At 47.5% G+C, this 72,089-nt stretch overlaps 2 protein-coding genes across 2 annotated transcripts; both read right to left on the bottom strand.

Annotated features, from left to right (window-relative positions):
- Positions 1–41,644: 41,644 nt before the first annotated feature.
- Positions 41,645–43,296, bottom strand: sst1.1 (somatostatin 1, tandem duplicate 1). The gene is made up of 2 exons (XM_055645342.1): positions 43,075–43,296; positions 41,645–42,281 (listed from the first exon to the last, which is right to left on the bottom strand). Exons 1-2 carry the CDS (start codon positions 43,210–43,212, stop codon positions 42,075–42,077), a joined length of 345 nt encoding a protein of 114 aa, XP_055501317.1. The 5' UTR covers positions 43,213–43,296; the 3' UTR covers positions 41,645–42,074.
- Positions 43,297–48,193: 4,897 nt separating this feature from the next.
- On the bottom strand, positions 48,194–57,420 carry LOC129703173 (somatostatin-like). Its single transcript, XM_055645341.1, has 2 exons — positions 57,257–57,420; positions 48,194–48,654 (listed from the first exon to the last, which is right to left on the bottom strand). Exons 1-2 carry the CDS (start codon positions 57,377–57,379, stop codon positions 48,466–48,468), a joined length of 312 nt encoding a protein of 103 aa, XP_055501316.1. The 5' UTR covers positions 57,380–57,420; the 3' UTR covers positions 48,194–48,465.
- Between the last annotated feature and the right edge of the window lie 14,669 nt (positions 57,421–72,089).

Raw genomic sequence — 72,089 nt, 5'->3', positions numbered from 1 at the left:
TTTCAAATGATAATATAAAGGCATACTACATTAAATGACCAAAGTTGCCTGGTTGCACATAATTACTAGCATTTTTTTCAATTTATCTGGTGTTAAACTATGCCGTCTATCAGACAGAATATGCTTCAGTTGTGAAAAACCTCTTTCTACCTCAACTTAGGTCACTGGTGCGTACACGAAACAAGCTACAGACTCTATATTCATGTCGATATCTTGTGCATTACAACTACCTTTGAGAACTTTAGAACTATGTTTTGTATTTCTTCAAGATCTTCTAAAATCACTCTCTCCCATTTTCCTGTATGTATTTACCGACATCGCCAGGAACTTTACGAATATCGTCAGTTACTGTGCTGAAAACCTGCAAATTATTCACTAATGTTTTGCCACGTTTCTCAAGGGAAGTGATAGCTTGCGGGAAGTTTGCAAAATTGGAAGCAAATAAGCACAAGATTGCGATGGAGGGACTTTTTCGGCATAATTTCACTGACGATCCTGACTGCAGCAGATTCTTCTTTTTCAAAACAGTTGACGATTTATTTTATTTTTTCAAAATTTGCAGCATAGAAGAGAACAGCAGAGAGCCATGTACCCCACCTACTCAAAACGGGCTGAGGAGCTAGCGGAATCTCGGGTGCCATTTCCTTGAACAACTGCACACGTGACGGTGCTTTGAGGAAGATTTTTTTGACATTGGAAACTAGGTGATTGCCATTTGAAAACAAGCTACGTATGTGCTTGGCAATTCTATGAGCTAAGCATGTCAAATGCAACATTTTGGAGAATAAAACTTTGTCACAAACAGAAGAACATTCTCGTGTTTTATACCTTCTGGCCAAAGTACAGCAAGTGAAGATGTAAACAACTGAGCAATAGTTGAGCTGTTTGACTTCTCCAATACTTCCGATGTCAACAAATACTCCTTTGATGGTTGACCTGCCTCCAGTGTACCAATGACTACATTGGCACCATATCTCCCCACAGCACCGGTTGACTAGTCTATTGAGATGCATATTTTGTTGCATGCAACTTCATCTCTAATTTTCTGCACAATAATGTTGAAGTTGCTGCCAACATAATTTTACCGTAACGGTGACTCACTTGGTATATGTTCCTCTGTGTGTTTCTCTAAAAAAACCACTGAGAGGTTGTTTTCCAATTTCCACAGTGAAATTCCAGCATCAATGAATGCCTTGCACAGATCACGCGAAAACTCAGATTTGCAACTGGAGCCAGCAGTAAATGTAGTGAGGAGACATGCTTGGGTAATTTGCTTGGGTAGTCTACACACCAGCGGTATCAACATTGACTTCTCTAATTTTAGATAGCCCTGGTCTTCTCTCTCCTCCTGCTCCCCCTTCCCAGCTCTCCTTCTAGTCCTACTGTCTCCGCCTCTTCCTTTCTTTTTCCTGTCCCTCCCTCCCACATCAGTCTGAAGAAGGGTCTCAACCCGAAACGTCGCCTATTCCTTCTCTCCATAGATGCTGCCTCACCTGTTGAGTTTCTCCAACATTTTGTCTACCTTCGATTTTTCCAGGATCAGCAGTTTTTTCTTTAATAGATCTTGGAGAAGACTGAACCAGCGGCACAAACAAATGAATGAATGATCGACAGTGGCGCACCCGGTTTCACCCCGTTGGTGGAAGTTTTCTTGTAAGCTATACTATGTTAACACATCAATATTAACATTAATATTAACGTGTTAACATAGAAAATGTCATTGTAATCTTGTTATAACGAGAGAAAATAGCACGACCTTTTAGCAAAACGGCAACAAAAGGCCGATTCAGGCACTCGATCGTGAAAAAGGCATTATCCTGGTGAAATCATCAAAATAGGCATGAAAAGGCAATTATGGCATTCATGGCAAAATCCTGGCTCTACTAATTACTATTCTTTATACCCAATTTCTGTTCTCTTCACAAAATCCTTGATGCCTTTTGATTCCAGAAATGTAACTTTCTGCTCCTCAAATATACCCAGGCCAATGTCAGATTGGTCAAGGAAGTGAAGCAAGGTGTTTGCATGGAAAGGTGGGAGAAAGGGAAGCAGAAAGACTGGCCTGAGTTCTTGCAACAGAAGAGCAGCAAACTGTGAGCTTTATCAGGGGCGCTCATGGCAGCTGGCTTTCTCAGGAATAGATTCATCATTTGTGGCTTGAATGTGAGGACCGTGATTAAAATGTTTAGTTTCCTAATTCTGGCTATGCGATTGATGGTGAGAGAAAATGTTCTAAGTGACAGGAAGTTATTAACAGACTAAAAGCACAGAGTGCTGGAGGAACTCAGCGTGTCAGGCAGCATCTGTGGAGCAAATGAACAGACAACATTCTAGGTCGGGACCCCTCTTGAGACAAATGCAGACATATACTGATGGTCTCACTGATTTCCCAACTGATTTTTTGACTAAGATTCCAGCATCTGCAGTTTCCCATGTCTCCATGATAGACTAGTTGGATGGTAATACAAATTGCAAAAGGAATTCAACTTGGAGAAGTGTGCAGGAAGTGGATTTGTAGAGGGAAAACAAGGTGAAGGAGCACATGAGGGATGGTAACAATTAAGAGACGGAGGTGGAGAAGGATCTGAAACACTGAGGTTGCACAGATAAGTTGTGTCGGGTATACAGGACCCCGCTGTGGAGGTGAGGAGTCTTTATTGGCTGCGGGAGGAAGAGGGTGAGAAGGGATTGTAAAGGAGGTATGGGGCGGCAAGAAGGGGCTTGAGATTGTGACCAGAATATGTGGATATTAACTGGGATAAAGTCTTGATTCAATATGTGAACAAACAAAGGTGGGAGTCAGATCGATCAGTCTGATTCGTAATTAGTGTATTTTGCGTGATTTGCATTTTAAACCCGTTATCAGGCAAAACAGAGCAGGATTAAGAGGTAGCCAAGTCTGGCACCGGCTTGTTCCTGCATATCTCCTCTTCAATCTTCCTTTGTCTGATCACCTCTGAACTTTCAGATTGTATCAATTAGGTTCTTCAAAACTCATTCTTAGTTAGAAAGTCTCTCATGATCATTAGTTTTTGTTCCTTAAAGATGTCACCAAGAACATTTCTTGTGTTGTCTGGTGTTCGAATCCAGTAAATGATTCAAAGTTCGCATCCATTGTCAGAGTGAGGCCAAACACTAATTGGAGGAACAGCATCTCATATTTCGTTTGGACAGTATACAACCCAGCAGTATGTGTATTGATGTTTCTAACTTCAATTAACTCTTGCATTCCCTCTCTCTCCGGCCTTTCCCCACTGAAGTCATTGTCCTAGCTTCAAAGTCATCTTGTTGAGTTTCATTGTCTGTAATTTGTTTTCACCTAGCCCACAACCATCAATAACCTGTTTCCTTTAATCATCGTTACTTTTTTGCATATCTTTCATTCATCGATATAATTAAAAGCGTCATCTTGACGACTTTGGGCTGTGTATTGATTTTAGAAAAAACGATACCGCGTATGGCTGTGATTTTGGCCATCTTACTCACAGTCCCCCTTCGGTGATCATGCCCCGAAGATTTTTCCCATCGATTAAAAATAAAAGAGTTATTAGTGTTTCAAAAATCTTGATATCCTGTCACCTGTCAATTACCACCATGAAGATAACGCCCCTTCCGGAGGAGGGGGGGGGGCTGGGCTATAAAAGCCCAGATGCTGGACCGGCTCAGTCTCTCTGCAAGATCGCGAGGGAGAGGCCATGACTCTCAGTCTGCTGTAGATCAACTCAACTCAAATGTGAGTGTGCAATGGTGAAAATGGTACAAGTTGTTTGGCCTGCTGCCCTGCCTGTATTTGAAACTGAAATATTTTATTTATTAGATCCGAGTGTGTTTAGTTCAAAAGTCCTGCTCATTTCGTGACTGTGAGTGTGTGTGAGTGTGAGTGTGTGTGTGTGTGTGTGTGAGGGGTGATGTGTGTGTGTGTGTGTGTGTGTGTGTGTGTGTGTGGTGTGTTTGTGTGTGTGGTGTTTGTGTGTGATTGTGTGTGTGTGTGATGTGTGATGTGTGTGTGCGTTTGTCTGTGTGTGTGTGGTGTGTGTGGGTTTGAGTGTGTGTGTGTGTGAGTGTGTGTGTGAATGTCTGTGTGTGTCGTGTGTCTGTGTGAGTGGTCTGTGTGTTTGAGAGTGTGTGTGCGTTTGGCTGTGTGTGTGTGGCTGGTGTGTTTGGCTGGCTGTGTGGCTGTCTGTGTGGCCGTCTGTGTGGCTGTCTGTGTGGCTGTCTGTGTGGCCGTCTGTGTGGCCGTCTGTGTGGCCGTCTGTGTGGCTGTCTGTGTGGCCAGCAGCCAAGGAGTCGCTTATGTATTTCTCCATGGCGCCTCTCTCAGGGGCGGACAGGGAGTAAAGGTGACCCCTAGGAGGAGCGGAACCAGGCAGGAGGTCTATGGCGCAGTCATAGGGCCGATGAGGAGGAAGGGAGGTGGCCCTAGACTTGCTAAAAACCTCGCCAAAGTCAGGGTACTTGGCTGGGACCCCCCCATCAGATCTGGAGCCGAACTGGAGCAGGTGGCCGGTTGAGGAGCGGAGGCTTGCTTCAGGCACACTTGGTGGCAGGAAGGGCTCCAACCCAAGATGACCCCCGTCCTCCAGTCGATGTTGGGGTTGTTGTGTCGCCGAAGCCAGGGGTAACCCAGGATGAGGCGAAGACGGGGAGACTGCAGGATGTGGAACTGGATGGTCTCATGGTGATTACCAGACAGGAGCATGCGCACTGGGACCATCTGGTGAGAAACAGTCCCCAGGAGATGGCCGTCGAGGGCGTTGGCGGGAACAGGTTTAGGCAGGGGAACACAACTGATGCCTAGCTGACGGGCTAGTTTGATGTCCATAAGATTAATGTCACAACCCGAGTCTATGAAGGTGGCGAGGGTGTGAGAACCATCAGACAACAGCAGACGGGCATGACAAAGAGGGTGTCGGGCAGAGGAAAGTTCAAAGGTTCGACTCACCAGTAATTCCTCCGCTACTGGCGAGTCTGGCCCTTTTACTGGACACTTGGAGATGTAATGACCCGCCAGGCCACAGTAGAGACAGAGGTTCCCCCACGCCGACGTTCCCATTCCTCGGGGGTGAGACTGGTGCGACCCACCTGCATGGGTTCGGGTTGCCTCGACGGTTGCCTCGACGGTTGCCCCGACGAGGGTAGTCCAGTCTCCGGAGGAAAACGAGCTTGGGTGGGTAGCTGGCGGACCGCCTGTCCCTGTCGCCTCTCCCGACGTCTCGCCAGGATGCGTTGGTCCAGACGGGTCGTTAGCTCGATCGGCCCATCCAGAGAAGAAGGAAGGTCGTGGGACACCAACTCATCCTTGATATAGTCATTCAAGCCCAGCAAGAAAGCGGCACACTGGGCCGGGGCGTTCCAATCACTCTGACAGGCCCTGGTGCGAAAGTCGATGGCGAAGTCAGCGACGCTCTGGTTCCCCTGGCTCAACCCCAGCCGACCTCCCGCAGCGTCCGGACCCATCGACACCGCACCGAACACCTTGCGAAGCTCCACGGCGAAGACCTGGAAAGAGGAGCAAGCCGGCGTGCGTCGCTCCCATTCAGCCGTTCCCCACAGCCGAGCTCTGCCAGTCAGGTGATTAATGGTAAACGCCACTCTCGCCGCTTCCTGGGCGAAGGTGTAGGGCGAAGAGAATGGAACAGTTCGTGATGAATGTGTTGCAGCCCTCCGGGTCTCCAGCGTAGTGCTCCAGGGTTCCCACCCGGGGCTCAGGTGATGGTCCTGGCGGACAGGGAGTTGGTGCTGTCGGAGCCGGAGGCGAAGCCTGGGGTGTAGCCTGGGCGAGGGGGGTCGTCAGCTGTTGGACCTGGGTGGCTAGTGCAACCAATGCTTGCTCATGGCTTGACACAGCCTGTCGAACCTCGGAGTTGGAGGCAGTGAGCATAGCTTCGTGCTGCAGGAGCGTGTGCTCAATCCTCTCGAAGCGGTTTGACGGAGACGTTGTGTGCGCTGAGTCCATTGTTGGCCAGATTGTACTGTAACGGGTATAGCTTGGACCCAATAGCAGCACAGAATCAGGCAGGTATAATTGGTAATGAACCTTATTACGATACTGTAACACAGAGTAGTAACACAGGAATGGGTACACCGTACTCACACAGAGGCTCAGGATTGAGCGAGGGTTCCGAAGAGGGGCAGGCAGGAGACGTAGTCGGGGTAGCGGAAGGTCCGGTAACCAGGAGATCCAACACACGATGCAAACAAACCAGCGAGGGACAGACGAAAGGAGAGTCGAAGCCAGGCAGGAAGTCGAGGAGCCGTTGCAGGGATACACCAAACAGCCCAGGAGAGAGGCAGACAGAAACCAGGAGGGACGGGACGAAGGCCGTGGTCGGGGACAGAAGGCTGAGGTGATATCCGGGAAGACGACAGGACGGAATGGTCAGGGGCAGGCAGGTTCGAATCCGTGTAGGCAGTCGGGAAATCGCTGGAGAGTCTTGCATGAATGCTGAGAACAATCTGGCATTGTGTGAACGGTGAGGAGAGTCTATATACCGGGTTAATTGGTGATCAGAGGCAACTGAGTGCAACAGGTGAGGAGAGTTAGGCTGATGAGAGGGGAGTGGCAGGCGAGGAGAAGGAGGGACCGGTGGAAAAGTACTGGGAGGTGAAGTGGATGAGAATGAGGAGAGGGCAGACTGTGACAAGTTTACCTTCGTATCTCATCTTTTCTCTCCGTATTGTCTTTTTAGTTATCTACTGTTGGTCTTTAATCGTTACCCAATCCTCTTGCTTCCCGCTGATCTTTGCTATGTTGTACTTCTTCGCTTTAATTTATATACTGTCCCTGATGTCCCTTGTCAGCCAGGGCTTTCCCCTTTCTCCCTTTGGAATCTTTCTTCCTCCTAGGAATGAACTGATCCTGCACCTTCTGTATTATTCCTAGAAACACCTGCCATTTTTGTTCCACTGTCATCCCTGCTAGTGTATCTTTCCAGTCAACTTTGGCCAGCTCCTCCCTCATGGCCCCATAGTCCCCTTTATTCAACTGCAACACTGACACCTCCAATCTACTCATCTGTCTCTCCAATTGTAGATTAAACCTGACTATGTTATGGTCACTGCCTCCTAATGGCTCATTAACCTCGAGGTCCTTTATCAAATCAGGTTGGACACTGCCTGCACTCTGCTTGGAGTGCTGTGAGGTTGGACTTGCTGCCTGCACTCTGCTTGGAGTGCTGTGAGGTTGGATTTGCGGCCTGCACTCTGCTTGGAGTGCTGTGAGATTGGATTTGCGGCCTGCACTGAATTATGACTTTTGAGGTAAATTCTCAGATTTTAATTTTGTTTTTAATTTGACCGCTCAATCTCTCTATATTAAATTTTTTAATCACCAGCAAAGAGACATCAAGAGGCAATGAGCAGCAGAACACAACAAGAGACACAACAGGAAAGAACTAATACATCTCATCTTTAACATTTAAATTGTTGTTATATTTTAAGGGTCATTTACATTTTAAACTTTAATAAATCCTTTTCCACTTGTTCTTCATCACAACGGGAACCTAATAGGCAGGAATGGCTGCGCTGTCGGAGTGCATGGGGGGGAGGTTGAGGGGAGATGGTCTGAATGCATGGGGGGGAGGGGAATGGCAAGGAACAGAGTGCGGAGGTGAAGGGAGGAGGGGTGACTGAGTGAACTGCCACCACACCAGCCAAGAGTGACTGGACTGCCAGCCCACCAGCTGTAAGTGACTGAAGTGCCAGCCCATGAGCCATGACTCACTGAACTACAAGTTCAAGAATCCATTCAGTCCACAATGTCCACACTAGCCTTCTGGAAACCAGTCCCTTCAGCGCACAACACCCATACTAGCACTCCAGAGATCCATGCAAGGATAGACTTTCCTCCTTCATTGCTGTGATCTGTTTTTTTAAAAAAAAGATGAAAATGTCTAAAATTGGTTGTCCATGCTCTACCCCTTCTCTCTCACAGAGTCACCGGTTTTCGGCAGAATTTCTGGCAGTTTCTGAGCTGCCAGCCTGCCCGGCCCGAGTGACTGAGCTGCCAGCCCAAGAATCCATTCGGCCCACAATGTCTATACTAGCCCTCTGAAAACCAGTCCCTTCAGCCCACAACACCCATACTATCACTCCAGAAAGGCCTCCTCCTCCCCCCCCCCCCCCCCCCCCCACCCCCACTGGCCAGCAATATTGGAATTGGTGGAGAGATAGAATATTGTGTTGGCAGACCAGCCCTCCTGTGTGAAGCTGGGACCCGCTTATTCTAGTTTCTTCTATATCTCTCGATATCATAGTCTATATCTTTAGTTTCCCTCTCCCGTGACTCTCAGTCTGAAGAAGGGTCTCGACCGGAAACATCACCTATTCCTTTTCTCCAGACATGCTGTCTGACCTGTTGAGTTACTGCAGTTTTTGTATCAATTTTTAGTATAAACCAGCATCTGCATTCCTTCCCATTTGCCTGTGTTTGGCCCAAATCCCTTTAAACCGTTCCTATCCATGTGTTTTTGAATGTGTAAATGTGCCTTACTCAAGCACCTCCTCCAGCAGTTCATTCCACACACTCACCATGCTCTGTGTGAAAAAGGTTGACCTCACATCTATCTATCTATCTCCCCCCCCCCCCCCCCCCTCCCCGAGTAACATCGCAGTGAACTCGCAAGGCAGGAGGGGCCACTGCGGGAGGGAGGGGTACTTTGCTCCAGCCTCATGTGGTGTTGCCCGTCGCTCGAGCTGGAGTGAGGGCCAAGTCTGGGGCTTGGGATGAGGCTGTGAATGGGGTTGATAAGGAAGCCAACCCTGCCCCCTGTGATGCTGTACACTTCCCCCACTATCCCCCCCCCCCCCCCCCCACCCCTCGCTTTAGGGACGGGACCTATGGGTCCCACTGGACTGGCTGGAGCCGAGCCTGGTGGTGGAGCTGGAGTGAGGGCCAAGTCCGGGGTTTGGGATGAGGCTGTGAATGGGGTTGATAAGGAAGCCAACCCTCCCCTGTGATGCTGTACACTTCCCCCCCCCCCCGTCCCCCACCCCTCGCTTAGGGGACGGGGCCCTATGGGTCCCACTTGACTAGTACATAACTAAAACTCTGAACTTGTGCTCTTCCGGTTTTTTCCTATTTGCGCAAAAATGGTACAGGACAGCGCTATGATTTTCCGCCACCTTACTCAGCATTCTGCTGTGCAACAAGGGCAACACGTTTCTTTCCGATCAATGGTACATTTTAAAAGTTATTAAACTTTAAATATCTTAAAAACCGCAAATGCGTAGACTGGTCTCCCCTCCTGTCAATCGCCACTATGCGGATTGGTCTCCTCTCCTGTCAGTCGCTGGGAAGGCGACACCACACCATCGCTGCGCTGATTGGTCGAGTCCACTGTCAGTCACGGGTGGCACCCACTTCCACGGGCGGCGAGGAGAATATAAAGATGAAGGAGCGGAGTGAGGATCACTAACGCTCCGCCGGCTGAAACAGCGTCTGTGGACCTTCCGTGGTGCCGAGCGGCAGAGCGACGAGGCCACTTCACGGCCTCCATGGTGCCCAGCCACGGGCGCAGTTGGCCCCTTTGTCCGACCCAGGCATCTACCCGCGAGGCTCCGGCCAGGGTTCTACATGCCGATCCAGGAGACATCGAGACTGCTGTGGTGAGGCCTTGCGATGATGGGGCCGTGGCAGCGGTGGAGCCTCGCGGCGACGGTGGGGCCTTGCAGCGGAGAAATCTATCTCTTCCTCTTTTTTCAGTTTTTTCCTGTCTCATGTCTGGTGGGGGAGGATGGGGAATAGAGGGAGAGGAGGGGAGGAGTGGGGGAGTTAAACAATGGGGAATAGAGGAAGAGGACAGCAGTGGGGGGAGGTGAGGAGGGATACTGGGGAGATAGGGGGAGGTGGGGGGTAGAGCGAAAAGAGGCGGTAGGAAGGGGAAAAGAGTTATGGAGGGACGGAGTGAGTGACTGAGGGTGGAGGGAGGGAGAGGTGAGGGAGGGATTTGGCGAGGGGAGGAGGAGAGGGGAATGAAGATGGAGGGTGAAGAGGAGGGGGAAGGAGTGCTGGGATATGAGGGGAAATGAGCCGTGCCTGAGCAGTTGGGGGCTATGGGTGAGTGGTGGAATATTGCGTTGGGGGAGCTGCACTCAGTCTAGTCTTCTTTAAATCTTTTGTTTCTCACCTTAAACCGATGCCTCGACCCTGGGGAATAGACTGCAGTTTTTCACCGTATTTACGCCCCCCATTATTTTATAAACTGGTGCACAGCTCTCTCTACCCTCCCCTCCACAGCATGCCCACCCCTCCCTGGCACGCCCACCCTCCTAACCTGATGGTGGGGCACTGTATCCTCCTCCACCCACAGCCAGCCTAACCCACTCCCCTCCACCTCATGCCCCCCCTCCTCACCTCCATAGGGACCACTCTTCACCACCCTCCCCACAGCACCTTCCCCTCCTCACCTCCACAGTGGGGCAATGCTGAGTTACTCCAGCATTTTGTGTCCATCTTCCATGTAATGCTCTCTCCAGCTGCTTCTGTTTCTACCGGGTGCTGGAGGAGGTGCAACACTGTCCATCAGTCAGCAGGACAGGGGACAGTAATTACAGGCAATTTATGTCACACATCATCATCCAGATGTCAACAACATCTGCAGACAAACATGTAGCAACCCACACAAAAATAATGTTCAAAGCATTCAACCGTTTCAAGATATTCTACCTCAGGGAGAGTTTAAATGTTCGGGGACTGCATGTGTAGAGTCACACCTTTAGGGCCAGTACCCCAGGTAGAGTCACACCTTCAGGGACAGTACCCCAGGTAGAGTCACACCTTCAGGGACTGTACCCTAGGTAGGGTTACACCTTCAGGGACTGTACCTCGGAGAGAATTTGCCTATTGCTTCGGCTGTCTCCACGTAATCCCAATCTATTCAGGATTGTTTTTGAGGTTGTTTGGTGATCAGGATATTCTTGCTCCATGTCTGCTGAAGGGCACGGTGTGTCAGTAACCGGCCCCGGTGCAGCCTGACTCCGTGCTGCCACCACACTCGCCCTCAACACCAATAGTTGCTGCTCCCCCACCCCACCCCACCCCACCCCCCACTACATCGTTTGCTGTGGATCGAGGCTCCCCGGAAACGGGCAGCAAATTATCTAACATCTGTACAAGTCACAGGGTCCCTGGAATTGATATTAAATCCATGAATCAGTAATTGCAATATTTGCAATGAGTTTCTGAGATTTATTGAAGCTGTTGAGGTGATTTAGTTTCATTTATCAGCATTGCAATATCTCGCCCCCGGTATACAGCGTTCACTGATGGATGGTTGCTCTTTTACTTGCTCCGTCTCTGTCACGCAAAGACTCGCTGGAACGTGGCACCAGGCACATCTCACTGTAGAATAAATCAGCTCTAATGCCTGGCCTGGCATGCTACGGGCTGGAGCAGATTGATGGCGTTGTGTGTCTGGCCTGTCTCAGATGTCTCTCTTCCCTCCGCTCTCCCCTCTGCCCACTTGGCTTTGAATGGTGTCTGCCAGTCATATTTGTGGGTGGGGGGCTCTTTCCATCTTCCCATATCTTTAAACACCCTGTATGGTTCCTCTACTCCTATTCTCACCTTTATGTCTGCCATTTGAGTCCTTTCTTCCTTTTCCAACACTCTGTATCACTTGACACTCAGGACTCCTCAACCCCCCCCCCCCCAGTAACTTGTTGGTCCTGAACTCACTGTCTCACTGGCTACACTTGGACAATGGTAGCTGCTGCCAGGATGTTTGCTGTGTCCTGCCTTGTGATATGAAATTGTACTTCCCTCAACACAGGAACTTGATATTTTGACCATCCTCATCCCTTTCCATAAACATTTTGAATCGTATGGCCATTATCAAACTGAACAGACAATACATTGGGGTTGAAGGATCCTGACCCAAAATGTCACCCATCCTTTTCCTCCAGAGATGCTGCCTGACTCGCTGCGTTACGCCAGCTCTTTGAATTTATCTTTGGTATAAACTAGCATCTGCAGTTCTTTGTTTTTTACGTCAAGGTTATTTATTTGTTGTAGTTAATATAGTTATTAATGGTCAGACACAGAGTATCCCTGCCCTGCCCCATGCCCTTCAGGTTCCTTAATGGTGTTGATTTCAAACTTGCTTCTTGCCCCTTCAGGGATAACTGAGTGTGGTGAGTCCCGTCTGCAGGGCTGTCTGAGGTGTATTGTGGAGGTCTATCAGGCACAGAGCCTGTCATGCTGCAGCAAGTAAGAATTTCATTGCTCTATCTGGGACATCTATACAAAACTAAAACTCTGATCTTGTTATCTTCCAGTTTGCATGGTCATTCTATTTGTGCAAAAGTGGTACACGATAGCGCTACGATATTTCTCCAGCTGACTCGCCGTTTTCCTCTGCTGCGATTGCACAAAGTTTCGTTCCGATCGGGGGTCTAATGTAAAAGTTAGCGAGGTTTAAATATCGTGTGTGCACAGATCTATCTACTCTCCTGCCAGTCGGAGCCACGTGAATTGGTCTTTTCTCCTGTCACTCAGTGGGAGGCTCAGCCCCTTCCTGTGCCATCGTGTCTTTACTGGATCTGAGGGAGGCTCTGCATGGCCGGCGGAGGTTTCCAACCAGACACAGTTATCGGAGAGAGGGACCGGCAGCTGCCCAACCTGGCGCGGAGTCACAAATGTCGCCAAATGGAAAACAGAGACTCTGATCCCGGCTGTGAGTCCACCTTGCCCGCCGTGAGTCCTCCAGCCCCTTCCCCTCTGGTCCCCCTTGCTGGCTCCTGCCCCCTTCCCCCGTGATACCCCTCACGACCCCCGTCTTTTTTCCGGGCTCTCTCCACACGCCCCGCCCACACCCCCTCCCCTCCCCTCCCACCTCCACGCCCCCTCCCCCCCACACCATCCCCCCTCTCCGGCTCCACAACGCTCAGTGACCCCCTCCACCCCCACACACTCCCCCATCTCCCAAGCCCCCACAACCCCCCACCCACACACCCTCCCCCCCACACAACCGTCCCCCTCCGCCATCCCCTCATCAGCTCCACAATGCTCACTGCCCCCCCCACCCACCCAACCTTTCCCCCTCCCCCACACTCCTCCACTACCCCCCCTTGCGCTCACAAACCCCCCCCCCCCCCCACCCACAAACCCCTCCCTCTCACATCCCCCCCCGGAATCCCCCTGTCCCACACCCCCCCCCCCCCACTCCCCCCCCCCCCCCACCACCACCACACCCCCCCCCTACCATTCACACCCCCTCCCCTCCCACCCCACACCCCCATCACCACACACTCCCCTAGCTATTCCCTATATGGAGGCTGGGTTGGGGAATGGGTTGCGTTGGGGAACAGGCCCCCCCACGTGACCAGGATCCAACGGATCCCACTTAGTATGACAATAAAACACACACTCTCTCTCCCTCTTGTTCCAGAAGAGGGAGCTTTGCAAGCTAAACCCAAGCAGAACATACACAGTGAACTCCAGGAAGGATGTGTTTAAACTAGAGAGGGCGAAATGTGTAGGAAAGAACTGCAAATGCTGGTTTATACTGAAGATAGACCAAAAAAGATGGGTCTCAACCTGAAACGTTACCTATTCCTTTCCTCCAGAGATGCTGCCTGACCTGCTGAGTTACTCCAGCCTTTTGTGCTTATCTAAACTAGAGACTGATTCACAAGGATGCTGCTGGGACTGGAGGTTTAGTTTATGTTTAAAGATACAACGTGGAAACAGGCCCTATGGCCTGCGATCCCCGTACACTAGTTCTATCCTACACACCGGGGACAATTTACAGAAGATAATTAACCTACAAACCTGCACGTCTTTGGAATGTGGATCACCCAGAGGCAACACACATGGTCACAGGGAGAACGTAAAAACTCCATTACAGTCAGGATCAAACCCGGGTCTCTGGCGCTGTGAGTCTGCAGCTCTACCACTCCGTCACTGTGCTGACTAAAGATTTTGAGTTAGACGGAGAGATATGACATGCTGGGGCTGAGGGAGGATGAGGTGGTATGGAAGTGCTGTAGAAAATCATTAAAGGCATGGACAAGGTAGATAGTCAGTGTTTGTTGCCCACGCTATGGTATTTAAAACTAGATACAGAGGTTTAATGTGAGAGGGAGGGTGTTTAAAGAGGATCTGATGGGTCATTTTTGCACAAAGAGTAGTTGGTATCTGGAATGAGCTGCCTGAGGCAGGAACAGGAAGACTATTTAAGTCTGGGCAGGTACTTGAAATAAGTAGGTCATTGATAGATATGGAATTAGTACATGTAAATGGATTAGTATAGATAGGCATTGTTTAAGAGGGAACTGCAGATGCTGGAGAATCGAAGGTTACACAAAAAAGCTGGAGAAACTCAGCGGGTGCAGCAGCATCTATGGAGCGAAGGAAATAGGCAACGTTTCGGGCCGAAACCCTTCTTCAGACTGATCGGGGGCGGGGGTGGGTGGGGACAAGAAAGGGAAAAGGAGGAGTAGCCAGAAGGCTGGGGGGTGGGAGGAGACAGCAGGGGGGCTGAGGAAGGGGAGGAGACAGCAAGGACTAACAAAATTGGGAGAATTCGATGTTCATGCCCCCGGGGTGCAGACTACCCAAACGGAATATGAGGTGCTGTTCCTCCAATTTCCGGTGCTGCTCGCTGTGGCCATGGAGGAGACCCAGGACAGAGAGGTCGGAGACGGAGTGGGAGGGGGAGTTGAAGTGCTGAGCCACCGGGAGGTCAGCTTGGTTATTGCGGACCGAGCGGAGGTGTTCGGCGAAACGATCGCCCAACCTCCGCTTGGTCTCACCGATATAGATCTGCTGACATCTAGAGCAGCGGACGCAATAGATGAGGTTGGAAGAGATGCAGGTAAACCTCTGTCGCACCTGGAACGATTGCTTGGGTCCTTGAACGGAGTCGAGGGGGGAGGTAAAGGGACAAGTGTTGCATCTCTTGCGGTTGCAAGGGAAAGTGCCCGGGGAGGGGGTGGACCGAGAGGGAAGGGAAGAATTGACAAGGGAGTTATGGAGGGAGCGGTCTTTGCGGAAGGCAGATATGGGGGGAGATGGGAAGATGTGGCGAGTAGTGGGGTCACGTTGGAGGTGGCGAAACTGACGGAGGATTACTTAGTATAGATAGGCATGATGGTCCAACCAAGACCTCAACGGTTAAACAGGCAGAGGACGATGGCTGACCTTAGTGGAGGGTCATAACGGCTGGGAAGGCGGATGAAGGCTGCAGCAGAAAAGGGTCTCCGGTCGTCTTGGACCCCATGCCCCTGGATCCTGACCGTCTGTCAAGGACCGTGTGGTGGCTGTCTGTGCACCAGTCTCCCCACGTTAAACAAAGTCACGCACAGGCGTCCTCTATATAGGGACTAGCACCCTGGAGACACCCATGGTCAGCCATGACCAAAGGGGGTCCAAGAAAGAAAGATGGTCAGTATAGTGGTGGTGGGTCGAAGGGCCTGTGTCTGTGCAGTAGCACTCTCTGACTCTAAGCTTGTAATCTGAAAGGCTGTAATCATTGCCTGGAAACCAGAGAGGAATGTAGCTGTCCTTTGCTGCTGCCCGCCCGGTATGTTCATTGTGGTATTTATCAGAGTAAACAGCCCCACGCCCGTCATTACCACAGTGAATGAAGAGCATGCAGATAAGCTTGTGTGCAAGAAGTGTCTGCTTCCTGAACAAATTTGTGTATGTAATCATCGAACTGTCATGTTCATAGATTTCAAATTTAGCTCAAATATTTTTGTTTGATCAACTAATGCAAAATTGAATCTTGGCTTTTAAATCTGTTTGCTAACTGTGGGAGATAAATATTGTTCGAGGCGTCCCTGACTAATGGGTTCTTTCACTGAGCAGGAGATAATGATAGGAGTTATTTCCACCTCGGCCGGTCCGTCCATCACCCACAGATGCTTTGTGTGCCCCCTGACCGCAGATATCTACATAATGGCTTTCCAAAATTAGTCACTGGTGCCCTCTCCTCCCATCATTTAGTAAACAGCAAGAGAGCCGAAATCCATGCTGAACAGCCGAACAATCGAGTCACCTTCACGTCAGTAGGAGCATCCGGTCAGTCAGCATTACTCAACCTGAACATCCATCGCTGTGTGCTGGCAGGGTGGTGTGAAGGCTTGTTAGCAGATAATTGGCCATCATCTGCCTTATTGATGTGCGAAAATGTAAATGACTGAGATCCCTCGGAGCTGGTACCTGGCGTTAAATCTTCACAGCGCACTCTCTCCTCTTGGAGCGGGGGAGCTGCACTGTGTTCAAACTTTCCCGGGATCAGGGCAGCACAGCAAGGCCAGTAGACAGTGGATGGAAGCACTCACACTGCCAGTGGACAGTGAATGGTGGCAATGGCACTGCCAGTACACAATGAAGGGCAGCCCTGGCATGGGCACTGACTAGGGGGTGGCAGCCCTGGCATGGGCACTGGCTAGGGGGTGGCAGCCCTGGCATGGGCACTGGCTAGGGGGTGGCAGCACTGGCATGGGCACTGGCTAGGGGGTGGCAGCACTGGCATGGGCACTGGCTAGGGGGTGGCAGCACTGGCATGGGCACTGGCTAGGGGGTGGCAGCACTAGCATGGGCACTGGCTAGGGGGTGGGCACTGGCATACTGGCATGGGCACTGGCTAGGAGGGTGGCAGCACTGGCATGGGCACTGGCTAGGGGGTGGCAGCACTGGCATGGGCACTGGCTAGGGGGTGGCAGCACTAGCATGGGCACTGGCTAGGGGGTGGCAGCACTGGCATGGGCACTGGCTAGGGGGTGGCAGCACTGGCATGGGCACTGGCTAGGGGGTGGCAGCACTGGCATGGGCACTGGCTAGGGGGTGGCAGCACTGGCATGGGCACTGGCTAGGGGGTGGCAGCACTGGCATGGACACTGGCTAGGGGGTGGCAGCACTGGCACAGCCAATGGACAGTGAATCATGGCGCTGGCTGGGTCAGTGGACAGTGGAGAAGGGTTTCTAAGATTACAATGGGATCTTCATGAGGGGGCAAGGAGGCCAAGGAATGGCGGATAGAATAAGGAATGGCAGATAACAAGTGTGAGATGTTGCACTGTGGAAAGTAAAACAAGGGCAGGACTGGTACAGAACAGAACACTCCCAAGGGAGTGTTGCAGAACAGAGAGATCTGGGGTACAGGTACATGGTTCATGGTCCATGCAATGTGTTAACATGGGTAGACAAGGCTGAAAACCTTTGGTCAAGGCATTGATTGCAGATGACGAAGCAGCTGGACAAGTCATTGGAGAGACTGCACTTGAAGTCATCGCTGCTGTTCTGGTCATCCAGCTCCAGGAAGGATGTCATTAAGCTGGAAAGGGTGTACTCATGAGGCCGTTTCTGGATTGGAGGGCTTACATAGAAACATAGAAAATAGGTGCAGGAGTAGGCCATTCGGCCCTTCGAGCCAACACCGCCATTCAATATGATCATGTCTGATCATCCAACTCAGTATCCTGTACCTGCCTTCTCTCCATACCCCCTGATCCCTTTAGCCACAAGGGCCACATCTAACTCCCTCTTAAATATAGCCAATGAACTGGCCTCAACTACATTCTGTGGCAGAGAATTCCAGAGATTCACCACTCTCTGTGTAAAATCTCAGTCCTAAAAGATTTCCCCTTTATCCTTAAACTGTGACCCCTAGTTCTGGACTTCCCCAACATCGGGAACAATCTTCCTGCATTTAGCCTGTCCAACACCTTAAGAATTTTGTAAGTTTCTATAAGATCCCCCCTCAATCTTCTAAATTCTAGCGAGTACAAGCCAAGTCTATCCAGTCTTTCTTCATATGAATGTCCTGACATCCGAGGAATCAGTCTGGTGAACCTTCTCTGTACTCCCTCTGTGGCAATGAACCTTCTCTGCACTCCCTCTATGGCTTGAGCTACAGAGAGAGGTACAATTGACTAGGTCATTTCTCATGCGAGTCCAAAAGGCCCAACAGAGGATGTACTTCCTGCAGAAGTTGTGAAAATGCAATCTGCCATAGGCAATGATGGTCCAGTTTTATACTGCCATCATTGATCCGGGATGGGGAGGAGTACAGAGAACCTTCTCCATCATGGTCTGGTTTGGCTCAGCCATCAAGCATGACATCCGGAGGCTGCAGCGAATCATTCGATCAGCCGAGAAGGTTATTGGCTGCAACCTTTCCCGCATTGACCAACTGTACACCTCGAGGGCCAGGAAGCGAGCGGGTAAGATCATCTCTGACCCCTCTCGCCCAGGCCACAAACTCTTTAAAGCACTTCCCCCTGGAAGCCGACTCCAGACTGTTAAAGCCGCCACAGCCAGACATAAAAACAGCTTTTTTTCACGAGCAGTAGCTCTACTCAACAACCAAAAGTCTGTAGCCTCCTTTTGCTCTGGTATTTTATTTCATTCTTCACATGTTTAAATTATAATGTTTTATTCTTAATTGTTTACTGTATTTTGTGTACCAAGGTGAAAGCACCAAGGCAATTTCCTTGTATGAATCTCTGGAACTCTCTGCCACAGAGGGTAGTTAGGCCAGTTCATTGGCTATATTTAAGAGGGAGTTAGATGTGGCCCTTGTACTTGGCCATATGAATGGCGGTGCAGGCTCGAAGGGCCGAAAATGTCTACTGTATTTTGTGTACCAAGGTGAAGCACCAAGGCAAATTCCTTGTATGTACACATACTTGGCCAATAAAATGTATTCAATTCAATTAAAAAATGCATTCAATTCAATCAGCCCATGCACAACTGTATCACTTTGCATAAATATCTTGTACCAACATCTGGGCCAGTGAGACAAACTCAGTCATAAATCCTGATCATCAGGAATGAGTTGGGACAAAGGGCCTGTTTCTAGATGGTCAAATCCTGTTTGTGTTGCCTGATTTTACATACGTTAATTGTTCTTCTGATCTCTGCAACTCAATGACATCATGCTGAGAATGTATCCAACTTCTGTTGTGCTTTTTGCAAACAGAACATTCTATTGACGCCAGTGATCTTTCCCCATCCTGCGTCAGCAGATTTAATACATTATTGACATACTTTCTTTAATAACTACAGATTATTATCAGTGAGGAAACTTCAATAAAATTCCAATGCTTCCCAGAGTGGTAGTTATACGTCAGATCATTACTCATGCTAATTGGTTATCACTGTTTGAATGCGACAAGTGCCTGTTTGGAAATGGCAGCTGCCTTCCTCATGATTTCCATGGAGATGGGAAGGGGGTGGTTCACTGCAGGGTCTGTGTGGGGATGGGGAGATTGAGGATCACTGCAGGATATGTGTGAGGATGGGGGTGGGATGAGGGAGAGTCAATGCTGGGCCTGTGTGGGGATGGGGAGGAGTAGAATTATAAAAAGACCATGGAAGGCCATTCCACCCATTGCATCTGTTCCAGTGAGAAGCATCCTCAGCCCAAGCCTCTGCTCTTTGGCTACACACCAATGGTACCACCTCTCTGTCCCTGCTTTTAGACAATAGACAATAGGTGCAGGAGTAGGCCATTCGGCCCTTCGAGCCAGCACCGCCATTCAATGTGATCATGGCTGATCATCCCCAATCAGTACCCCGTTCCTACCTTCTCCCCATATCCCCTGACTGCTATTTTTAAGAGCCCTATCTAGCTCTCTCTTGAAAGCATCCAGAGAACCTGCCTCCACCGCCCTCTGAGGCAGAGAATTCCACACTCACCACTCTCTGTGAGAAAAAGTGTTTCCTCGTCTCCATTCTAAATGGCCTGCTCCTTATTCTTAAACTGTGGCCCCTGGTTCTGGACTCCCCCAACATCGGGAACATGTTTCCTGCCTCTAGCGTGTCCAAGCCCTTAACAATCTTATATGTTTCAATGACATCCCCTCTCATCCTAAACTCCAGAGTGCGGGTCACTGCTCAGGGAAATATTCCCTGCACGGCTCACTGCTTTTGGCTCCTCTGCTCAGGGATCTTTTACATCTTCTTCCTGCTTTTCTTCAGTCCCACAATAATGTCTTTGTCTGAAATTAAAGCATAACTGCTGAAATCCTGACATCACCAGAGAGATACAAACAAACAATCTGCAAACGCCTCCACATTATTCAGCAGTTGGGGTCAAATGCCTTCATTACCAGAGTGCTCCATTACATAGGGGGAGAGGAAATGGTGGGCCTGCTCTCCATGGTGCCGAGGAGGCTGAATGGAGACCTGATAAATGTCTGCAACATTATGAGGGGCATCGAAAAGAGGAAACTTTTACTTTAGCAGAGGTCTAAAACTACAGGGCATAGATTTAAAATCATGATTTCAGAGTGTTTCATTTTCAAATGTACTGAAGCAGAAGAATAACATTAATACTTACTGCAGCACAACATCTAAAAATACAGTACTCGACATAATATTATAAAACAAAGAAATAAAGTTCAATAAAGTATAAAAATACTGTTTTACATGGTTCCACATGGTGGGCTGCTCTGCAAGGTTAGAGTGCATGGGACCCAAGGAGAGAGAGAGCTGAATGGATAGAAAGTTGGCTTCATGGAAGGAAGCAGAGGGTGATGATGGTTAGTTACTTCTTAGACTGGAGGCTCGTGACTAGTGGTGTGCCTTAGGTTTTGGTGCTGGGCCCATTTCTGTTTGTCATCTACATCAATGATTGGCATGAGAATGTACATGGCAGGATTAGTAAGTTTGCAAATGACATGAAAGTGGGTGGTATTGTAGATAGTGAAGATGGCTGTCAAGAATTGCAGCAGGATCTTGATTAGTTGGGCAGATGGGCTGAGGAAAGGTTGATGGAATTTAGTCACGTCAAGTCAAGTTTATTTGTCACGTACACATACAAGATGTGCAGTGAAATGAAAGAGGCAATGCCTGTAGATTGTGCAAAAAAAACTACAGAACAGAATAGAACAGAATCAGTATTTACATAATAGAAAAAAACAGCAATTTTAAAAAGACACAACACAACAGTAAATTAGTCCATGGTGAGATAAGAGTTTACAGTCCTGATGGCCTGTGGGAAGAAACTCTGTCTCATCCTCTCCGTTTTCACAGCATGACAGCAGAGGCATTTGCCTGACCTTACCAGCTGGAACAGTCCATTGCTGGGGTGGTAGGGGTCCCCCATAATGTTGCTGGCTCTGGATTTGAACCTTCTGATGTATAGTTCCTGCAAGGGGGCGAGTGTAGTTCCCATAGTGTGTTCGGCCGAACGCACTACGCTCTGCAGAGCCTTCTTGTCCTGGGCTGAGCAGTTCCCAAACCAGACTGTGATGTTGCCAGACAAGATGCTTTCTACAGCCCTTGAGTAGAAGCACTGGAGGATCCTCAGAGAGACTCTGAATCTCCTCAGGTGCCTGAGGTGGTAAAAACGCTGCCTTGCCTTACACACCAGTGCGGCAGCATGTGATGTCCATGTCAGGTCCTCAGCAATGTGGACTCCCAGGTATTTAAAGCAGCTCACTCTATCCACAGTAGCCCCATTTATCTCCAGTGGCGTCTACGTTCTCGGATGTTGTGCCCTTCTTTAATTTAATACAGAGGAATACTGTGTTATCAGAAAGTTGTTGTCAAGCTGGAAATCAGAGAAGATTTCCAAGAATGTTGCCTGGACTAGAAGATGTGAGCTATAGGGAAAGGTTGAGTGGTTTGGATTCTATTCCTTGGAGCGCAGGGGGATGAGGGGTGATCTTATGGGGGTGTATAAGATCATGTGAGGAATAGATCAGGTAGATGCACAGAGTCCCTTGCCCAGATTAGGTTAATCGAGGACCAGAGGACATTCCTAAAGTATTCAGACCCCTTCACTTTTTCCACATTTTGTTATGTTACAGCCTTATTTTAAAATGCATTCAATTATTTTTTTATCATCAATCTACACACAATACCCCAAGATGAAGAAACGATAACAGGTGTTTAGAAATGTTTGCAATAATTAAAAGAAATAACTGAAATATCACATTTATAGAAATATTCAGACCCTTTGCAATGACACTCAACATTGAGCTTGGGTTCACCCTGTTTCCATTGATTATCCTTGAGATGTTTCTACACCTTGATTGGAGTCCACCAGTGGTAAATTACATTGATTGGACATGATTTGGAAAGGCACACAACGGTCTATATAAGGTCCCATAGTTGACAGTGCACAAACCAAGCCATGAAGACAAAGGAATTGCCCGTAGACCTCCGAGACAGGATTGTGTTGAGACACAGATCTGGGGAAGGGTATAAAACAATTTCTGCAGCATTGCAGGTCCCGAAGAGCACAGAGGCCTCCATCATTCTTAAAAGGAAGAACTTTGGAACTACCAGGACTCTTCATAGAGCTGGCCACCCGGCCAAACTGAGCAATCGGGGGAGAAGGGCCTTGGTCAAGGAGGTGACCAAGAAACCGATAGTCACTCTGACAGAGCTCCAGAGTTCCTCTGTGGAGATGGGGAAACATTCCAAAAGGACAACTATTTTTGCAGCACTCCACCAATCAGGCCTTTATGGTAGAGTGGCCAGATGGAAACCACTGCTCAGTGAAAGGCACATGACAGCCCGCTTGAAGTTTACCAAAAGGCATGAGAAACAAGATTCTCTGGTCTGATGAAACCAAGATTGAACACTTTGGCCTGACTCCCAAGCATCACATCAGGAGGAAACCAGGCACCGCTCATCACCTGGCCAATACCATACCTACGGTGAAGCATGGTGGTGGCAGCATCATGCTGTGAGATATTTTTCAGCGGCAGTAACTGGGAAGACTAGTCAGGATCGAGGGAAAGATGAACGGAGCAAAGTACAGAGGGACCCTTGATGAAAACCTGGTCCAGAGCGTTCTGGACCTCAAACTGGAGTGGAGGTTCACCTTCCAATTTTAGAATTAAGCTGTAACGTAACAAATTTAATTAATTTTAGAATAACGTAACAAAATATGGAAAAAGTGAAGGGGTCTGAATACTTTCTGAATGCACTGTAGGTTTAAGCTGAAGGGGAAAAGATTTATTAGGAATCGGAGGTGTAACTATTTCACACAAAGGATGGTGGATGTATGGAACAAGCTGCCAGAGGAGGTAGTTGAGGCTGGGACTATTCCAATATTTAAGAAACAGTTAGACAGGTACATGGATTGGACAGTTTGGAGTGAAATGGACCAAATGCAGACTGGTGAGACTAATGTAGCTGGGACACGTTGGGCAAGTGTGGGCAGGCTCGGCAGAAAAGGTTGTTTCCACACTGTATCACTATGACTCTATGACTTTATGAATGTGAGGTGTTGCATTATGGAAAGTCTGACATGGCCAGGACTTGTACTGAAAATTGGAGGGCTCTGCAGATTGTTCTAGAGTAGAGAGACCTACAGGTGCGGGTGCATAGTTCCTTGAAGACACATTGCAGGTAGATAGGATGGTCGAAAAGGCTTTTGGCACTTTGGTCTTCATAATTGGCCTTCATGAGTGTTCAGTAGGGAAGTTGGAGGGTCATATTACAGTTATATAAGACAATGGTGAGACCACTTTTAAAGTATTGTGTTCAGTTGTGTTCCCATGTTATAGGAAAGGTGTTGTCAGGTTGGAAAGGGTGCAGAACAGATTTACGAGGATGTTGCGAGGACCTGAGGGTCTGAGCTATAGGGAGAGGTTGATCAGGCTAGGATTCTATTCCTTGGAGCACAGGAGGATGAGGTGTGATCTTATAGAAGTGTATAAAATCATGAGAGGAATAGATCAGGTAAACACACAGAGAGTCTCTTGTCCAGAGTAGTGGAATTGAGACAGTAGATTGAAGGTGAGGAGTGAAAGATTTAATCAGAACTTTATCACACAAGGGTAGAGTGTACTCTATATGGAATGAGCTGCAGGAGGAGGTAGTTGAGGCAGGTAATATCGCAATGTTTACAAATCACTAGACTAAGTGAGTTGATCATGGGGAACAAGGATATGGCAGACCAATTGAATAACTACTTTGGTTCCGTCTTCACTAAGGAAGACATAAATAATCTGCCAGAAATAGCAAGGGACCGCGGGTCAAAGGAGTTGGAGGAATTGAGTGAAATCCAGGTAAGTCGGGAAGTGGTGTTGGGTAAATTGAATGGATTAAAGGCCGATAAATCCCCAGGGCCAGATAGGCTGCATCCCAGAGTACTTAAGGAAGTAGCTCCAGAAATAGTGGATGCATTAGTAATAATCTTTCAAAACTCTTTAGATTCTTGAGTAGTTCCTGAGGATTGGAGGGTAGCAAATGTAACCCCACTTTTTAAGAAGGGAGGGGGAGAGAAAACGGGGAATTACAGACCAGTTAGTCTAACATCGGTAGTGGGGAAACTGCTAGTCAGTTATTAAAGATGGGATAGCAGCACATTTGGAAAGTGGTGAAATCATTGGACAAAGTCAGCATGGATTTACGAAAGGTAAATCATGTCTGACGAATCTTATAGAATTTTTTGAGGATGTAACTAGTAGCGTGGATAGGGGAGAACCAGTGGATGTGGTGTATCTAGACTTCCAGAAGGCTTTCGACAAGGTCCCACATAAGAGATTACTATACAAACTTAAAGCAAACGGCATTGGGGGTTCAGTATTGATGTGGATAGAGAACTGGCTGGAAAACAGGAAGCGAAGATATATATTAATGATCTGGATGAGGGAATTGAAGGCAACATCTCCAAGTTTGCTGATGACACTATGCTGGGGGGCAGTGTTAGCTGTGAGGAGGATGCTAGGAGACTGCAAGGTGACTTGGATAGGTTGGGTGAGTGGGAAAATGTTTGGCAGATGCAGTATAATGTGGATAAATGTGAGGTTATCCATTTTGGTGGCAAAAACAGGAAAGCAGACTATTATCTAAATGGTGGCCGATTAGGAAAAGGGGAGATGCAGCGAGACCTGGGTGTCATGGTACACCAGTCATTGAAAGTAGGCATGCAGGTGCAGCAGGCAGTGAAGAAAGCAAATGGTATGTTAGCTTTCATAGCAAAAGGATTTGAGTATAGGAGCAGGGAGGTTCTACTGCAGTTGTGCAGGGTCTTGGTGAGACCACACCTGGAGTATTGTGTACCGTTTTGGTCTCCAAATCTGAGGAAGGACATTATTGCCATAGAGGGAGTGCAGAGACGGTTCACCAGACTGATTCCTGGGACGTCAGGACTGTTTTATGAAGAAAGACTGGATAGACTTGGGTTATACTCACTAGAATTTAGGAGATTGAGAGGGGATCTTATCGAAACTTACAAAATTCTTAAGGGGTTGGACAGGCTAGATGCAGGAAGATTGTACCCGATGTTGGGGAAGTCCAGGACAAGGGGTCACATCTTAAGGATAAGGGGGAAATCCTTTAAAACTGAGATGAGAAGAACTTTTTTCACACAGAGAGTGGTGAATCTCTGGAACTCTCTGCCACAGAGGGTAGTTGAGGCCAGTTCATTGGCTATATTTAAGAGGGAGTTAGATGTGGCCCTTGTGGCTAAGGGGATCAGAGGTTATGGAGAGAAGGCAGGTACGGGATACTGAGTTTGATGATCAGCCATGATCATATTGAATGGCGGTGCAGGCTCGAAGGGCCGAATGGCCTACTCCTGCACCTAATTTCTATGTTTCTATGTTTTGTTTTTATGACCCGTTGGGTTCCAGTCACCACAGGGGGTGTGTGTGTTGGGGGGGGGGGGGGGTGGGGTGGGGGGGAGGGATGGTGTGTATGTGGTCAGGAAGGGTTTGCGAGGGGTGGGGAGGAGGGATGTGGGGAGGAGGGGGGATATGGAGGAGAGGTTGTGGGCAGGGTGTGGGGGGACGGAGGTTGTGGGAGGGGGTGGTTTGGGGAAGGGTGTGTGTGGGTATAGGGGAGGGGTTTGGGTGTGATGTTTGGCCATCTTACTCACAGTCCTCCTCCACTGAGGCAACCCTGAGGATTTTTCCGATCGATGAAAAATAAAAAAGTTATGAGTGTTTAAAAAGAATACTTATGTAAATGTGATATTTCAGTTATTTATTTTTAATTACTTTGCAAACATTTCTAAACACCTGTTTTCACTTCTTCATTCAGGGGTAGGTTGATTAAAAAAAAAATTAATCCATTTTAAAATAAGGCTGTAATGTAACAAAATGTGGAAAAGGTGAAGGGTCTGATTACTTTTTGAATGCACTGTAAATCCAGAACTGTCCTGGTTCTCGTTACACTTGCAACATACAAGGTAGGAATTTTCTCCAGAATGTAGTTTCTGAAATCTGTATTCACTGCTGCTCTTCCATTAAATGCATTCAGTTAACACCTGGGTTACAAAACTCCCAATGTTTACACTTGTTGCCCTTGTGATATTGTGCATCAGAAATTTGCCTGAACATTTGTCCTGTGTTTTCTGTTGCTTTTATACCTCTGCTATAATGTCCAGTCAGTCATTTTAACCATGTTATTGACCTTGTCCTTGTACTATCCAATATCCCACTGTTCCTCCACACTGTCCAATTATTGTATGTTGGATGCCACTGGAGATGGCCTCCCAGGTACAACCCATTCTGTTTCCTGTAATGGATCAATTTTCTGCTCACCTCAACACTTCTACACAGGATCTTGTTAACTCCACCAAACTAACTCCAACACACTGCCTCCGTCCGTCATCCCATCAAAACCTTCCCTCAGTAAATGTATACTGCCAGTCCTCTATAACGTGGACTCAGTAATGGTCATCTGATTCACCGACCGTTCATAGCCCATCTGACTCCGATCTCCAGTAATGTGCATCAGTTTTAATTGCCTTTGGGCAACTGTTTATGTGCCAGTAATAGGCGATGGACAGGGCAAGTGCAGGGACCATTGGACGGATGTTCTCGGAGGAGGCACTGTACACTGAGACATACCCATTGGATGATTCATAACCCCATCAGCAATGAACAGCATTGTCCTGTATCCTTGGGGCATTTCACGGTCCAGCCCAGAACATTGGCGCAGCGGTAGAGTTGCTGTCTTACAGCAAGTGCAGTGCCGGGTTCGACCGACTATGGGTGCTGTCTGTACGGAGTTTGTACGTTCTCCCCATGACCTACGTGGGTTTTCTCCGAGATCTTCGGTTTCCTCCCACACTCCAAAGACGTGCAGGTTTGTAGGTTAATTGACTTGGTATAAATGTAAATTGTCCCCAGTGTGTGTAGGATAGTGTTGAACCACGATAGCAGGGATCACTGGTCAGCGCGGACCCAGTGTGCCGAAGTGCCTGTTTCCGCGCTGTATCTCTAAATTTAAAATAAATAAATAAATACCAGGAGCCCAGCAGAACACAATGGGTGAAACTGTAGTGTGAGAGGCTGGTGCCATGAAGCTGGCATCAAGAATCTATGGTTGGTGAACTTATTAGGGCAGCGTCTGCTTGTTCTGCCTTTGATGGAATGTACTTTTAATCAATTCAGTTCTGGTTATGAATTTGTCATGGGTGATGTATGCCTCATTACAGAAGCTATGGTGAGCGTTGCTGGGTTGGATGTTATTACAGATTATTAATTCATGACAGTGTCTTTTTTTAATGATTTTCTTAGCAGTGAATCAATCTGTTCTGTGTTTTCTGTCAAACAATTAAATATCTGTGTTGATAAATAATGACTCAATCATAATGTAACATTGCCTGTCAGTCTCTACATAAATCTGTGGTCTGTAATCAAGTTACTAAAGCCTTTATTCTCAACGCATTGTGTCTTAAAATTAATCTACTGCTGAAAGACTGTAATTACATTTTACGTCTTGCAGTTTATTGATCATTTCACCTCTGAAAGTTTGGCACACCTCAGCTTGCCCAGACTCATCCTTGTGCTTTGTGGTCAATGATCTTCTGAGATCCAACAGTCCTGCTCTTTCCCTTCCACCAGTGCAGAGCAAAGAGTCTAGTAATGGTCAAGGACAATCTGAAGAATAGGCACTAAGGGAGTGTCAGGTTCGCATTAAAATACGGGCCTGATAATCTCACTGTTGACTAATTCTGTCACGAGGCAGAGGGGGAATAGATCACAGAGGCTGACCATCAGAGAGAGGGTAGGACACAGTCAATGTGGGAGCATTTCTCCTCTACTTTTACCGTGGAGAAACACGTGAAGACTGGTGAACGGGTCGGTAAATTAAAGTTTCTTGAGGACAGGCAGTATTATGGTGGAGGAGGTGCTGATCATCCTATGACGTGTGGAAGTAGACAAGTCTCACTAGCCTGATCAGATATATCCGAGGACACTGTGGGAAGCAAGAGAGGAAATTGTCGGAGTCCTGGCTGAGATAAATGAATCATCATTAGATATGAGTGTGGTGCTAGATGATTGGAGGGTGACTAATATTGTGTCTCTATTTACTTTTACTTACTTACTTTTTTTAAACTTTATTAATTTATTGAACATGTTAAAAAATACAAACACAAATAAACTTGTAAGCAATAAAAAAAGAAAATAAAACACAAAGGAAAACAAACGAGTAACTCAAATAATACAAATAATATCGTTCATGTTCAAAAGGGGTAAGAAGTAGTTTGAAAACTTTTCTGGTCCTACCCAATTTTTTTCTATACATTTTCATGGAAAAACTAAATAATGGGAACAAATGGACCCAAAATCTGTTGAACAGTCCACAACAAGAAATAACCAAACAGAAAAGAAAATCACTGGTCCAGCTCACAACCATTCAATCTTTTGTTTCTGAAGAGTGTTTTTAGTTTGAATAGAGTCTTACATTTTTTCAGTTCATCATGGCAGTTATTCCAGAGACTAACACCTTTTGCTGTAACACAATGGAGTTTTGCATTTGTTCTTATTGCCGGTTTTTTGAATATATAGGTTCCTCTCGGGTTTAAGAAGGAGTGCAAGAAAATGCCTGGGAACTATAGACCAGCGAGCCTAACATCTGTGGTCAGGAAGTTACTGGAGAATAATCTGACAGATAATATACAGTATATATATATATATATATATATATATATATGCATTTGGGTAGTCAGGACCTGATTAAGGATATATCTGTGCATGGTATATCTGTGTGGGAGATTGTGTCTCACAAATCTGATTGAGTTTTATGAAGATATAACCAAAAAGATTGATGAGGGCAGCACCATAGACATTTTCTATCTTGACTTCAACAAGGTTCCACATGTAGGCTGGTCTGGAGGATTAGATCACATGGAATCCAGGGAGAGCTGGCCAACTGGATAGGAGAATTGGCTTCATGGAGGGAAGCAGAGGGTGACGGTGGAAGGTTGGTTCTTGGACTGGAGATCAGTGACTTGTGGTGTGCCTCAGGGATCAGTTCTGGGCCCATTGTTGTTTGTGGTTTATATCAATGATTTGGATGTACAAGGCAGGATTAGTAAGTTTGTAGATGACACTACAGTGGGTGGTATTGTAGGCAGCAAAGAAGGTTATCAAAAATTACAACTGGATATTGACGTTGGGCAAGTGGGCTGAGGGGTTAATGGCGTTTAATGCAGATCAGTGCGAGATGTTGCATTTAGGAAGACAAACCAGTGCAGGGCATTCACAGTGAATGACAGGGTCCTGTGGAGAGTAGTAGAACAGAGGGATCTTGGAGTGCAGGTCCATAGTTCCTTGAAAGTGGCATCATAGGTAGATTGGTTCCCATGTGATTTCTCCTTCCAGAGCAGCCATGTAGAACCTTATCAAATGTCTTGCAGAAGTCCATGTAGACAACATTTACAGCTATGCCATCATCAACATTCGGGCTACTTCTGTTATTGAACCTGGTGGTGTGGGCCCTCAGGCTTCTGTACATCTTGCCCAATGGTAGCAGTGAGAAGAACACTTTCTGCCGAACATCTGAAGAAGTTTGCTTGGAGTATTCGGGAACATGGTGAATATCTTTAAGCTTCTAAGAAAGTAGGGGTGCTAGCAAGCCTTCAAAATTACAGCGATGTGCCCAGGACAGGTCATCCAGGATATTAATGCCTAGCAATTTGATGCTACTAACTCTCTCCACTACTGACCCACCAATGTAAATTGGCATATAGTCCTTTTCCTTTTGTGAAGTCAACAATCAGTTTGGTGGTTGTCAATTGCGGCACCACCCTAACTGTGCACTCACCCTGTTATTCGGCCAACTCCACCAAAATCAAATGTAAGGGAACAGCATACACTTAATGGCAGGACCCTGAACAGCAGGACCCTGAACATTGATGTACAGAGGGATCTTAGGTTCCAAGTTCATAGCACCCTGAAAGTGGAACACAAGTTGATAAGTGCGGTAAAGAAGGCACATGCTATGCTTGCGTTTATTCTTCTGGAAATTGAGTATAAGATTCAGGTCATGTTTCAGTTTTTAAGACTTTGGTTAGGACACATTTGAAGCATTGTATGCAGTTCTGGCTGCCCCATTACAGGAAGGTTGTGGGCGCTTTGGAAAGAGTACAGAAGAGATTTACCTGCTCACTGCCTGGAATAGAGTATTAGCGATGAGGAGAGATTGGACAGACTTTGATTGTTTTCTTTGGATCATCAGAAGATCAGGGGAGACCTGATAGAAATATATACATTTATGTGAGGCATAGCTAGGGTAGACAGTCAGAAATGTTATCGCTTGGGTGGATATGGCAAAGGCGAGGACATAGCTTTAACTTCAGAGGGCCATAATTTAAAGGCGATGTGTGTTCAGGATTTTTTTCCAGAGTATGATGGGGCCTGGAACGTGTTGCCAGGGGAGGTGGTCGAGGCAGATATAATAGTGACATGTAAGAAGTTTTTATGTCGGCCCATGGCTTTGCAGTGAAAGGAAGGAGATGGATCACGTACAGGCAGAGGATATTTAATGTATCTTGGCATCATACTTGTCATAGACATTGTGGGCCGAAGAGCCAGCTCATGTGCTATATCGTTCACTGTTCTTCATAGCTTTGTGCTCACCATTATTGAGACTAACTTAAGTTCACGAATTATTTAATTCAATATATTTAATTTCCACAGCAATTGCCAGTGAGAGTTGAAATATCCCAAAGTTATTAATCCATCCATCTCGATGTTAGACTATTAACTTAATCACCGTGATATTGTACCAAGGCAGTAATAAAAGATTCACTTCCAAACAAAAAATAATCCTTGTTTAAAATGAATATGAGACAAATGATTCATTCAAATAATTATAATACAGGACAACATTGCGAAGAATGTCCAAAATAAAATAGGGCAAGTGTTGGCAGTGCATTGCAGTGAGGAGTCAAATGCTGGAGGCAGTCCATAGAGTCAGGCTGCAGGAAACAGGCCCATCGGCCTACTACACCTGAGCTGAGCATCAAACTGCCATCTATACTAATCCTACTTACCAGCTCCGGGAATATCTTTCACTGCCGTGACGATTCAGCTCCTTATCCAGAACCTTGTTCAATGTAGACTGAGTCTTTACCTCCACCTCTCCCTCAGGCAGTGTGTTCCAGAGTCCAACTACCCTTTGAGGAGAAATATTTTCCTCAGATCCCCTGTGACCATTTTAGACTTTGCCTTAAACCCATGCCCCTGGTCATATATGTCTCTGTTATCGGGTAAAGTTTCTCACATAGAAACATAGAAACATAGAAATTAGGTGCAGGAGTAGGCCATTCGGCCCTTCGAGCCTGCACCGCCATTCAATATGATCATGGCTGATCATCCAACTCAGTATCCCGTACCTGCCTTCTCTCCATACCCCCTGATCCCCTTAGCCCCAAGGGCCACATCTAACTCCCTCTTAAATATAGCCAATGAACTGGCCTCAACTACCCTCTGTGGCAGAGAGTTCCAGAGATTCACCACTCTCTGTGTGAAAAAGGTTCTTCTCATCTCGGTTTTAAAGGATTTCCCCCTTATCCTTAAGCTGTGACCCCTTGTCCTGGACTTCCCCAACATCGGGAACAATCTTCCTGCATCTAGCCTGTCCAACCCCTTAAGAATTTTGTAAGTTTCAAAAGTCTCACTCTCTATCCCATTCCTACCCTTCATAATGTTGTCCCCCTCTGTCATATTATCATCAGCTTCCTCTACTCCATGGTGAGACACTGTCTCTCCCATCACTCCACATATGCTCCATCCTTGGCAAAGTCCTGGTGTGCCTCCTCTGCAGTCCCATCATCTCTTCCCTTTATGTTGTGACTGGAACTGCTCACGGTGCCCCTACTGTGATCCCAGCTGCGGCCACCCACAGTTTGAATAACTTCCTTTCTCACCATCCATGGCCCCAATCTCTCCAGGAGAAACAGCGATTGACCTGCACATTTCTAATCTAGATACTGTGTGCAATGTTGTCTGTGTGGTCTTAGAGTGTCATGGAGTTATAGAATGTGGAAACAGACCCTTTGACCAACTTGCCCATGCTAACCAACATGCCCCCCCTACACTGGAGGAACCAGATGCAGACTGGATGGCGTTTTGTGGAGTACCAGTATTCAGTCGGCAAATGAGTATCTCATGCCGCCACATTAATTCCCCATCCCCGTCTGAGCTTTCTGACTGTATCCTCTGCACTAATACAAGGTCCAACACAATCCTGATGACCATCATCTCAGTTTCTGCCTGAGCATGTTGCATCCTGCAGGATTCAATGTCACAAATTCCAACTCTATGCACCTGACTTTCTCTCCGTTTTTGCCAGAATAGGCCTCTACCTGTCATCATGCTGAGCTTTTGGTCCCTACTGGTAACAGGTCTTGCTGGGTGTTCCCACATCATTTTCTGCTTTATTTCAGAATATGTTTGTACTGTGGCCAGCACGGCTATCAGAGAGGGTATGAGAAGTTAAAGCCACACTCCCTGTGGGAGAGCAGTAGTGGGCCAGGTTCCTACAGGAGAAGGTCCCTGTGTCTGCCTGGTCCCAGGGAGGTCAGAGTGGGACAGAGATTAGAAAGACATAACAGCGGGTCTGGCAGCATCTCTGGAGAACTTGAATAGGTGACAAACTTGAATAGATTGGTCAGTGTCTATGTTCTCCGGGGATGCTGCCTGTACATTGAGTTCACAGTGTTTCACAAGCATCCACAGTTCCTTGTTTCTATATAGGACAGAGATTGGGATAGTCCCACCATAATGTGGATGCAGAGGCACAGTTTGAATGTTTATGCCTGGTGATGAGAAACAGCAAAGCATCCATCTCACAAACAGCAAAGTATCTATCTCACAGCTATCACACACTGTTGTGTGGTGCAAGGACACTGGCCCTAGTTTTGCAGGTCACCTGTGGGTCACTGGTGATAAACCTGTCAAATGGTGCAAATGAATCAGCTGAAATCTACCGTAGACCACATTTTTACCACCATGGAAGGTGTTGGTTCTAGTTGTGTCAGGATGCAACAGTCAAGCAAACCTGAGCGGGGGACAATTCCCATTAGCTGTGGCCTGGAGTAGATTTCTGCCGCTTAGCGTCAGCTCCTGTGACTGATGGTCCTCCCACTACCATTACAGGCAGACATCAGTAATTATTGGCTGTCATGCTGAGCTACATGCAGAGCGGAACAAACACAAGCTTTCAGAAAATGGCAGCATATCTGAAATAAATGCAGGATCTGCTGGAAACTCTCGGGAAGTCAGACAGCATGTGAAATGGGAAGCTAGTCTACATGGACCAGTAGGTGGAGGTTGACCCAGGAGGTGAAAATCGATGGGACCCAGGGCAGGTTGACAAGTTGGGCCTAAAACTCAGACCAATCGCAAAAGTGAGGACAGGATTAACCACGGAAAGCCAATACACCAGGGGATCTATAACTTGGCCCATCACCTCCGCTGCTGCTGGCTCATCAACTGCCATGCAATAAAAACAGGAAGTGTTTGGTACTTTCCAGCAGATCAGGCAGCATCTGCGGAGAGAGAAACAGAGTTTGTGTTTCATTAGAACATGTCTATAACCCTCACTGTATCTCACTAAGTCAATTACTTTCTCAAGCAGGTAGTCCCAAATTCTAAAAGCAACTCTAGTCAGCACCTTAGTCCGAATCTATCCTGTGACCCTCCAAACCGCCCTCATCCCATTACTTTTACTGCTCACCATCTTTTGAGAATTTACCTCTCAGAGTCCTTTGTCTTGTGAGTGATCGAACATAAAGCTCTCCCCAAACAGGGACAGGAATTCATAATTGTCTAATAAATTACAGGTCCCCGGGGGTGGAATGTTATTGCAACATGTAGCTCACCCCCTGGAACTGGTATTAATATTTATATCCCTAATGAGGCCTTCACGCCTCTCATTAATTTTCATTGGTCAGTTCCGTTATAGCATTCTGTGCTTGCCGAAACCTTCTCAGCTCCAGGCACGATGAGAAACAGGTCGGGCTGTGTCTCTGATCTTGCAGAGTTCAACCAGAGGAGAATCCCAGAACAATATAAAACTACAAATCCCTGGTCAGTGCTTTGGTCATACTCACTAATCACAGAGTTCTCTCCGTCCTCCTAACCTAAAACCTCAGCTAATAGAAACATAGAAACCTAGACAATAGGTGCAGGAGTAGGCCATTTGGCCCATCGAGCCTGCACCGCCATTCAATGTGATCATGGCTGATCATCCAACTCAGTATCCTGTACCTGCCTTCTCTCCATACCCCCTGATCCCTTTAGCCACAAGGGCCACATCTAACTCCCTCTCAAATATAGCCAATGAACTGACCTCAGCTACCTTCTGTGGCAGAGAATTCCAGAGATTCACCACTCTCTGTGTGAAAAATGTTTTTCTCATCTCGGTCCTAAAAGATTTCCCCCTTATCCTTAAACTGTGACCCCTTGTTCTGGACTTTCCCAACATCGGGAACAATCTTCCTGCATTTAGCCTGTCAATCCCTTAAGAATTTTGTAAGTTTCTATTAGATCCTCCCTCAGTCTTCTAAATTCTAGCGAGTACAAGCCAAGTCTATCCAGTCTTTCTTCATATGAAAGTCCTGACATCCCAGGAATCAGTCTGGTGAACTTTCTCTGTACTCCCTCTATGGCAAGAGTGTCTTTCCTCAGATTAGGAGACAAAACTGTACGCAATACTCCAGATGTGGTCCCACCAAGACCCTGTACAACTGCAGTAGAACCTCCCTGCTCCTGTACTCAAATCCTTTTGCTATGAATGCTAACATACCATTCGCTTTCTTCACTGCCTGCTGCACCTGCATGCCTACTTTCAATGACTGGTGTACCATGACACCCAGGTCTCGTTGCATCGCACAGCATACTCAGCAGACCAGGCAGCATCTGTAGAGAGGACAGACAGGTGAAGAGGGGGGGAATGAAAACCCGGTCGAAGGGATATGGGTGGAAAGGGATAAGGGGGAGGGAAAGGGGAAAAAGTGGAGATCAAAGGGAAATCGGAGACAGGAACAGGAGGTAAACACACAGAGGAGGAAAAAGGAGCAGAGGGGTGTGAGATGGCAGGGCAATGTGTGTGGGGCTGCTGAGAGGGAGGGGGTGGAGAGTGTATTACTTGAAATTGGAGAATTCAATGTTCATATTGTTGGATTATGGGCTGCTCGAGTGGAATATGAGGAGGGAACTGCTTTCTTTCAGTTAACAAAGGGATGCTGACATTTCATTTTCCATACTTCCCATCCAATCAATCTTAGACACATGACAACAACTGACTCAGGAACATCTGATCCACCCCAAACCTTGGTTAAATGGTTTCATTGATTTGCAGCATCTGACAAGATTAGAACATTGTCTGTCCTCAGACATCCCAGCGAAGGCAGTGGGTCACCTCTTTCCTGAGCCAGTGAATTCCCTCAGCTGAAGGTCACAGTGCTTGGGAGACTTACAGTACGGAACATTGATTTATTTCTAAGCCAGGATGATGCACAATTTGTGGGGAAACCTGCAAGTGATACTGTTTCCATGTGCCCACACCCCTTGGTCATTACATAGAGTTTGCAGGTCTGGAAGGAGTAAAGATGACTTCATAGGTTTCTGCAATGCACTTTGTAGATAGTACACTCTCTGTGGTGAATGGGGTGTCGATCAAGTCAACCACTATGTCCTAGATGGCGTTACATTTCTTGAACATTGTTGGAATTGTACTTATTTAGTTTATGGAAAGTGTTCCATCATGCCCCGAATTGTGGTAAGAGTTTGTAGCATCAGAGTTGGGTGGTCAGAGGAGGTATGTCACTAGTCCCATCTAAAATGATACTATTTCTTGTTGCCTTTCTCTATCAGTGTTTACCCATTTTGCTCAATACCATCCGCACAGAAGTCGCCAAACTCTCAGCAAGGAGACCGGTGCTGCTCGTGTTGTGTACGATAGACAATAGACAATAGGTACAGGAGTAGGCCATTCGGCCCTTCGAGCCAGCACCGCCATTCAATATGGTCATGGCTGATCATTCCCAATCAGTACCCCGTTCCTGCCTTCTCCCCATATCCCCTGACTCCCTGAATGAATGAATAAGTTTATTGGCCAAGTATGTACACATACAAGGAATTGGTCTTGGTGCTCCGCCTGCAAGTAACAACACGACATACAGTAAACGATTAAACATAAAACATAAAACATTAAAAAATTAAGAATAAAACTTTATAGTTAAAACATGTGAATGAAATAAGAATAACAGGGTCGGCCATTTAGGACTGAGATGTGGAAAAATATCAGTCACACACACACACACACACACACACACACACACACACACACACACACACACACACACACACACACATACACACCCACACACACACACACACACACACACACACACACACACACTGGCCCCACACACACACACACACACCCACCGACACCCACACCCACACCCACACACACACACACACACACCCACACACACACACACACACACACACACACTGACCACACAGTGACACACACTGATCCACACACACACACACACCCACACTGAGACACACACACACACACACACACACACACACACACACACTGACACACACACACACACACACACACACACACACACACACACACACACACACCCACACACACACACACACACACACACACACACACACACACACACACACACACACACACACACACACACACACACACACACACACACACACACACACACACACACACACTCACACTGACCACACACACACACACACACACACACACACTGACCCACACACACACACACACACACACACACACACACACACACACCCACACACAGGCACACACACACACACACACACTGGCACAGACACACACACACACTGACCCACACACACACACTGACCCACACACACACACACTGACCCAGACAGTGACACACACTGACCCAGACAGTGACACACACTGACCCAGACAGTGACACACACTGACCCAGACAGTGACACACACTGACCCAGGCAGTGACACACACTGACCCAGGCAGTGACATAAACTGACCCAGGCCATCAGATGCACTAACTTACAGTGTTATGATTTGAATCAGATAATGACGTTGCTACATTTTACTTTAGAGATACAGCACGGAACTAGGCCCAGGGGCAGCATTCACACTGTGCACTAACACTATCGTACACACTAATGACAATTTTCAATTTTACCGAAGCCAATTAACCTACAAACCTCTACGTCCATGGAGTGTGGGGGGAAACCGGAGCACCCGGAGAAATACCACGCGGTCACAGTGAGAACAAACGGACAGCACTGATTGTCAGGATTGAACCTGGGTCAATGGTGCTGAAAGGCAGCAACTCTACCGCTGCGCCACTGTGCCATCCAAAGATCCCAAAGAAGGATTTTGTCAGTAGAAGTTATTTGGGTAGTTGCCTGGAGCCTGGCACTATAGAAATGAAAGTTTGCCACTCTGTGGCTAAATAACATTGGTTATATAGCTGATGTGCCTGGTGAAAGTGCACTTCTATATGCCCATGCAACTTCTCACACTGATGTTGGGATCAGTCTTACTTTCAAAGCAACAACTGATTAATATCATGAAAGAACATTTGGCTTCAAAGCAGTCTGATGCCATTGACTAACAATGGGTTGGGTATGAGCTGAACGACACGTTTACTTGTGGTGGCAGATGAAGGAGCAGATCAGACGCCTAGTTCACAGTGACAATGGTGTGCCGGCTCCTTGGAATTAATGAGATCAGAAATGACAAAAGTACAGTAATATTATCAATGCTCCTTGATGTTCTTCTAACACGATTGGCTCCTCACACAGTTGATTAGCATATATAATAAAATGATCTAATGCTTGAAAAAGAAAGAGCTTGCCATTTACAAATAGAAACATAGAAAATAGGTGCAGGAGGAGGCCATTTGGCCCTTCAAGCCAACACCACCATTCATTGTGATCATAGCTGATCATCCACAATCAGTAACCCGTGCCTGCTTTCTCCCCATACCCCTTGATTCCATGAATTGGCCTCTACTGCCTTCTGTGGCAGAGAATTCCACAAATTCACTATTCTTTGGGTGAAAAGATTTTCTCAGCTCAGTTTTAAATGGCCTCCCCTGTATTCTTAGACTGTGGCCTAGGGTTCTGGACTCCCCCAAAATTGCGAACATTTTTCTTGCACCTAGCTTGTCCAATCCATTTATCATTTTATATGTTTCTATAAGAAACTCTTTACCAGCTCTAATCTCCCCAAAACACTTTGTATTTAATGAATGTTTGTGGAGTGTAGCTGGCATTGTATCACCACTTCATCTGTTGCAGGTATCTTTGGAGGTGCCACAGGTGGGACCACTGGCCAATACAGCGGACGCCCTTCACAACTCATGTGCATGAGATTAGATCCATTTATCTGCTGTGAACTGGGCATCCAGTCATGAACCATTAACAATATGGGCTGCACTCCACCACAGTCTAGTCCCCCAGCAAGGACCAGTCTTGGTTCAGTGAAGGGTGCAGAAGATCAAAGCAGGAGCATCAGATGTATCTTTTTCTGTTGTAGTTGAACAAGGCGTTGGTGAGGATGCATTCGGAGTATTGTGTTCAGTTTTGGTCACCTTGCTACAGGAATGATGCCTTTAAGCTGGAAAGAGTACAGAGATTCATGTGGATGTTGTCAGGACCTGAGGACCTGAGATACTGGGAGCAGGTGGGAAGGCTAGGGTTTTACTGAGAGTCACAGAGTCCTGCAGCACAGAAATCAACCCTTCAGCCCAACGTGCTCAGCCGGACCCAGATGCCCCATCTACATTAGTACTACCTGCCTGGTTTGGCCGATATCCCTCTAAACCTTTCTTATCCGAGTACCTTTTCAAATGTATTTTAAATGTTGTGATAGTATTTCCTTCAACAACTTCTTAGGCAGCTCGTTCCATACACCCACCACCCTCTGTACGCAAAAGCTCTCCCTCAGGTTCCTATTAAATCTTTTCCCTCTCACCTTAAACCCATGTCCTCTGGTCCTTGATTCCCCAACTCTGGCTAAAAGACTGAATTCACCCTATCTATCGTCATTATTTTATACCCATCCATAAGATCACCTCTCAACCTCCTTCGCTCCGAGGAATAAAGTCCCATCTGTGCCCAACCTCTGCTAATAGCTCAGGTGCTCAAGTTCTGACAACATCCTCGTGAAATTTCCCTGAACTCGTTCCCACTTAACAACATCCTTCCAATAGCAGGGTGATGCAAACTCAACATATATAATATTCTAAATCAGGCCTCACCAACATCCTGCACATCAGTACTTACATCCCAACTACTATACACAATAATCTGACTAATGTAGTCAATTGTACCGAAAGCCTTCTTGACCACCCTAACCATACTGTGAGGCCACTTTCAGGGAACTATGTACCTGCACTCCTGATTCCTCTGTTCCACAACATTCCCCAGGGCCCTGCTCTACAATAGTCGCCAGGGGCTCTGACATTCACTGTCAAGATCCCACCCTGGTTTGGCTTCCCGAAATTAAATGCCTTGCACTTATCTGCATTTAAACTCCATGAATTATCCATCAGTCCAATTGTCTTATTTCTTGGTGACCCGGGGGATGAGGACAATTATAGGGTGAATGCACTGTCGGGTAATCAAGAACTAGAGGGGATAGGTTCAATGTGAGGGGGGAAAGATCTAATAGGAACACGCGAACAGGTTTTTCACACAGGGGTACTGGTAGGGCCGGATTTACGTAACAGCTTGACAAGCTAAAGCTTAGGGCCTCTCTTCATCTAAATCCGGCCCTGGGTACTGGGTACATGGAACCTGCTGCCACACGAGATAGTTGAGGCAGGTACAATAGCCACATTTAAAACATTTGGACAGGAACATGGATAGGAAAAGTTTAGAGGGACATGGACCAAACGCAAGCAGTTGGGACGAACTTGGTCGGGGTGCCTTGATAGGTATAAGCGAGTTGGGCTGAAGGGCCAGTTTCTGATTATATCTCAATAAGTGGGGGTGACCCCAGTGAGTGGCGACCTGCATTGGTCTGTGCAGCGGCAAAGGAGGGCGTTGGTCGGGCCGAAGGGCTGTCTGGGACGGTGAGTGAGGTTGGTTGCGATCTGAGGCGGCAGATGTTTGCTGGGTGAAACCGAGAACTATATTCTGCACTCTGTATCGTTCCATTTGCTCTACCGATTGTACATGGGATTAGTGGCTGTAGTTATCTATAAGATTAGTGATCTAATCAGATATAATACAAAAGAAAGCTTTCAACTGCACGCGACAATAATGAACCTGAACCTGAAATAACGCCGCGGGCAAAGCCTGAATTCACGCCGCGGGCAAGATTAATATTCAACGGAGAATGAATCGCCCCCTGCCCGGCCACGTAGGATGGGTCAGAGTTTGAAGAAGGAAAGGGTTCTGAATTTCATCCAAGCCCAAACACAAACTACAACAAACTAGTTACAGAGACAGGTTGAACAAGCTAGGGCTTTATTCTTTGGAGCGCAGAAGGTTAAGGGGGGACTTGATAGAGGTCTTTAAAATGATGAGAGGGATAGACAGTGTTGACGTGGATAAGCTTTTCCCACTGAGAATAGAGAAGATTCAAACAAGAGGATATGACTTGAGAATTAAGGGACAGAAGTTTAGGGGTAACATGAGGGCGAACTTCTTTACTCAGAGAGTGGTGGCTGTGTGGAATGAGCTTCCAGTGAAGGTGGTGGAGGCAGGTTCGTTATTATCATTTAAAAATAAATTGGATAGTTATATGGACGGGAAAGGAATGGAGGGTTATGGTCTGAGCGCAGGTATATGGGACTAGGGGAGATTATGTGTTCGGCACAGACTAGAAGGGTCGAGATGGCCTGTTTCCATGCTGTAATTGTTATATGGTTAATATATGGTTATACTCCTCGATAACCAACTGTAAGAGGGTTGTTGCCCTGACTGGTGGCAGCAGCGGGCTTGGACCAGGCGCCGTGGTGGACAGGTCCAGTTCCACAATCCTGTGCCCAATACACCACCTATCCGCATTCATGCCCAGCCGATTTCACAGGGGCAAAAACGTGCGCATTACCGGTTCCGGGGGCGATGGCTGTGACTCGCACCCGGAATGCAAAGAGATTAGGAAGTCGGGACCAACGGTGTGGCTCCCATGTCCGTTGGCAGATCAACGATGTTGGGGGGCAGTGGGAGTTGGGGAATCACTGCACACGCTTTGGGTACAAGTGATGACCCTTTGGGTACAAGTGTGGGTAGACCCACTTGTATAAACACCGGCGTTGGGGCCGCGGAAACAAACGTCAATTTGTGTAAATTAAGAAGGGTTGACATCGAGCCGACCCGCGCAGCGGCTCCGGGAGGGGAAGTCCATCGGGTGCCTGCACCCACCATAACTGTACTGGGCAGGGCGGACCTGTGCGCTTGGACACCTCGCTGAATCAGAGCTCGACCTTTCACTCGCTATATGGAAGAAAAGCCCAAGTGTATTTTACCTTCGCGGCGCTGAAACATTTCAGGAAGGATGCACAACAAACATTTCACTTTCAAACCTAAGTTTTATTGCAACATATAAATGAAAAATAGTGCCTCTTGGAGCTGCGCGAACGCGGCCCTACACAATCTACAAGCCCGATCGGTCTGGTACAAGTCAAAAATGAACATCTGTTACATAAATCCGTCACAATATCTCTGTACAGATCTACTGCGCCACGTTCACCTGTTTGGTTCAGACCGAGCAGGTGAACGTGTGCCAGTGAAGGGCCAAACATGGGCCAGGAATGGGCTAGTAATAGACCAGTGACGGGCTAGTATTAGACCAGTAATGGGCCACGGATGGACCAGTAACGGCGATGTCAGAGAATTAACAGGATGTGAAGGTTTTCCAGAAGAAGTTCTTGCAGCCGGCTTTGCGCTCTCTCTGGGCCAGGTTAGGGTTGACGGATCTCTCCAGTTCCATCCTCACCTCGTTCTCCTGCGCTGCTCGGGAAACGTCGTCGCTTTCCAGCGCTTGGTTCTCGGCGTTCGCCAGCTCGGCGAGCAGTTGGGCCAGAGAATACTCGGCCAGATCCTAGAGACAAGGAACAGGCGTTATTAGCGATCCCAGCAACCCGCGCCACACGGACTGAGGTGTCGCGGCAGCGGAGACACTCTCCGTAAACTCCAGCCCACATGAGCCGCGCCGCGTTTGCCCGTTCCAGGGTCGCCACCGATCCCAGTTCGTGTCCGGTGCCCGCCGACCCTGAAGGACACGAGCGAAATGTTTCTACCCCTCTTTGGAGTTGGTTGCCCGGAGACGCCGCTGTTCAACGCATTCGTGGCTGAGATTCAAGGGGTTCGCTGCAGATTCCCGGGACATTCTGGAAACCTGCGCGCAGGGTAGCGATGGGGACATCGGAGGGGCAGATGCTGGAATCCACACACAAACACTGTGCAGGAGTAGCAGATTGTTGATTGGAGCGAATACTCGACTGGTGAAGGGAATACTTGTTTCCCTCCTCCCTCTACACTCCCGGGACAATCTGTGGACGCCGCGAGACCCCGACTGTGCAAAGTGTGGGATCGGAGACGGGACGGGTTGGCATCAAGTGGGGAATGCCGAAGGAAGCGGGTACTTTGGAGGGGCGCAGTTGCAGATGGAGGCAGAAGCGCATTCGCACGGGTGTGTGAAACCGGGCGATCCGCTGGAACGCGCTGGTTCCAAACCTTCCCGATCCGATCTGATCCAGTCCCAACCCCGAGCCGCGCGTCTGCAAAAACTACATTTACTGAGACAACTCGGGACAGGGCAGGCTCTGCCGAGCGCCGGCGTGAAGCGCTACTGGCGCCTCCGTTGTCCCAACTACTGTCTACCTGCTTCTTACCGCTTTAACCCTGGAGCCGGCGGCCAGTCTCTGGAACATTCTGCGGTAACTGCTGTCTGTAGGCGCCGCGCCGACGGTCAGCACCGCCAGGGCGATGGTGAGGAGGGCGAGAGCGCAATGGAGGCGACGGAACCACATCTCGGCACGAACAGAGAGGGACAAGCTGCAGCAGTTGAAGGTGACTGAAGTTCAGCACTGGCGATGTGTGAACAGCTCCGCCGCGCCGTCCTTTTAAACCGCTCTCACCTCGGATCAACGTCATGGGGAGGATCCCCGGGGACCTCTAGCGCTTTACGTACAATCCTGTCACATTGTCCAACCTGTGATTCCAGGTGACGGAGACTGAGATAAAGCTCAGTGCGGCTGCCTTATCGCGCCGGGCAGTTGCTCCTCTGATGAGTGTTGGAGCCGCTCCATCACCAATGAAAGCGGGTGATAGACCAGCGCCATGCACATTGTGGATGGATGATTTAGATTTGGTCGTTGACATTTCAATAATGCAACATCTCCATGTGCTTCTGTGAAATTTATACAATAACATGCAGAGGATTCCTTGCCCAAATGGGCCTGTCCTTTCGTCAGTTTCCGTCGCTTTGTTCTTGCTCTGGGCTTTTCTCTACTGTAGATGAATAAGGTCTTTAATGACCAGTTTTTAGATAAGTATGTTGCGGTTTATGAGCGGCCGTGGGCGGACGGGATCTTGATTGGGCAAACACCAGAATTGCGGGATCAAAGACCAGCGAAGCTGAGCGGGTATCTGCTGCCATTGATTACTAAATGTATGGGACATTAGGAACATTCTTGGTTGTTGCAGGGACAGACTCATTGAATATACAGCATGGGAACTGGTCATTTAGCCCAACTCGTCTCTGCCGACCTAGTCGTGCAAAATTATCCTAATAAATACACGGTTTGCAAGTGTCCTCATATCAATAACACCTGGTTTCAATGACGCTCACCATTGTCATACGAGCACAGAACATCTGAGGGCAGCGATGCTCGGGGCAATTTGCAGGCTCTGCGGGTGCGGTTTCATGTCCTGGGTCAAGGCCACAACCATCGACCCTTCAGCCCATGCTCAACCAGTTCTCACTGCGCTTGCCTGAATTCTGTCCCTCACACAGAGCAGACGGCTCAGTTTTATCGGTGTCCGACCTGGCGCGAATGGCTTAGGGGAGAACATGAAGGCTTTTCCCAGAGGAAGGCCACTCGCCTCTCCGCAGACTCGGGACTTGCTGGACCCCCACGTCAGGCTGTTACAGAGATGCAGGTGTTTGGTTTTCGGGCAGGTCGATGCTGCATAGATGCCCTTACTGACATCTCAAATTATTATATCTAAAACACAACGTGCAGGAAGAACTCAGTGTGTCAGGCAACATCTGTAGAGGGAATGGGCAGACGATAATTCAGGTCGGGCTACTCTTCAGACTCTTTTGCTGAAGAATGCAGCCGACTGTCAGAACTCCCATATCCTCGCTACATCTCTGTATGAAATTATCCCTAAAACTGTACACGTGGCTAATACCGAGAACAAGAGCGAGCCGCATAGGAATTATATTCCCACTCTCATCAAAATGAAAGATAAGATTACATTCTGGATATAAAACATATGCTGGACATGTGTGTTGAAACGGATTATACGGGTAGGTGGTGGTCGTCTGGTCGGGCAGCGTTTGTGGAGAGATGGGTTCACGTTTCAGGTTAAAACCAGATGCACGGGATTCCCTGCCCGAGGAAAGGCCGAGACCACCGGTGTAGCCCCCGCACCCGGCACGAACACCACCGGTGCTCACAGAGTCTGCCTCATGATGGGATCTTTCAGCGTTTCAAGTGACAATAAATTGAAATGTTAGGTGTTTCAGATCTGCTTCGAGCGAATTTAAACTTTCGCCAAATGAAACAAATGTGTGCGGGGCGGGGATGTGAGAGCGAGGGGCGGTTGAGAGGGTCGGCGCGGCGTCGGTAAATGTCGCCGCAATCCGGACCGCCATTCTCAATGACTTTGCTTCAAACCCGTAGAATTATTCTGCAGAAGCGGAGCGCTGTCAGGGCGCTGAGTATCCTTGAATACATTAAACCACCATCATTCTTGTTAATTTGGCATGTGTTTTGCTAAGATAGTGCGCGCCTATTATAGTGAGCAGACTCCGTCCTCTCCAGCAGCCCCAGCGAGCGGATAATAAACCCCGTCGTTGCCCGAACCACGGGAAGGGTGACAGGCTCGGGGCGACGGGCAGCCCCTTTGTGCTGTGCCGGCCGGCAGCCCCTTTGTGCTGTGCAGGCGGGCGGGCGGAGCCAGCAATGGATGTGGTGCTGAACCGGCGGCGCGGATTCGGCAACAGCGGACGAACGAATCCTTCTTCAAAGTGCCGAGGTCTGGGGCTGAAGAACGGGCGGGGGCTCGGTGCGGGAGAGGGGTGCGGGAGTCAGGGCGGGGATGGCGGGGTCGAGTCGGGGTGAGGGGTCGGGTCGGGGTTAGGGGTCGGGTCGGGGTTAGGGGTCGGGTCGGGGTGAGGGGTCGGGTCGGGGTGAGGGGTCGAGTCGGGGGGGGGGGTCAGGTCGGGGTGAGGGGTCGGTTCGGTCGGGGTGAGGAGTAGGATCGGGGTGAGGGGTCGGGGCGGACGGTCGGGTCGGGGGTGAGGGGTCGTGTTGGGGTGAGGGGTCGGGTCGGGGTGGGGGTGGCGCGGTCGTGGTCAGGGCGCGAGTGGCGGCGCTCCTTCCAGCCAGCCTCGATGACCCTGGTCCGCGACCTCAAAGAAGAGGAAACATTCCTATGTTAAACCCGGCATGAATTCTGAATTCACCAGTGAGAGCGTCTCTCATTCCCCTCACTGCCCATGGACCGCCCTCACTGCCCATGGACCAACCTCACCTCCCCATGGACCAACCTCACCTCCCCATGGACACCTACTCCCCCAGGCATTCCCTCCTTAGGCTGCCAGGCCAGACCGACACCTAATATTCCAGGTGCCCCCTCACCGGGTGCATGCAACTCTCTGATCTTATGTCAACTTGTCTTGTAATGAAGGGGAACATGACACCCAATAGGGAGGTTGGGTGAGGTCACGACTCGTGACCCGTACTGTTGCCACGCAACGCCTTCTGGAGTACAAGCGGTGAACGTAATGGCTGCCAGTACAGCGAGCCCGTCTTCTGTCCCAGCATCCGGACTCCACGCTGACCGACCCCGGGCCGTCTGGCCCCGCGGCCGGTGTTTGGCGGCTGAAACGCGGCGGCGGGGCCTATAGCCAACCCGGCACCCGGGCGGGAATCATCACCCCGTGACGGTGGGGGTCGGGGTGTGAATCGCGGTCCGGGGGTCGGTGCAGCGGTCAATGACTGTGGGTGGGCGGAGGGACCAGACTGCTCCCAACTCTGCTGCAGCTGACGGGGACGTGGCCGGGTTTATGGCCCCGTGTGTCCGCTGCCCGGTTTATGGCCCCGCGTGTGTGTGTGCGCTGCCGACCCACAGCCAGTCACAGTGCGGCCACACAGGGGGGGGGGGGGGGGGGGGGGGCGGCGGAGGACTGTCCCAAGGGATCCGCTCCTTCGGCCGCTTGCACCTTGGTGCTCGGGTTCAGAGCGCTCAGTCACCCTCCATCCCCGGGTGGTCGTGGGCCGGGGCTTGCCCTCAATCCGCCGGCACGCTGCCCTTTCGCAAGTCAGCGGTTTTCTCCCACGGTCACCTCTATTTCCACATTATTTTACAGCGCATAAATTGACCATTTTGGCGGTTTTTAACAAGTAACAACGTCCGTGTTTTCGTGTGTTACGAGTGTATGACGGAAGCTGCCTTGTACTCCAGAAGGATTGAGCTACTCCGTGCGTCACGCACTTTGACCTAATGACCTTACGTGCAACCTCCCTATTCCCAGATCCTGCTGCCTCGGCGTATATACCTGGGAGAGAAGGTGTCCATGGGGAGGTGAGGTTGGTCCGCAGGGCAGTGAGAGTGGTCCATGGGCCATTGGTCTGCAGGATATCCACACCCGCCGACACTGACCACCCCCCCCCCCCCTTTCACAATTTCCCAGCCTTTCCGTTTCTTTGTACTGAAGGTCAGCTTTGGGCAGGGAGTTCCTGCAGTTGGACCTAATGCTGGGAAAAGACCAGCGATGTCATCAAGTGTTTGGGCCTGTGGTTCCCACCTGCAGCCGCTCATGTGTATCGGTTAGGGTAGAGTTATCCGTGTAGTCTGGGCGAATAAACGCCGAGCGTTTGGTGAATAGACTACATGGATACTGTGGGGGGGTTAACCTTTAGGGTGTGCGGATCGGGTCTTTATCCCGAATGCGGTTGTGCTTTCTGAGGATAGATGGTTCTCTCGCCATACAAGTGAGGAGCGCTCCACCAACTCGTGCTTTGTGGGTGGCGAACAGACTTCCAGCTGCCGGCCGGTGTGTGAGTCGCTCACCGCAAGTTCCCAGCTCGCTCCTGCTCCTGCAAACACGTGTTTGTGTCGCTGCAAGTTGTTGACTCGGCGACCGACGGTGACCTTTCTAAAGGAACGTTTCTTGTCCTTCCTTATTGTGAAGACTGATGCCTTTAGTGAATCGTCCAGTTAACCGTGTATTCTGACCAGGCCTCCACTCCGCTCCCTACCCTTTGCGCTCTGAATTCGGCTTCACTTTAACATTCCGCTTTAAAACCTTTCTCTCCAGAAATGAACCCCCAACACCAGGGTGGTTTTCGCATTGGCACCTGTTTACGATTTTCCCATTTTAAGACACAGACATCGCTCATTTCTTGCATTGACATGTTTATTTCCCAGGAAACAAATCGGCGTGTTTTCTTCCCAAATGTAAAACCAGAACTTACGTGTTAATTGTACTGTTCTGTGTTCTTGCTAGTTTATTATGGAGCTCCCGAATAATGAAATCCGCACCGCAGCCCGGCTTCACAACCCAAGGGGAAGTTTAGGAATTTGATTAAGCTATTTATTTGGTCCAAGTTGTGAGCAGAGGCGTCACCGGGAGCCAGTGCCGCGCATCCCGGGTCCGGTCGCTTGAACGAGTTTGCAGCAAGTGGCAGACTGGCGTGTCCCAGAGCCCTAACAGAACTAATCCCTGAAATTCAGCCTCAGCCTGGCTGAAAATCAACCGAATCATAATGAACAGTACCAAACCGGAATCAAACCGTGGGGTAAAGAATTAAACCTTTTTTTATTGTCGCACAGAGAAAGAATAAGGTAGGAGTGATGGAGGTTCAAATTCCTAGAGACAGACGCAAATGGTTTGTGACGAACTATAGTCGGGGCGGGTGGGTGGAAGAGCGACTGGGGGTGCCAGGGTGGCGGGGTGGCGGGTATGTAGGAGCGGGTGGGGAGCGGGTAGGGCACGCCCGGACGGGGGGAAACACCGGGGTGTCCCGGCGGGGCTCCGCCTCGCTCCGTTAACACAGTGTGTAGGTTTTCCAGAAGAAGTGTATGCAATCCTTCCGCATCCTCGCTCCCGGCGGACGAGACTGGAGTTCGGGCGGTGTGTCGTGTTCGGCTGGGATCACGGTATCGGCGACGGCCACTTGCCCAGTTTCGCCGCCCGCCTCCGCGACCACCCGGAGCAGACGGAGCAAGGCGTCTTCCTGCGGGGAAACAAGGATACGGGTTCAGTTCCCGCCGGCGCCGTACATCGCGGCTCCAACCCCTCCCTCCACCGACGTTGCCCGACTTACCCGAGTTACCCGGATAGGATCGGCCTGAATTACCGCCTGACATCGGTAATCCCCCCACCCAGAACCCACTCCCCAACCGCACTCACTAACCCACTCAATCCACACAGCCCACTTCCACCTGCCCATTTCTGGTCCATATCCCTCCAAAGCAGTCCTATCAATGCACCTGTCTCATTGTTTCTTAAACGCTAGGATAGTCCCAGCCTCAACTCGTTCCATACATCCACCACACATTCTGTGAAAAAAAAATCACCTTTCAGATTCCTATCAAATCGTTTCTACTTCACCATAGCCCTGTCATCTGGTCCTCGATTCACCTACTCTGGGCAAGAGACTCTGCATCTACACGATCGATTCCTCTCATTATTTTATACACCCCTATAAGATCACCCGTCATCCGCCTCCGCTCCAAGGTATAGAGTCGCAGCCTTCTCAACCTCTCTCTATAGCTCAGACCCCCTAGTCCTGGCAACATCCCCGTAAATCTGTTCTGTACCCTTTACAGCTTGACAACATATTTGCTATAACATGGTGCCCAGAACTGAACACAATACTCTAATTGCGGCCTCTTATACAACTGCAACATGATCTCCCAACTTCTATACTTTATACTCTGACTGATGAAGGCCAATGTGCCGAACGCCATTTTGAGCACCTTATATACCTGCGACTTAACCAACAAGGAACTATGGACATGCACTCCATATCATTCTGTTCTACAACACTCCCCAGAGCCCTGCCATTCACTCAGGTCCTGCCCATGTTAGACTTTCCAAAATGCAACACCTCACATTTCTCTGTATTAAATTTCTCAGCCCCCTGGCCAGTCGATCAAGATCCTGCTGCAATCTTTCACTACCATCTTCACTCTCTGCAATACCACCCAATTTTGTATCATTAGCAAACTTGTTAATGTTGCCCTGTAGATTGATGCAGATGACAAACAGTAACGAGACTAACACCGAACCTTGAGGCACACCACTAGTTACAGGCCTCCAGTCAGCGAAACAACAATCTACCATCATCCTCTGCTCCCTTCCACGAAGCCAATGTTCTCTCCATTCAACTACCTCTCCTTAGATCCCATGCAATCTAACCTTCCAGAGCAGCCTACCAGGCGGAACGATCATGCCTTCTCGATTCTCATCATGAAACAGGAATGGACCGTGCGCCAATTCATGAAGCACACCATTCCTCACCCTCTGCTTCTTTCCACAGTCAATTTCGTATTCACTACCTAGATCTCATATGATCTAACAGTCCAGATACGTTATCGCGTGGAACGTGCTGCTAAAGTCCATTTATAGACGTCTTCTACGGCTTTACCCTTATCATCCTGCTTAGTTATGTCCAAAGAAAATTCAATCATATTTCCGAGACACGTTTTCCAACTTACACAGTCTCGAATCAAGCGTGTCTGTCCAAATTCACGTATATCTTATCCCTCTGAATCCTCTCCAGTAACTTTCCTACTGTAGATGTTGGCTTTAGTGCACTACAATTATGATGTTTTTCTCGATGAAGGCACAACATTAGCCACCCTCCAGTCTTCTGGCACCTTATCGCATCTAACGATATGTCACAGCCAGGACTCCCGCAATTTCTTCTCTACTTCATGGACATTCCACACCTTATTGGCTATTATAGGGACTGTCCTCAAGCCAAAGCCATTAACTTTCCCATGTTTCCTAGCCTTCGTGTCTTTTTCTGGCCAACATCCAGAGGTTTATCGAGTTCAAACAAACTCAATGATGACTTTGCCCATCTCCTGCGGGTCCACACATGAATGACAACGTTGCCTTCTGATAAACCATATTCTTTCTTCCGTTACCCTTTCCCCCTTAATATGCATATATGGCTTTGGGTAATAAATGGCTCCTTAAACGCATCTGCCGGACCTATCTCACACCACCTTTTTATCCTCCTGATTGATTTTTATTCGTCAAAGCCCAATACTGTTCCCGGGATACCCCGGATACATATAACGGACACACGCCTTCTTTTTCATTACAAGAGCCTCAATTTCTCCCACCAGTGTTCCTTACTCCTTCAGGGACATCCATACCTTCAACTTTCACTATTGAAAGCATCACACTTTCTGGACTCCATTTGCCTGCGAACAACCTACCCCAATCAAACCATTGCAAGTTCCTGTCTAATACCATTAAAGTTGGCAAAACCCAATTTAGAACTTTAATTTATGTCGCCCCCAGTTCTTATGTCTACCTATTTTTTATGTGATTTAACTGTGATCGCTGGTCCCAAAAGGCTTTCCACTGACACTTCAGTCACTTGCCCTGTCCAATTCCCTAAGAGTACATCCAGCTTTGCGCTCTCCCGTGTAGGCTGCTCTCCATATTGCATGAAGAAACATTCTTGAGCACATTTGACAAATTCCACCCTTTGCACTGTGCCTACTATATGTCTCATAACACCCTCCTTAATCTGCTCAAAATTATCTACGTACTCCTCTCAGGTCTCAACTATCTTCCACGTTGAAGCTGGTGCATACCGATGATTTTTTTTAAATTTCGGACCTCACCCACATCATCTGGCTCGGCACATGCACATTCTTCCCGGCTATCATCATTTCTCCTGATACAGTGGCTTGCAAAAGTATTCATGCCCCTTGAACTTTTCCACATTTTGTCACGTTACAACCACAAACGTAAATGTATTTTATTGGGATTTTATGTGATAGACCAACACAAAGTGGTGCATAATTGTGAAGTGGAAGGAAAATGATACATGTTTTTCAATTTTTTTTACAAATAAAAAACTGAACAGTGTGGCATGCAAAAGTATTCAGCCCCCCTGAGTCAATACTTTGTAGAACCACCTTTCGCTGCAATTACAGCTGCAAGTCTTTTGGGGTATGTCTCTACCAGCTTTGCACAACTAGAGACTGAAATTTCTGCCCATTCTTCTTTGCAAAATAGCTCAAGCTCAGTCAGATTGGATGGAGAGCGTCTGTGAACAGCAATTTTCAAGTCTTGCCAGATATTCTCAATTGGATTTAGGTCTGGACTTGACTGGGCCATTCTAATACATGAATATGCTTTGATCTAAACCATTCCATTGTAGCTCTGGCTGTATGTTTAGGGTCGTTGTCCTGCTGGAAGGTGAACCTCCGCCTCAGTCTCAAGTCTTTTGCAGACTCTAACAGGTTTTCTTCCAAGATTGCCCTGTATTTGGCTCCATCCATCTTCCCATCAACTCTGACCAGCTTCCCGGTCCCTGCTGAAGAAAAGCATCCCCACAGCATGATGCTGCCACCACCATGTTTCACAGTGGGGATGGTGTGTTCAGGGTGATGTGCAGTGTTAGTTTTCCGCCACACATAGCGTTTTGCATTTAGGCCAAAAACTTCAATTTTGGTCTCATCTGACCCGAGCACCTTCCTCCACATGTTTGCTGTGTCCCCCACATGGCTTATGGCAAACTGCAAACGGGACTTCTTATGGCTTTTTTTCAACAATGGCTTTCTTCTTGCCACTCTTCCATAAAGGCCCGATTTGTGGAGTGTACGACTAATAGTTGTCCTGTGGACAGATTCTTCCACCTGAGCTGTGGATCACTGCAGCTCCTCCAGAGTTACCATGGGCCTCTTGGCTGCTTCTCTGATCAATGCTCTCCTTGTCCGGCCTGTCAGTTTAGGTGGACGGCCATGTCTTGGTAGGTTTGCAGTTGTGCCATACTCTTTCCATTTTTGGATGATGGATTGAACAGTGCTCCGTGAGATGTTCAAAGCTTGGGATATTTTTTTATAACCGAACCCTGCTTTAGACTTCTCCACAACTTTATCCCTGACCTGTCTGGTGTGTTCCTTGGGCTTCATGATGCTGTTTGTTCACTAATGTTTACTAACAAACCTCTGAGGCCTTCACAGAACAGGTGTATTTATACTGACATTAGATTACACACAAGTGGACTCTATTTACTAATTCGGTGACTTCTGAAGGCAATTGGTTGCACTGGATTTTATTTAGGGGTATCAGAGTAAAGGGGGCTGAATACTTTTGCACGCCACCCTTTTCAGTTTTTTATTTATAAAAAGATTTGAAAACCATGTATCATTTTCCTTCCACTTCACAATTATGCGCCACTTTGTGTTGATCTATCACATAAAATCCCAATAAAATACATTTACGTTTGTGGTTGTAACGTGACAAAATGTGGAAAAGTTCAAGGGGTATGAAAACTTTTGAAAGCCACTATCTTGGATTCTCCTTAATCCTACTTAATCCAATTTGTGAACGATATTTATTTTTTCCACCTAATTTCTTTCTTGAGTTCTACTCTACACAGTATATAATCCGTCATGAGATTCCGCTAAATCAGTGATCTATACTTGCCATGTTTCCCTTTCATGCTGTCTCTGAAGTCTCGCAACCCCCTGCTTTTGCCTACAAATATTTGTTCCGTATCTAAATTTGATAGGAGCTATTAAAATCAGACTTCTTCCAATTCCAGACGTCAAGGTGAAGACCACATTCTCCCCTTCCATAACTGCCTCATGGTTATCGCTCTGAACCCTTCCCCCGTCCACACTTCCATCAATTGCCCTGCATTGTTTTCGAAGATAATACCTGTTGTGTCGAAGAGGATTCCCCTACATATTGTCTCACACACTTGACAAGCCCTCTCTCTGTGATATGGTGTTCTATAATCTACGTTCTTAGTCCCTCTGCCTAATCAGTCCCGGTTAACACTGGGGAAGTTGGAATCCTTCTGAATTGATCCAAACCATTTTGTCTTTGCTCAACAGCCGAATTTGAATCAAAACAATATCAACATTTAATTCCACAGTGGAACATTTATATCGAATGGGTTTGAACAAACATCACTTCAAGCATACACAGATTTTATCTATCCCAGATAATTTAATGACTCTTTAGCTACTCTAATAACTGTGCAAGATAAGATTTCAGTAAAACAAAATGTTTCTTTCTTTGTGAAGGATACATTGGTGGGACGCCGACAAGAAAACAGGCGAACAAATGTCACGGGATCCTGAGTTCGAAAGTTATGAAGTTATATTAAACTTCCGCAATTGTCAAGTTCTGCCTCTGGAGAAACATCGTCTCCATCTATGTTCCACACTTCAGGAAACATCCCAAGGTCCCCGAAATCGTTGAAGAAATATTACAGCATTACATCGTGGACGAGGAGCTGAAGAGGTGAGGCTTGTTCTCCTTGGCGCGGAGATGGTTACTGGGAGATTTAGCAGATATGTTCAAAATATTGAATGGGATTTAGAGAGTAAAAATATTCTGGAATCAGTACCAGATTTTGTACTTCGATAGGCACACGATGATGCAAGGAATGGAGGGATTTAGACCATGAGCGGTTTACATTGGCATCACTGTCAGCACGGACATTGCGGGCCGAATGGTCTGTTCTTGTGCTGTATCTTTCTTCTATTCTCCGTAACCGAAATGTACAGGTTCAAGACAACTGGCAAAATTGCAGAGAAGGTTCACCAGACTGATTCCTGGGATGTCAGGACTGTCTTATGAAGAAAGACTGGATAGACTTGGCTTATACTCTCTAAAATTTAGGAGATTGAGAGGGGATCTTATAGAAACTTACAAAATTCTTAAGGGGTTGGACAGGCTAGATGCAGGAAGATTGCTCCAGATGTTGGGGAAGTCCAGGACTAGGGGTCACAGCTTAAGGATAAGGGGGAAATCCTTTAAAACCGAGATGAGAATAACTTTTTTCACACAGAGAGTGGTGAATCTCTGGAACTCTCTGCCGCAGAGGGTAGTCGAGGCCAGTTCATTGGCTATATTTAAGAGGGAGTTAGATGTGGCCCTTGTGGCTAAGGGGATCAGAGGGTATGGAGAGAAGGCAGGTACGGGATACTGAGTTGGATGATCAGCCATGATCATATTGAATGGCGGTGCAGGCTCGAAGGGCCGAATGGCCTACTCCTGCACCTATTTCTATATTTCTATGTTTCTAAAGTAACCAGGTGAAAGGTGTATTTTTCGTCCGAGTGCGCTGTTGCGATCAGAATGGAATGTGTAGAGTGGTAACCTCCCAGCAAAGTGAAGAAACTCGCCGGGCTCTGGAAGACCAGATAATGGCGTGATTAAACCAGGAAGAAATGTTAAACAGACACAAGGATATCGAGGGTAATTGGCCCTCTCTGCTACGTAGCCTCACAGAGATGCGGATATCGTGGATGTAAATGTAATTTAATGCAAATCTAACAGGGGACAAACTATATCATCGTTTTTTAACTATTTTATAAAATTGAATTGTTGTAATTGGTTAATTGTTGTTAAATTGGGCTAAATATTTCTCCAGGTTTGTTGTGAATGTTCGGAGCTAATTCTCACAGATTCTCCTTGGGAATCAGTAATAACATATTTCACCCGAGCTGACTAGCAGGAAGGGAGTTATCACACAAGAGGCGCTCTTTAGCGGGAGTAAATCTGCAGGGAAATTACAGGCGTACACAGAACAGGTAAAGTGCTGATCAGGGGCAAGTTGGCTGCTGAATTTTCACATTAAAGCGAAGAGGAAAGTAGGAAGAAATTTCCGAGAATGTGCCAGGGAAGATTCTCGAGCAGTAGGTCTCCACCCAATAAGGTGGAATCATCGCTGGATCTAGTTCAGGGGAATGAAATGGGCCAAGTGACGACTGGGGAGGAGTGATCATCAGTCATGGGTTGTCAAGGAACAACCATGTACCATGTCGACTTTGGAGGAGGCCTGGGTTGATTGAGATTGGGTGCAATCTGGAGATGGAAAATTCAACAAAAGTTGCAAGTGGTCACCTACCAACGGGAGAATTTGCAAGTAGCTGTAATCCTCCACACCCACAGGGTGGTGTTGGGGAAGAAACCGCAGAGATTCTTGAGTGAGAAAGCGAGAGAATATGATTGAATCAAGAAGTCCGGCGATTGGAAGCAGGGCAGGGTTTGAGTTGAGTTTGGTCCAAGATATAGGCAACCTTCAAAGGCAGACATCGAGCACTCTGACCCCAGGGGTAAGTGGTGAGCGGGAGCAGGATGGAGAGAAGAGAACCATTTACACAGTATGGAGTTAAACCTCACATCTTCCGCAACTTCTTCAGTCCTTTGGCTATGGGCAGCGCCAACCTGCGCCACTATATTACAGCCCACACTTTGAATAAAAACAGAACATGCTGGAAATACTCAGGCCAGGCCGCACCCGTGCGAAGAGAAACGGTCAAAGTTTCAGGTTGAAGACCCTCGGGCAGAGAGGTTCTTGGACCTGTTTCTCTTCTCACACATGGCGCGGCTTGACGTGCTGAGCGTTTCCAGCAGCTTCCAATTCATTATTGTAGAAACCCTGACCTCTTCACGTTTGCCATTCTCACCATGCCGTTGCGTGAGGTGGAACATGGTGGAAATAAGAAGCGCCTGGATATCGTCTAAGGGACGGGGAAAGTGGGGGAATAATTCGGATAAGAGAGGACTGTGGCGGACCAAATACAGGGGGACTGATCTCGGCTCGACAGCTCCGGCCGCTCGGGGTTGCAGCGCCGCTGGACTGCAAGATGTCCACCTATACTCGTGTCTCACTGTGCCTTCACTGCTGGCCCAGGCAGCATTTGATTTTCAGATCTTGAAGCTCATAAGATCATAAGGTCATAAATGTTAGGCGTAGAATCAGTCAATTCGACCAATCAAGTCTACTCCGCCATTTAATCATGGCTGATCTATCTCCCCTTCCTAACTCACTTCTCCCGCCTTCTCCCCACAACCCCCAACACCCATACTAATCCCTCCCCCCCACCCTCCCCCAACCACTACCCCCACAGATAGGTCCAGAACTCACCACAGATAACAAAGGGGGACCCTGAGCGAAAGAGTGGGGGAGAGAGAGAGGGAAGGAGAGAGAGGGGGGCGAGAGGGTTAGAGAGGGGTGAGAGAGGGGCGAGAGAGGGGGGCAAGTGGGAGAGAGAGGGGGAGAGAGAGGAAGAGGGGGAGAGAGGAAGGGGAAAGGGAGGGAGAAAGGGGTGAGAGAGAGGGGGAGAAAGCGAGAGAGAGGGTGAGAGAGAGGGGGAGAGAGAGAATGGGGAACAGAGAGGGTGGGGTAGAGAGAAAGGGAGAGAGAGCGAGAGAGAGAGAGGGGGGAGAGGAGAGAGAGAGAGAGAGAGGGGGGGAGAGAGAGAGAGAGGCACTGTTGAGCCTCAACCTAACCCCACCAACACACCCTCCCTCACCCCCCCCCTCCCCTCGCACATGTCGCCCGCCCACCTGATGCGCCCAACGCTGTCGGCAGCGCCGCTGCTGCTGTCGTTTGTCCTTTGCTCAGACACTCGCACCAGGAATCAGCCATGATCATATTGAATGGCGGTGCAGGCTCGTAAGGGCCGAATGGCCTACTCCTGCACCTATTTTCTATGTTTCTATGTTTCTATGTTACTAGGAACATCACGAGTTGTTGGACTTTCTAGTCACCCGAGTCCATTCTGAGCTGCGTGAGCCGACATTACCAATGAGTTCAGCGCAGTCAGTGCGGCCTCTCTTACCTGGGCGATAGACGACTGCAGAGCCATATCGTACCGGCCGCCTGCTGGAGCCGAGGCGGTCCGGTTCACCGACAGGGCGATCAGCAGCGCGGCGATGGCGACAACACGACGGCACCACATCATGGGGCGAAGGATGTTTCAGCACTGCAGCCGAGGATAGCTCCTCTCTTTTTAAACCTAGTCCCGCATCAGCGGAGCCGCTGGAAACGTCCCATCTGTTTGCCCTTTCGCAACAATAGTTAAAAAATAACGAACATCTCCGACCTGGCACCTGCCCGGCCGAGGTGCCCTCGCCCTGCATGGCCGCGCTCCAGGGACTGGATAAGAGAGGCCCTGGTAGACCGCCAACTCGCAGCAACAAATGGCCCGTCGCTCAGAAACAGCCCGGGCGCATCGGCTAAATGACCCGTGCCGGCCCCCCGACATATCCTTCACACCTGAGGCACTATATGTCAGCATAGTGACCACGACAGACATGTCTGCCCTCCGAGCCGACCAGTCGGCCCTCTTGTCCTGCCAACCCACACCCTGACTCCAAAGTATAATAAATCGAGTACCGCCAGTTCAAGTTTCACAAAGGCAGCTTCATATTCAGCGTTAAAAGCAGAGGGAACTAATAGCCAAAGATAGACACTCAATTGAAAAGTTGATTTGGATTTGCGGGTTTGTGAGAAGCAGACTGGATCACGTCTGGAACGGGTATTGTCCATTCCCCCGCCAACGGGCCCCACTGGTTCCATCAGAGTGTTACGTCTGACCTGAGGTCTAACTGCTTCCCGCTGAGGCCCAGACACAGGGCATCGGCTGGAGAATCTTTGCTCGTTCGGCCAGGGACACGTTCTACCGGACAGCAGTAATGGGAGTTAATTATTTGCCTCTGGATAATACGATTGTATCATAGAGGTTAATGTGGTTAATGTGGTCGTAGTGTTTGACAAAACCCGTATGGGATTCTAGTCCAAGACGGTTGAGGGCCATGGGATGGAAGGCAAGTTGGCAAATTGGATCCAACATTGATTTAGTGATAGGAGGGACGGTGGTGGAGAAGGGTTGCTTTTATGGTTGTCCGGGAAGGGATGACTCATCTCCTTCAGTCATGAGGAGAGACCGGACAGGTTGCGTCCGGTCTCCACTGAGGGAAGGATGCTGAAGAATGACGCCTGATATAGAAACATTCTCTCTGCCTTCTGTGGAAAGGTAGAAACCTATTATCTTACATGGCGCGACTATGACCAGAGTGTATAGGCTTTGTTCAGTAGATTGCAGATTTTGGTGGTTTTGCGTGGGTTGAAGCCCCGGCATTTCTGAAGAGGAATGTAGACAAGCATTTGAAGTGGCATGGAATAGAAGTATCTGGCCCGTCTGCTGGGAAAAGATTAGAAAAGATCACCACGTGATCAGCGTAGGAAAATGGGAAGAACGGCCTATTTCCATGCTGTTCAAGTTCAAGTTCAAGTGAGTTTATTGTCATGTGTCCCTGATAGGACAATGGCATTTTGCTTTGCTTCAGCACACAGAGCATTGTAGGCATTTACTACAAAACAGATCAGCGTGTCCATATACCATATTATACATATATACACACATGAATAAATAAACTGATCAAGTGCAAATAACAGATAATGGGTTATTGATAATCAGAAATTTGTCCGAGTCAGGTTTAATAACCTGATGGCTGTGGGGATGTAACTATTCCTGAACCTGGTTGTTGCAGTCTTCGGGCTCATGTACCTTCTACCTGAAGGTAGCAGGGAGATGAGTGTTTGGCCAGGGTGGTGTGGGTCTTTGATGATATTGCCAGCCTTTTTGAGGCTGTACAACCTTTCTCCACATAAGCTGACACCCATTTCATGTTAATTATCGATGATGACCTATCATTCCTTACCCTGTATTTATCTGCTGGAATTGGTGAGAGGCGGTTATGGTTCCCCGTCCAAGTATTAAACTTCCATAATTCTTCAAGGCACATTCAGTCTGTCAGTCTATGCAGTGGAGGTATAGTTACAGGTGGACTTCCCAGGAAGTAGTGTTTTAGAACCGTGTCTCCTTGCTTGTCTTCATCTGAAGGTGGATCAGCTGCTTCAGTTACTGCTCCCCTTCACTTTCTCCAGTCGAGGACCTTTAGAGTGACAGCCCTAACCTACTATCCACCCCCACTTTTGGCTGATGGGGGAAGGTAATTGCCTAGTCGCTAACTATATTTCCGCATTGCACCATTGGTTATCGGAACTCTTCCCTCACCTCTGTTGTTTTTACCAAGCCCACCTTTTTGTGTAAATGTCTTTAATCTGCACATGGTTTGAACTGGACTTCCACCAACACTGCAGTCAAGTTAACGGAATGCGCTCCTGGGACGCAATGCGTCACGGTGACTGGGAGCAATGCGAGAGTGCCGGGACATTGAGGGTTATTTTTGGATATTGCATTCCAAGGACAGAGGCAGAGAGCGATTGAGCAAATGTTACTAATGTTCTTCACTTGTTCATAAAGGGCGGCAAAGATAAACCTGGGGAATACAGGCCAGTGATTTGAGCATCAGTGGGGAGGATGTAGTTGGAGAAGATTCTGAGGGGCAGGATTTCTGTTCACTTGGAGAGACAAGGGTTGATTAGGGGTTGGTCAGTGCTGTTTTATGCAACATCAGATCTCACAAATCTGATGTGTTTTGAGGAAGTAACTAAGGTAACCGATAAAGGCAAATTTTTAGCTGTGGTTCAGATAGACTTCTATGTCTATTAATAAAGCTTACCAGGCTACTCGCAAAAGCTAAATGTGTAGAGAAAAAAGACTAAATTTAATGAGTGGATCAGCGAATGTAAAAGTAAAATCGCTAGAGAAGTGGTAAAAATCTCAGCGTTTTTGCGTCTGGTTTTCGCGGAATAACGAATCAAAGGCAAAAATAATGACATACACCCCCCCCCACACACACACACACACACACACACACACACACACACACACACACACACACACAGTTTTAAAACTATACACAAGATATAGATGGGTGGCTTAGATAGGATAGTCTATATTCAAGGGCAGGGAAATCTGGAATGGTTGCCACTGCTTTAAGAACACAGGGTGAAAGTTAAAGAGGATCTGAGGAGATCGTTTTCCACAGAGAGGGTGGCGGAACAAGATGCCAGAGGAGACGGCGGAGGCAGATACAATTAAAAGGATTAAGAGGTTTATGTGGCATGTGATTAGATTGGACAGGAAAGGCACAGAGGGCCACGGGCCTAATGCGGGCAAACAGTGTCAGCGAAGGTGGACATCCGCGCGAAGGGCGGGGTAGACAGAAAGGGCAATTCTATTATCCAATGCAGGACCCAGTATCCGCATTCAATCTGCTGCCCGGGGATTTCTCCTCTCTTTTTCCCCACTCACCCAACGACCTCTCTGGGTGAATGCCGGATGTGAGGTCAAGACGAGTGTCCTTTCCTGCTCAGGTAGTTGAGTGAGTAGGAGGGAAAGCAGAGAGGGGAGAGAAAGAACAAGGCGGAAGTGTGGGAGGGAGGGAGGGAGGATGGGAGGAGAACGGAAATACGCTTGTACAAAGATGTGACAATCGGTCATTCCAGCCTCGCCAACAGTCTATCTGTTTTTTTCGTCCATTTTGTTATTTTTTATGTGTTTTTAAAGTTTGTGTAGATGTTCTCTGGTTTGTTTGATGTGGGGGAGATGGAGGGGGAGGGGGTCCGTGGAAACTTTTTTTTTCAATCTCTTACCTTGCCGGAGATACGATTGTCTTCCGGGACGTACCTCCGGTAGCTCTGCGGCCGAACATCGTGGAGCTGGCGGCCTCACTCGGGTCTGACTTTGAGCCCCACCGCGGGTCCGTGGACTTATCATCGTTTGGAGCGATCCTTGCCTGGGATCGCTCCAACCGGGGCCTGTGGATTTTATCATTGAGAGCTCGTAGTCTCGGGAGCTCCTACGACAAGGTTCGACCAGCCTCGAACCGGGGTCAGAGTGCTCGGCGCGGGGAAGCTGAGATTCCCCCTGATGCAGGAGCCCGATCGCCCAGAGGAATAGGGCTCGGCTGCCGGCTACGGGCGTAAGATCGCCCCTACCCCGGGAGAATAAGAAGGGAAGAGATTGAACTGTTTTGCCTTCCATTACAGTAAGGGATGTGAAGGAGTCACTGTGGTGGATGCTTATGTTAAAATGTATTTTGTGTGTTCTGTTCCTTTTTATTTGTATGACTGACTTGGCAAATCAAATTCCTCGTATGTTGCAAAACATACTTGGCTAATAAAGTATTATTGTATTGTATTGTTTAAGGTCATTCTGAAGAAAGGTCTCGACCCGAAACATCACCTATCCCTTCGCTCCATAGATGCTGCCTCACCCGCAGAGTTTCTCCAGTATTTTTGTCTACCATTGTATTGTATTGCATTGTACATTTCTGAAAGTATATTGCCCAAAAAGCGGTGATTTTAAACTTAAATCCATATTTTAATTTCCAGTTTGTAGCAAGATGGCCCCAGTGGTTTCCCTGCCACTCAAAGGCATGACATCCATTGTACAATTACCATTGAGGATTCTGTTTGCAGCCGATGGCCTTATACTAGACAAAACTCGCCAAGGACCAGTCAGCGAAAGCAAAAGGGCAATGCGATGACGCGGAAAATGAAAATTAAGAAACAGGAGCCAGTGTCAAATAAAAAGTCAATCTTCCAACCCATTAAACAATATCTAGATGCTCAATTAAACAAACCGGGCTTGAGAAAGCTCCTTATTAAACACACATGCTCTCGTCAACACACGACTGGTGCTTTCATTAAACAATATTTAACTTGGTTAACTCCAACATCGACCCATTAAAAGTATCTGCTCCACTGAACGATATTTATCCCTTTAACAAGCCGCGCCGTCCATCCGAGCGTGAGCGGCAACTCGGCCACATCCAGCATCCAGCAAAGCGTTTTATTCTTCAAAACAACGTTGCAAATCCCGAAATATACTGACCCTCCATGTGGTAATGTTCCTGAAGGTGTGATTCTACCCGCGGTACAGTCTCTGAAGGTGTGATTCTACCCAGGTACCATCCCTGCAGGTGTGACACTTCCTAGGGCAAGGTAGCGACGAAGACAGCTCGGAAACCAGCCTTCATACTAATAGTGTCATAGAGTAATGCAATGTGGAAACAGTCCCTTCGGAACAACCTGTCCACACTGACTAACATCTCAGCTATACTAATCCCATCTGCCCGCATTTGGTCCATATTCCTCCAAACCTGTCCTATCCATATATCTGTATAACTGTTTCTTAAATGTTGGGATAGTCCCAGCCTTAACTACCTCCGCTGGCAACTTGTTCCATACACCCACAGCCCTTTGTGTGAAAAAGTCAGATTCCAATTATTTTTTTCCCCCTTCACCTTAAAGCTACTCTAGGCAGGAGACACTGTGTATCTAACCGATCTATTCCTCTCATGATTTTATATACCTTTGTACGATCACCTAGGCCTTACCCTCCTGTACTCCAGGGAATAGAATCCCAGCCTACTCAATTTTTCCCTCCAGCTCAGACCATCAAATCGTGGCAACATCCTCGTAAATCTTCCCTGTACCCTTTCCAGCTTGACAACATATTTCCTTTAACATGGTGCCCAAAACTAAACACAACACTCTAAATGCGGCCTCACCAATGCTTCATACAACTGCAACATTACCTCCCAATGTCTATACTCAATATTCTGGCTGATGAACAATGTGCCAAAAGCCTTTCTGACCATCTGATCTACATGCGATCCCATCTTCAAGGAACTATGAACCTGCACTCCTACATCCATCTGCACTCCAATGCCACCCATAGACCTACCATTCATTGTGTTGGTCCTGACCATGTTAGACTTCCCAAAATGCAAGACCTCACATTTCTCACAACTGTATAAATTCCATCAACCATTCATTCCTCAGCCTACCTGGCCAATCGATCAAGATCCTTCTGCAATCGTTCATCCTGCTGCAATCGTTCACGACTATTTTCACTTTTTGCAAAACCACCCACATTTGCTAATCTTGTCGTGTATGTTCTCATCCAAATCATTGATATAGATGACAAACAGTAACGGGCCCAGCATCAAATCCTGAGGCACGCCACTAGTCACAGGCCTCAAGTCCGAAAAGCATCAGCCTCTGCTTCCTTCCATGAAGCCAATCAGCTATCTTTCCTTGGATGCCATGCGACCTAACCTTCCTGAGTAGCCTACCACATGGAACCTTGTTGAATGCTTTGTGGTCTACACAAACAATATCTACAGGTCTGCCCTCATCGACCTTTTTGGTCACGTCTTCAAAAAACTCAATCATATTTGTGAGACACAATCTCCCACGCACAGAATTCTGCTGACTTTCCCTAATCATATATTAATGGTTTTGACGAGAGAATTAAATGTAACATCTCCAAGTTTTCAGATGACACAAAGCTGGTTGGCAGAGTAAGCTGTGAGGAGGATGGCAGATGCAGTATAATGTGGATAAATATGAGGATATTCACTTTGGTGGCAAGAACTGGAAGGCAGATTCTTATCTGAATTATGTCACATTCGGAAAAGGGGAAGCGCAACGCGGCCTGGGTGGCCTTGTACATCAGTCGCTGAAAGTAAGCATGCGAGTACAGCAGGCAGTAAAAACAGCTCATGGCATGTTGGCCTTCATTACGAGAAGGTTTTTGAGTTTAGGAGCTAGGAGTTGCACAGGGCCCTGGTGAGACCACACCTGTAGTATTGTGTGCAGTTTTGTTCTCCTAATTTGAGGAAGGACACTGATATTGAGGTAGTGCAGCGTCGGTTCATCAGGTTAATTCCCGGGATGGCAGGGATAATCTGATGATTTTCCTCAGCGTATAATCCCTCCATACAAAAAAATCAGTGTACCTTCCCTGAAATGAGGAGTAATTAGATTGTGAGAAACCTTTCCTCGCGGCTAAAGTCTCTAAATCTGAAGTGCGTGAGTTTAGGGAAAGGGTATGGAGGTTGAGGGGGGGAGAGATTTAGGCCATTTGGAAGAGTGGGCTGCAAGATGGCAGGTGGAGTTTAATGCTGATAAGTGTGAGGTGCTACATCTTGGCAGAACAAATCAAAATAGGACGTACATGGTAAATGGTTACGAATTGAGGAATGCAGTTGAACAGAGCGATCTAGGAATAACTGTGCATAGTTCCCTGAAGCTGGAATCTCATGTAGATAGGGTGATAAAGAAAGCTTTTGGTGTGCTGGCCTTTATAAATGAGAGCATTGAGTATAGAAGTTGGGATGTAATGTTAAAATTATACAAAGCATTGGTGAGGCCAATTCTGGAGTATGGTGTACAATTTTGGTCGCTTAATTATAGGAAGGATGTCAACAAAGTAGAGAGAGTACAGAGGAGATTTACTAGAATGTTGCCTGGGTTTCATCAACTAAGTTACAGAGATAGGTTGAACAAGTTAGGTCTTTATTCTTCGGAGCGCAGAAGGTTAAGGGGGAACTTGATAGAGGTTTTTAAAATGATGAGAGGGATAGACAGAGTTGACGTGGATAAGCTTTTCCCATTGAGATTAGGGAAGATTCAAACAAGAGGACAAGACTTGAGAATTAAGGGACAGAAGTTTAGGGGTAACATTAGGAGGAACTTCTTTACTCAGTGATGAATGAGCTTCCAGTGGAAGTGGTGGAGCCAGGTTCGAGTTTAGCATTTAAAAATAAATTGGATAGGTATATGGACGGGAAAGGAATGGAGGGTAATGGTCTGAGTGCAGGTAGATGGGAGTAGGGGGGAAAAAATAAGTGTTCGGCACGGACTTGAAGGGCCGCGATGGCCTGTTTCCGTGCTGTAATTGTTATATGGTTACCAGCTTTCGACCAGAAGATAGCAGGAATCAGAATGTTCTGACTTGAGGCGGTTATGGCGAATCTGACAAGTGCGGGTGAACGTAGGGTGAGTGTGTTGGTAAATTGATAGTTATAAGTGTATGTTGTAGGTTGGAATGGACGTGGTGGGCTGAAGGGCCTGTTTCTGGATTCTGACGAACGTGGATACCAAGGCCCAATGTGACACAGAGACAGACCCCGACGCCTGCCGAATGCGGAGCGCTGCTACAACCCGGACAGAGAACTTAGGAACGGGGAACAGCGACCAGAGGAATGCCTGAACATTTTATTGCTTCTTACACGTCTGATTTATATAAAAAGGATGAATTCTTGGTGACCGCTGTGTTACAATATTTGGATTTTATGAGATCACGTGTCTTTAAATGATATATGGAAATTATGCAAAACCTTTTCCAATAACGAGGCGGCAGGCTGGTGAAACATTTGGAAGATTATCACAGCAACAACAAAAAATGTTGGAAGATGCAGGGCCAGTGGGAGCCGAGCCGGGGGCACAGATCACTCACTCGCTCCCTACTCCCCACTCCCCCGCTCAGGGTTCGGCCGTTTTACACCTTAATGTCCCTCTGTACTGCGCGGAAGTTGCTCATTTCTGCCGCTGTTTGATCATTTCTGGACGTGTTGTTTACTCTGTGAGCTCCACGTCAATAAGGAATTTCATTGTATCCCAGTGTATCTAGCAATTAGCTAACCTAATATGATCTGCGTCATATGGGTAGATTACAGCTAAATTACTGGTAAAAACCGTTTGTACTCGCTTCCTGTGGGGACAACACCTGGTGCAACATGAAAGGTGACAACAGGTGCTGATACACCACGTAACGGCACACCTGGTGATCGCAAAACATGGGAGGACTACAGCGAAAACATCCAGTTGACATTAGCGAGCAATAAGACTGCCCTGGTTAGCCGGGTCATAGAAACATAGAAACATAGAAAGTAGGTGCGAGAGCAGACCACCAGGTCCATCGAGCCCGCACCGCCACTCGCTCATGGCTGAACACTAAACAGACACACTTACCCACAAACAGTAGACACAAGACACAGAACACAAGACACTACCCTCCCCTTTATACCGCTATCACCCCTCTCCACCCCAAGAACCTCGTGATCTCCTGGGGGAGGCAAAAAACCGGATAAAAACCCAGGTCCAATTCGGGAAAAAAATCCGGGAAATTCCTCTCCGACCCCAATCTAGGCGATCGACACTTGTCCAGGAGATCACTCAGGTCTTACTATACTAACCATACCTAGGTCCATATCCCTGCCCTCTCCCCGTAGCCCCTTATCCCCTTGGCAGCTAAAAAACCATCTAATCTTAAATATATTTTAAAGTTTCTGCTTCCACTGCTCCCTGGGGCAGTGAATTCCATAAATTAACCACCCTCTGGGTGAAGAAGTTCTTCCTCGTCTCAGTTAAAGAGCCCCCCCCTTATTCTGCAACTATGTCCCCTAGTTCTGTAAGTTTCCCCGATCATTGGGAACAGCTCGGTGCATCGATCAGCCCCTCACGATCTTATATGTTTCATGAATCGCCTCTCATTCTTCTAAACTCCAAAGAGTAGAGTTCCGCCTACTTAACCTTTCCTCATATGGCAATCCCCTCATTGCAGGAATTCATCTTGTGCTTCGCTGAACTGCCTCCAGGGCTAGTACATCCTTTCTTAAATATGGACCCCAGAACTGTACACAGTATCCAAATGTGTCTCACTAATATGTGTACAGCTGCAGCAAGACCTGTGACTCAATCCCCCTGCAATAAAGGCCAGAACTCCATTGGGCCTTCCTGATTGCTTGCTGCACCTGCATACTAACTTTCAGTGATTCATGTACTAATACCCTAGATCCCTTTGCGTTGCATTACAACGCAGCTCCTCCTCATTTAGAAAATAACTTGCCCTATCATTTTTTTTCCCAAAGTGAATGACTTCACATTTATTAGTATTAAATTTCATCTGCCAAGTTGTTGCCCACTCACCTAGCTTATCTATATCCTTTTGCAGACTCTTCCTATCCTCCTCATCCCCTACTTTTCCTCCCATTTTTGTATCGTCCGCAAATTTTGGTTCCCTCCTCCAAATCAGCGCTGCTAGCAACCCTTGCGGAGAAGTTACCGGGATCCCGAGTATGGATCCCCACTCTCTGACTATTTGTTAGGAATCCTCTACCCATGCTAATATATTACCCCCAATCCCATAATTTTTTTATTTTTAGCAATAGTCTCTTATGTGGCACCTTGTCAAAAGCCTTTTGGAAGTCCAAGTATACCACATCCACCGGTTCCCCTTTATCCACCCGGGTTGTTACTTCCTCAAAGAATTCGAGCAGATTCGTTAAACAGGACTTCCCCTTCACAAAACCATGCTGGTTCTGTCCGATGAAGTCATGTTTATCCAAGTGCCCCGTTAGTGTTTCTTTAATAATTGTCTCTAACATTTTACCCACCACCGATGTTAACTAAATAGTTAGCCTTCTGCTCCTTTTTTAAATATAGGTGTTACATTGGCCATTTTCCAAACACCGTTCCTTCCAGGGAGTTTTGGAAAATTATCACAGCATCCACAATCCCCACCGCTATCTCCCTCAAACCCTTGGATGTAATCCATCAGGCCCAGGGGGCCTTGGTGATCTTAATAGTATTTAGAGCCCCCTGATCCAGCGTTGGAATATTTTTTGTGTCTTCTATGGTGAAGACTGATACAAAATACTCGTTTAATGCCTTTGCCATTTCCATGTTCCCCACCAACAACTCTCCAGTCTCACCCTCCAATGGACCAACGTTCACCTTAGCCACCCTTTTTCTTTTTATATAGCTATAAAAAGTCTTACTATTAGTTTTTATGTTGTTCGCTAAATTCCTTTCATAATCTATTTTCCCCGTCTTAATTAATCTCTTGTTTTTTTTGCTGACCTTTAAATGCTTCCCAATCCTCTACCCTCCCACTATCTCTGGCTACCTTATATTTGCCTTCAGCCGTTTGATCCTTTATAGTTTTCTGAGCCATGGCTGTGTTGTTTACTTCATAGGAATAAATTTTTCTTGAAGGTTATACTACCCTTAAACGTACACCATCATGTACCGTCTTATCTTCAGTCTGCTATCCCAGTCAACTTTGTCAGCTCAGTCCTCATACCTTCATAATCCCCCTTATTTAGACTAAGCACCCTAGCCTGAGTTTCAACCTGCTCCCCTTCTATTTGAATATGGAATTCGACCATATTGTGGTCACTTGTCCCAACGAGTCCCCTAACAGACATTTTTAATTAACTGCTTCATTACACAGGACCGATTTGTACTCGTTCTGTGACATACTGTTCTAGGGTCTCTAATACTTTCTATAAACTCTTCCTCTAGTCTACCCTGCCCAGTTTGGTTTGCAACATGATTAAGCAGTGACAACTAGCAGTGTTCTGACTAACACGTCACAGCTATTTGGAGGTCTATAAATTACACACACTGGTCTATCGTACCCAAAATCCTGATGGGACGCAATATCCTTCCTCTCTATTGCCGTTATTCCCTCCCTTATTAAAAGGGCCACCCCTCCTCCCTTTCTTTCCTGTCTATCTTTCCTAATTGTCGAGTACCCCTCTATATTTAACTCCCAGTCCTGATCCCCTTGCAGCCATGTCTCCGTAATGGCCACGATATCATAACTAATGGCCACGATATCATAACTTGTCTGGGTCTGTGGCGGAAAGGCCGGCCCGTCTACAACTCCATGAATGCTGCAAAAATATTTCACAGCAAGGAGCTACAATCAAACACACGAGTCTAGTCGATACAACTTCACGAGATACGTAAAACATGTTAGTTTACAACACGTGATTGCTAAGTAGATGTTAGTTGGAGGCCGATGCTTAGAAACAACGCTACACCTTTGGAAATAGTGATTTGTTTAGTTAGTTGCAAGCAGAATTTACTTCCATAAATCTCACAATAAATTCTCATGAGCAGGTGCTAGCATCAAATACATTGCTCTGATCGATCCAGCTACATAAGATAATCAGAAAAAGTTAGTTTACAGCGCGTAGTTACTAGCTACTCTTTATTTAGAGGCCTATGTATATAGAATAACTCTAATACGTCTCGACTCGAAACGTCACCCATTCATTCCATCCAGAGATGCTGCCTGACCCGCTGAGTTACTCCAGCATGTTGTGTGGGTCTTCGTAGTAAACCTGCATATGCAGTTCCTTCCTACACAATACTAACTACATGTCCGTTAATGGCCGATGTATGGAATAAACTGCCGCTTTAGAAACACTGAATGAATCTATTTGTAGCAGCATTCGCTCCATCAATCCTGCAATAACTATTCAGGGCAAGGAGGTCTGATAAACAACACGACGATAGATCTTCATGAGAGATGCCAAATAAAGATAGTTTAAAACACGTAATGACCAACTATGTTAGATAGAGGCCGATGAATGGAAAATACAGCTTTGGAAGCACTGAATGATTCTGTTTGCAGCAAATGGCATCCACTTCAACGAATCTTGCAATACATGTTTAGGGCAAGTTGCTACACTCAAATAAATGTCTCCAATCGATTTAATTTCAGGAGCACATCAGAAATGTTTGCTTGCAACTAGTTATTACTAACTACATGTTAGTTTGAGGCTTATGTATGGGAAATAACTCTATAGCATTGGAAACATTGAATTAGTCTGCTGCAAGCAGAATTCACTTCACGAATATTGCAAAAACTATACAGGTTTGCAAGTTAATAGCAATTAAATGACTCCAATCGAGAACTACGTTACTGGAGACCGATGTATGGAACATCTTTGGAACCAAAGCAATAGTCGTTTTGCAGCAATCAGCATTCACTTCCATGAATCTTGCAATGACTTTGCAGGACAAGGTGCTATAATCAATTAAATGACTCCAATCGATTCAGCTACAATAGAAAAGTTAGTTTCCAACATGATATTACGAATCACCTTTATGACATGTTAGTTAGGGGGCCGATGTATGGAAAATAATTCCATAAGTTTGAAAGCACGGAATGAGTGTGTTTGCAGCAGTCAGTATTCACTTCCATGAATCTTGCACACATGTTTCAGGGCCAGGAGCTACAATCAAATACACGACTCTAGTCGATTCAGCTTCATGAGGAACGTCAGAAAAGAAAGTCGGCAACACGATGTTACAAGGACTACCAGGGAAAATAACTCCACAATTTGGATCATCTGAATGAGTCTTTTTGCATCAAGCAGCAGTTACTTTCATTGTGATAGACGCAACATGCTAGAGTAACTCAGCGGGATTTAGATTCATGGGATACATTACTATGAACTACATGTTAGTTAGAAACCGATGTATGGAAAATAACTTTACAGCTTTGGAAACACTTTACAGCGGTTGGAAGTGGGACCGGCCCCGCGAGGCCGAACGCCTCAAGCCACCACGTTTGGTCGCGCTTGACGCATGCAATCGCATGCTGGTGGGACAGGCCCTTAACTCTCCTTCATCCTTCGAGTAGTCCCCATGTACTCGAGGCCACAGCTAGGTAGTGGCGTATTTTTCAACATGTTGAAAAATGCCCGCGAGTAAAAAAAAGTCACCATGGGAAATAAAATCGATATTTGTTTACTCGGGGGTTTAGTCTAGGTAGGTCGTAGTAGGTCATAATGCTATTTGTAGTTTGTCGAAGTCAATCGAAGTTAATCAAAGGTAGTCGATGATAACGCTCATTGTGTAAAAAACGGTGAGTAAATCGACCGGTAAAATGTTAAATGCCCGCTAAAATGTATTAAACTTTGTCTGGCTTCTTAAAAGTATCTCCACTCCTTCTCCCCCCCTTCTCTCCCCATCTCTCCCCATCTCTCCCCCTCCTCCATGCTCTCTAAAGGACTTAACGAAATGTGCCAACCGTCTTTTACCTTCCTGTTCATCGCGGGTGTGAATTTCAGACAGAGCTCCCCCGCGTTCCTTGGCCCCCGCCTTTGCGATGTGTTTGTGCGTGCGTGTGTGCATGCGTGTGCGTGTGTGCGTGCGTGTGTGCGTGTGTGTGTGTGTGCGTGCGTGTGCGTGTGCAGACAGTCAATCCGGCTCGCGGTTTCAACGCTGACGGTCGATCCAACTCGAGGTTTTTCAGGCGAGTGCTCTCGAGCTTGAAGGTCGAAGACAGTCACTGAAAAGTCGTGTCAGTGGGACAGGGAGCCACGGTGCGACAGTCATATATATGACTCCAGTCGATTCAGCGTTTGGAGGTACATCAGCAAAGTTAGTTTACATCAGATTGCTACTAACAACATTATATCATTGGAGCACCTTACATTATAGTTAGATATCGATGTAGAGGATAAAACTACAGGTTCGCAATCACTAAATTGTTCTGTTTGCAGAAAGCAACATTCACTTCCATGAAATATACAATGATATTTCAGGGCTAGGAGCTACAATCTAATAATTGACACCAATCGATTCATCTCCATGAGATACATGAAAAAAGTCAGTTTACACCAAGTTACTATTAACGACCTCACTATTTCCTTCGCTCCATAGATGCTGCTGCACCCGCTGAGTTTCTCCAGCTTTTTTGTGTACCTTCGATTCTCCAGCATCTGCAGTTCCTTCTTAAATACTATTAACTACATGTTAGTTCGAGGCTGATGTATGCAAAATAACTTTCTGGCTTTGGAAACTTTGTTCTCAGCAAGCAGCATTCACTACCATGAATCTTGTAAAACTTTATAGGACAAGGTGCTCCAATGAAATAAGTAACTGAATTTGATGCAGTTTAATGGGACACGTTATAAATAATCAGGGCTGCCAACTCTCACGCTTTGAGCGTGAGACTCACGCCCTCAAGCAAACTCTCATCCCTCACGCTGATCAAAAATTTCCCACGCTCTGTGGTGAGAAATTCTGTGATCAACAAAAATTTCAAAACTCGGATAAACTGCACGGCCCGCGGGTGTTGGAGAGCCGGGGCTGAGGGAGGGATG

Source organism: Leucoraja erinacea, chromosome 14 (genome assembly GCF_028641065.1).
Source record: "Leucoraja erinacea ecotype New England chromosome 14, Leri_hhj_1, whole genome shotgun sequence".
Taxonomy (NCBI): domain Eukaryota; kingdom Metazoa; phylum Chordata; class Chondrichthyes; order Rajiformes; family Rajidae; genus Leucoraja; species Leucoraja erinaceus.
This window is presented reverse-complemented; position numbering and strand designations above follow the sequence as displayed.

What these genes read in the sequence shown, in the direction of transcription:
- sst1.1 (XM_055645342.1), bottom strand. Translation starts at nt 43,212, where the DNA reads ATGTGGTTCCGTCGCCTCCATTGCGCTCTCGCCCTCCTCACCATCGCC. An exon ending in CCGGCTCCAGGGTTAAAGCG is followed by an intron (nt 42,282 to 43,074) that starts GTAAGAAGCAGG and finishes CCTTGTCTCTAG; the next exon opens with GATCTGGCCGAGTATTCTCT.
- LOC129703173 (XM_055645341.1), bottom strand. Translation starts at nt 57,379, where the DNA reads ATGATGTGGTGCCGTCGTGTTGTCGCCATCGCCGCGCTGCTGATCGCC. An exon ending in TGCAGTCGTCTATCGCCCAG is followed by an intron (nt 48,655 to 57,256) that starts GTAAGAGAGGCC and finishes GTTTCCCCGCAG; the next exon opens with GAAGACGCCTTGCTCCGTCT.